The sequence below is a fragment of the Anabrus simplex genome, chromosome 3, assembly GCF_040414725.1.
Source record: "Anabrus simplex isolate iqAnaSimp1 chromosome 3, ASM4041472v1, whole genome shotgun sequence".
In the NCBI taxonomy this organism is placed as follows: Eukaryota; Metazoa; Arthropoda; class Insecta; order Orthoptera; family Tettigoniidae; genus Anabrus; species Anabrus simplex.
In genome coordinates, this window is record NC_090267.1 from 481,036,218 (window position 1) to 481,108,306 (window position 72,089).

A 72,089-nucleotide genomic window follows, 5' to 3' on the forward strand; every position below is an offset into this window, starting at 1 on the left:
ACGGAATGAAAACAATTTAGTACCTATTACTAATACTACGTATTATGCATTTATGCGGTACTCTAACTTACGAGCCCACTGCCATTCTTGGGTGAAACGCTGCGAATTTCACGATTGAAAAAGCCTCAAACGCATATTCGCAATCGGCGAAATTTAATTATGCTTTCCTTCGGGGATCTTCTAGCACATAGATTGCATTAGAAATTGCCTGGTCGAGGCATTCGGGATTCACTCAGAAGAACGTCGGTTCGATTCCTCGCCAGGAAGTCGAAAAATTTAAGAAACGACATTTCCACATCCGAAGGTTCACTAAGCCTACGCGAATAATGAGCACCAGGTTCATTCCTGTTGGGAAAGGCGGCCAGACGTAGAGCTAACCACTCTACTTGTGGTTTTACGTCGCACCGACACAGATAGATGGGATAGGATAGGAAAGGCCTAGGAGTTGGAGGAAGCGGCCTTGGCCTTAATGAAGGTACAGTCCCAGCATTTGCCTGGTGTGAAAATGGGAAACCACGGAAAACCATTTTCAGGGCTGCCTACAGTGGGATTCGAACCCACTATCTCCCAGATGCAAGCTCACAGCCGCGCGCCTCTAACCGCACGGCCAACTCGCCCGGCCAACCACTCTAACCCTCCAAGTGCTGAGGTTACAGATAGCGGAAGCCTTTACCTTCCACCCCTCCAAGGGCTATCATGTCCTGTGCGGAGATTGCTTTTCTTTGTCTATACTAATATTATAAACAGGAAAAATTTGTTTGCTTTTTAACGAATAGGCTCAAAAACTACTGAACCGATTTTAAAAATTACTTCACCTGTAGAAAGCTACATTGCGAGTGAGTAACATGGGCGGTATTTTATTTTCAAAACAATTCGTGGTGAGGGGTACGGGGGGGAGGTATAAAAATAATAGGCTAATATAGGCAAAATATCAAATTTGTCGTATAAGGACGCGACAAAGCTCAATTTAATCCTCTTGACGCAAAGAACAGAACTCGGTAAGCCCTCCCGGCCCAAAAACCATGTTTTAAGGCCCTAAAACCAACCGTTACGGAGATACTGGCACCACACTACCCCTGCTCTAGGAATCGGATAAAGTAATGAACTGCCGTAACCATGGCAACGTCAGCTTTAGGATTCTACAGCAGCGAAATTATCTATATCAGGGCCTCTCAAACGCCCAAAATCTCACGCGTGCAGATAGGGGCGCAAGAGCTCCGTGCACTGTGCATCGCTGCCGCTCGGCATGGCTCGGATCAACGCTTCGTCTCTGGGCTACTCGGCTAAGCTCGGCTCAACTCGCCTATGCTCGGCTCAAGTCAGCCTGGATTTGGAGCGCTACGGCGCAAGTGGGGCAGAGGGAGACAGGCGGAGCGAACGAGACAGGCGTGAGGAAAGAGAGAGTAAGCGCCATTGCTCCAAATCGAGGAGTGGGGGGTCTGCACTCTGGTCAACCAAGCCAAGTCGTCTCTTGCACCGTACACAGTGCATGCACCACGCGCATGCACCCTGAGAGGCCCTGATCTATATAAATAAAATCGTAACGACCGTGTGTCTGTACATTGATTATTTTGGCGTAATTTCCGTACAGTTATCCGTTTCAGGTGTAATAATGATCATCTGCATCATTTTTAGCTTTGGTGTCTGTTTGTCTGTCTGTTTGTCTGTCCCTCTATAACTTGAAAACTACTGGATATATTTCCACCAAATTTTATATTTAAAATCCACCTATCCTTGGGTAGGTTTTAGCGCAAATATCGTTTCTAAATCCCTTAAATGAGTGGGGATTTTTACGAGACCGAAACCGTGATTCTGCACTCCCACAAAGTACACACAACCGAACTTAATGGAAATCTACCTGCCTTAATGAAAATTAGTTTCTAAACCTTTTTTTTTCTCATGTGCATGATTTCGATAACAGGATTTAATAAGGGAGATATCATTAATGGACCGTTTTTCGGTACATATCCCGGCGGACTTAACGCAAGAGCGGGTGCGTGTAAAGCGTATTTCTTACAACTTGAAAACTACCGAAGATATTTGAACCAAACTTTATATATAGCATCCATCTGTCCAAGGATAGGTTTCCTTGGTGTCAGTTAGTTAGTTAGTTTGTATGTTTGTTTGTTTGTTGGTCTGTTTGTCTGTCTTTCTATAACATGAAAACTACTGGATATATTTCCACCAAACTTCATATTTAGAATCCACCTGTCCTTGGGTAGGTTTTACGGCAAATATTGTTTCTAAATCCCTGAACTAATTGGGGGTTTATACGAAACCGAAACAGTGATTTTGCACTCCCTCAAAATATACACAACCAAACTTAATGGAAATATACCTGCCTTGATGGAAATTAATTTCTAAACCTTTTTTTCTCATGTGCATCATTTCGATACCAGGATTAATAACGGAGATATCATTAACGGACCGTTTTTCGGTACAAGTCCCACCGGACTTGCAAGAGCGGGTGCACGTAAAGCGTATTTCTTACAACTTGAAAACTACTGAGATATTTGAACCAAACTTTATATTTAGCATCCACCCCTCCAAGGGTAGGTTTTAAGGTTTATACCATTTCAAATTCCCAGAATGGACTGGGGTTGTATAGGGGACGGAAATGATGATTTTTACTCTTCCACAATATATAAAGTACAAGACCAACCTGACTGGAAATCGATCAAACTGTTTGGAAATCCAATTCTAATTCCTTTTTCCCATGTGCATTTTTTTTTGCTAGGGGCTTTACGTCGCACCGACACAGATAGGTCTTACGGCGATGTGCATTTTTCAACGGGAGGATTAATAAGTGAGATAACATGAAAGGTCGGTTTTCAGGCTAAGTCTAGCGGACGTAGCCCAAAATGTGTTATACGTGGAGCAGATTCCTTATCTATCTAGATAAATTATAGGCCTATCGTAACGACCGTGTGTCTGTGCATTGACTATTTTGGCGAAATTTTCGTACAGCTTTTCGTTTAAGGGGTAATAATGACCACCTGCATATTTTTAGCTATAGTTCCCTGGAATTCCTAAATTTTAACCCGCCCTCGCCCAAAATCAAGATTGTCTCACAATCTGCCACACGATCTGAAAAATTGAAAAAGCAAATTTATACGTTTCAGCCGGTAACCTACGGAAAACTTCCAAGATCTTTAAATATTTCACTTTTTATGACGAATAATATCTAAATATAGGCAATTTAATGACGGTGCCGACGTTCGTTTTGAGCTATTTCGCGGCAAAACGGTAAGTTCTATCACAAAACGGATGGCACGATCTCCGTTCAGTTACGAGTGATCTACAACTTTGGTCCTGTAATATTTTGTCGTATCTCTCTCTCGCCCTTATAGGGTAGATTTGGCTTTATATTTCGATGGTTCGTAAATTTTGTGCTTTTTACACGTGTATTACTTACTTTGACACACTTATAGGAAAGGTAGAGTCATCGAATTTGGCACGCACATTGACACGACCAAAGGCCATATGCGAAGCCAATTTCATGATTCTAGCTTCCATTTAAGTATGTGAAAAATAATGCAAAATGATGAAAATGTACCCAAATTTCACCCCATTCAAATACCGTAACTCAATCGAACCCACAAATATGTGAGATACGAGAAAATGTTTTAACACCAGACATATAGAGCGATAAAAGGGACGTCTAAGGGTGCAAACCGTTTGTTGGTATGATGTACCGTTTAGGAGCAGTAAATCTCGAAATGAAGGTTTGCACTTTCAAACGTGCCCATGCTTATGTGTCATCTATATAAATATAATCGCAACGACCGTCTGTCTACACATTGGCTATTTTGGCGGAATTTCCGTACACTTACTCGTTTCAGTTTTAATAATGACCATCTGCATATTTATGAACTTTGGTGTCTGTTTGTCGGTTTGATTGTATGAGTTTTTATAACTTGAAAACTACTGAATATATTTCTACCAAACTTGATATTTAGAATCCACCTGTCCTTGTGTAGGTTGTAGGGCCAATATTATTTCTGAATACCTAAATTTACTGGGAGTTTATCCGAATCGGGGACGATGATTTTGCACTTTCTCAAAATATGTACATCCGAAATTAATCGAAATCTACAATCCTTAATGGAAATCCATTTCTAAAACTTTTGTTTTCATGTGAATTTTTCGACAGGAGGATTAATAAGTGAGATATCATGAACGGTTGGTTTTTCAGGTTAAGTCCAGTAGACGTAGCCAAAATGTGTTGCACGTGGAGCAGATTCCTTATCTGTCTATATAAATAAAATCGTAACTACTGTGTGTGCCTGTACATTGAGTATTTTGGTGAAATTTTCATACAGATACCCGTTTGAGGAGTAATAATTATCTTCTGCATATTTTTTGGTTTAATTTCCTGAAAGTCATATTTTTTACCCCCTCGCCCAAAATCCAGATTGCAGCATAACCTGCCAGACAAGCAAGAAAATTGAAATTTGGCAAAATTATACATTTCAGCCTGTAGCGAACGAAAAACTTCACGGATCTTTAATTTTTCATTTTTTATCCCCGAAGAATATCGAAATATGGAAGCAATTTTAATGATGGTGCAGACCTTCGTTTCCAGGTATTTCGTTGGATAAACGGAAAGTCCTATCACATAACGGATGGCACAATCTTTGTTGAATTAGGAGTGATCTTCAACCTTGGTCTTATGGCTTTTTGTCGTATCTGTATCGCTTATACGTTAGCTTCGTCTCTATTTCTCGATTTTAAGTAAATTTTTTACTCTTTACCTATATAATTCATACTTTCAATCACTTACAGGAAAGATAGTATGATCAAACTCTACACGACCATTGGCCCACCCAGTACCCATATGTGAGCCAAATGCTATGTCACATAATTATCCGAAAAGTAATGCAATGTAAGATAATCTTACACAAATTTCAACCTATTCAACGTTTCTGACTCAATCTGACCCATGAATAGATGAGATGCGAGAAAATATCATAGGACCATCCATTTAGATCGCTAAATACTGCACCTTACGGTACAATCCTTTGTCAATATGACGTACCGTTTAGCAGCAGTTAATCTGTAAATGAAGGTCTGCAATATTGTAAACATGCATATACTTTCGTATGTCCATCTATATATGTTCATTGATGTCGATTTGTAGCGATCGAGAAAGGGTGTGTCTGCTATTGTAATCAGTACTCGCTACACCGACTTTGACTGCTGGCAGTAGGAATGGGGCCCTTCTCCAACTCCTGTGTAACTGGCATTAGTAAGGAGGGCCTACCATTTTAATGAATAATTCACTTCTCGATTTGTCTTGCAGAAGGCAAGGGATCATGCAGTTTTGTTCGAAAGTCCCCTACGCTATTGTATGGCTCTAGGTCAGGGTGCCCGCCATTATAAACAAATGTTCCAATCTAAAATTTGACTAGCATTAGGCATAGTGGCCTGCTATTTTCATGGAAACTCACTAATTCTGTGTGACTGGCAGTAAGCTGGCTGGCAGGAGTAAAAAGTGCCTGTCGTTATTAAGATAACTGTACAACTCAATTTTGACTGGTGGTAGGGAAGTTGCCTGCCATTATAATAAAAACTCCTCAACTGTAATCTGTCTGAAAGTACGAAATGGGTCTGCCATTGTAACTAAAACTCCCCAAATGGATTGTGACCGCGCAGTAGGCAATGGGGCCTGCAATTATAATGTAAACTTGCCAACTCGATTGTGAATGGCAGTAGGCAAGTTAGCCTGCCGTTATCATCACAACTCCGCAACCCTCACTTTACATTGGAAACAACATATGGGGACCTCCCCATGCTATTTCTCGGATAAGGCTAAGAGACATGCAATTTTAAAACAATCTCATTTAGTGCACGCACAGTATTTACGTCGATATCCGTATACAATGTAGAATACCGTAGCGAAGCACGGGTACATTTGCTAGTCTACAATAAATCACGAAAACTTAACATGTTACAGACATGAAAATTGATATTTGGAATCCTCTTTTAAAATAAAAGAACACAAATATTCGTTTTCACAAAATCCACTTAAGGTGTGTGTGTGTGTGTGTGTGTGTGTGTGTGTGTGTGTGTGTGTGTGTGTGTGTGAAAAGAAGTGAAGAAGGAGTTGAATTATTTATATGAGGATACATACAGTATATCTCAAGTGAAGATGTTACAGACTTTAAAATTGGTACTTGGAATCTCTTTAAAAATGAACACACTATTTTTGGAAAATCCACTTAAGGAGGTGAAAAGAATAAAAAAGTGTGTGAATTTCTAAAAATGAGGGTCTTCTTCTTCTATCGCTTCATCCACACCTGTAGGGTTGCGGGTGCGAACTGTGTCGCACATGAGGATTTGACCATGTTTTACGGATGGATGCCCTTCCTGACGGCAACCGTATGTGTAGGGATGTAATCTATACTTATATGCTAATATTATAAAGAGGAAAAGTTTGCATATTTGTTTGTAACGGAGAGACTCAAAAACTACTGAATCGATTTTAAAAATTACTTCACCTATAAGAGCTATATTGTCAGTGAGTAATATGGGCTGTATTTTATTTTCAAAATAATTCGATGGGGGGGATGCGACGACGGGAGATATAAAAATATTAAAATAATAGGCTAATATAAGCGAAATCGAATTTGTCGTACAAGGACGAGACAAAGCTCGTTTTAAGTCCCTTGACGCAAAGAACAAAACTCGGTAAAACCTTCGGGCCCGAAGACCATGTATTAAGGCTCTAAAACCAACCGTTATGGAGATATTGGAACCACACTCTACCTGCTCTAGGAAGAAACGAACGGCCGTGACCATGGCAACGTCAGCTGCAGGATTCTACAGCAGCTAGATTATGCATGTACGTTTGAGCATAGCTGCCAACCAAATTTGATACACGTATGACTTACTATCTGAAAAAAATAAACTGTTGTGTAAGACGCTCATAGCACTCTTTTGGGCGTGGATGGAAAGGGAGTGAAGTATAAAAAGAATAGCTCCGGAAATCTCCTTAGTACAGCGACCAGCGGTTGCCGACGGACCTCCGCTTTTACGTACTGGCTTAGGTTTCAGCATTTTGCGGAGTCTCTTACCTATAGTTTAAACTATTTTCTATCAGATAAAGGGGTAGTAGGATCACTGATGTTATTAGTGCCGATATTTTTGTCCACTTTTATGATCATTGTAACCATGAAAACCTATATACTGTACACAATTGTCAAGATGGTGCGCCCATGACTTGAAAAAATTTCTCAACATTTATACTCAGACACATTATATGATGTGCGACATGAGAATTATAATTCTCGATAATTATAGTAGTTTCTCTTATGCATCGCGTATTTCTTTGACCATTTGTAATAGTTACGAATTGTCGGATCAAACAAATACATTCAATAATATTTATATTTGTGGTACTATCTAGCGGAAGTATACTTACACTAAACCTGCAGCTTTGGGAAGGGAGCAGGTATATCTAGGTGGGAATGAAGGAAAAACATGGTAGCAAAAGATCTTAGAGGTCGACGCTAATTAGGAACTAATATTTAGAGGCCCCATGAAGAAAAGAAGAAGAAGATAGACTATAATTCCAAACATGACAAATAATTCCTACGTACACCAGTGATATAAATATCTAATGAAGTCAGTCACACCGATAGTATGAGTAACTAAAGCCAGTTTCTGATAACCCGTACGTAGAACGGGTACTTCTCCTAGTTTTACATAGATTTATTGCTGTTTTCCTACAGTTTAGAGGTGTGTACTACTTAACACTGTATAGTAAAAAAAATCCATAACCATATCCCCTATTTACGTCTGAATAGAGTTTACAGCATCTTAGAAAGAAGAATGTTGACGTCTACTTGGTATTCTGCGAATTATAGACCTCGTTCCACCGTTCCTTGCATGTTTTTTCTTCAGTTAGCATTTCGCCATCCTTCTAGCGGCTTCTGCTCCATCTTAAGAGCTTTCCACCACAAGAGTGAGTCATTTACCGCAGAATGTTAGGCGTGCCACCTCTTCCCGATGTAAAGTAATATACCAAACACTAATTTTTAAACTCCGCAGTTAATATGTAATACATGAACAAATTTTCTTATATACGGGGATTGCATCATTACAAACTCCATTACCCTGTTAATAACAAGAAGGAATCAAAGTTTGTAATTCAGCTTCATTTCTGTTTTGCAGTGGGTGAAATGTCAATGACTACTTTAAATATCTGACAACATATCAAAATATCAAATTTACCCGACCTTTCGTATATCAAAATGTATAATTTTACTGGACTACTGACACTGGGATTATTATTATTATTATTATTATTATTATTATTATTATTATTATTATTATTATTATTATTATTATTATTATTATTACTTATAAGTTGCTTTAACTCGCACCGACACAGATAAACCTTATGGCGACGATGGGACAGCATCACTCATATCTCAGTCACTCTCATATTGTAAAAATGAAATGAAATGGCGTATGGCTTTTAGTGCCGGTAGGGTCCAAGGATAAGTTCGGCTCGCCAGATGCAGGTCTTTTGATTTGACACCCGTAGGCGACCTGCGCGTCGTGATGAGGATGAAATGATGATTAAGACGACACATACACCCAGCCTCCGTTCCAGCGAAATTAACCAATTAAGGTTAAAATTCCAGACCCTGCCGGGAATCGAACTCGGGATCCCTGTGACCAAAGGCCAGCATGCTAACCATTTAGCCACGGAGCCGTACTCCCTTATTGTGAAAACCAAGGATAAGAATGAGACAGATCAGTGAGAGTAACAAAATTCTTCTAGCCCTTACCTGCGGGGTTGAGAGGCTCAGACGGTTGAGGCGCTGGCTTTCTGACACCAACTTGGCAGGTTAGTTTCTGGATCAGTCCGGTGGTATTTGAAGGTGCTCAAATACGTCAGCCTCGTGTCAGTAGATGTACGGGCTCGCAAAAGCACTCCTGCGGGGCTAAATTCCGGCACCTCGGGGTCTCCGAAAACCGTTAAAGTCGTTAGTGGTAGGTAAAGAAAATAACAGTATTATGATTTACCATACCAGAAGACATAGTGTACTGTAAACACTAGGTCTTGCCATCAAAGATATAATAGGCTATAATAAATAATAAAAATAATCATAACTTATTTAATTTTATTATTTTACGTTTGGAAGTGAAATGCAGTGATATATCGTCAGTATTGTTGTGACAATTCATGTTATTCAGTTTTCCATATCATGTTGATATAAAATGTGAAAATGAAATAGCCTAGCATCAAACGTACGTTCATTCGTTGAGGTAGCTGTGATGAACTGTTAGCACTGAAGCGTTTGTCAATCAGCTCTGGAGGAGTGGTGCAGACTCCACCTGTTTGAATGTTGAACCACTGGCAGTCACTACAAGCGATTATCTGCGCACAAGTGAATCATGTCCGCATTGTCTGACAATGGAATCCTGTCCGTGGCTGATTAGAATGGTATTCACCGCCTTGGGCGGCAATCACGACATGGGAAACTGTTATGGCATCTCTCCTACTGCTAGTGACTCACTGAAGATAGAATGGATACCATCCATCAAACCATTAATTACTGAATTTTTCGATCATTGGTTATCGTTGGGAATTCTCCACTTCCTTTTGTTGTTGTTGGAATTTCACTCATCAATTTCGAGCGCTTTTTGATACCAGACATTGTTACGGCGTTTGAACTGATATTTGCTTTCGGAATGAATTAGGATTGGGGGGGGGGGGTAAAGATCACTATGAAATCGACCTTGACCTATTGTATAGCCTTAAAACGCTATTGATGAAACAATCAGTTTTAAGGTACTTGTTTAACTACCGTCGAAAGTGGCGATATTGTTACGACGTATACTTAACCAGACATCTCGTGACAGTCTTTTGAACTGGAAATAGAGAGTCTTACTGTGTCCGAATGACTCACAACGTAGCCCATAATTTGTCAAATAACATAATGTTAAAGTGATTTGCGATTCACCGACTGACTGAACTGCGGTCTAATTCTGAATCTGAAGATGATATTGGAGATATTCTCGGCTGCTGCACCATCGTGAATGTGTCAAAGCTCTTCCTATCTATTATTTTCATTAAGACTGGCCACGCCTCCTATGCAGTCCAACAGAACAATTTTCGTTGAGATAATTTTCCTGTGCATGCATGTAAAGGAGAATGAAGCGTAAATACATCATCCTCTAGGACTACGTAAATACGTCATGTAAACATACATTCCTACAATACTGTACAGTAAGGTTCATTTTCCTTTATAGAAAAATTAACTCAATAAAAATTCTTCTTGAATATGAAAACCTGCAAATTGTTTTCAGACAATGACCGGGTCAGGAATGGAATGAATGAAGCCCCCATATTACGGCGAGGATAGGAATTGTGCCGGCTGCCGAAGCCTGTCGCACTCCTCTAGGGACAATGATTAATGACTGACAGATGAAAAGGAATGATAGTGGAGAGTGTTGCTGGAAGGAAAGGTGACAGGGAAAACTGGAGTACCCGGAGAAAAACCTGTCCCATCTCCGCTTTGTCCAGCACAATTTTCACATGGAGTGACCGGGATTTTAACCACGCAGCCCAGCGGTGAGAGGCCGATGTGCTGCCGTCTGAACCACGGAGGCTCGAAAATAGTTCTTACGGACTTTATATGAATATGTGGCTGTGAGGCGTGACCAGTCTTAAGGGAAATAATGGATAGGAAGAGCATCGACACATTCGAGATTTTGGCACAGCAAGGACGGTATACACACTCGAAAATCTTTAAAGAGCAAGGAATCGACTTTAGAAAATATGAATGAGTAAAATAAAGCACTTTTCCCTTTTCGAAAATCAAATGATCATTAATATGTCTCCCGGTCATGGCCATCCATTAACGGCTGCTAATTTCTGATGACAACTACCCATAAGACATAGCCTAAACAGGAGGCAGTGCATTTACATATTAGTTTCACATATTAGTAGTACCATTGTCGACTTGATGCAGCGTAGATCTAGATGGCCGTGGAACTGCAAATACGTATCTAATGCCTTCTACTTCAACACACTGTATTTATACACATCTACAGCCCATGCTTCTCTCAAGGTCACTGTTGCGAGGTAAAACATTTTGTGACGTCACTTCAGGTACCCGTTTTGTAGCGTCATGTCACGTCACGTCACGTCACGCAAATTTTTGGATGACTCTCAGTCCTAATCAAGTGAATACGTTTACAGAATGCTTTAGATGGTATACTCTGCGTTATGATGGGTTGCTGAACCTTGCAGGCGCGTAATCCGCAGTATGTTGAATTGACCTAACGTGGCTTGTCGCTAGTACAGTAGCTAAAATTGTCTGAGATTTTAAGCATCACCTCTTCTTTCCATATAAACCATGTTTTGTTGAGGAATCTCTTTCTACTCAAACTTTCTACTCAAAGAACGCTGGTGTTCATGTTTGAACAGTGTATGATTTCGCCGAAGATTTTTTATTTAAGTTCACATCTACAGCTCCTGTAATTTGATGTATGAAATTATTATCGAAATTAATATATCTTTGTCCCTATATTGACTATGATATCCAGATTTTAGCCTCAATTCTTAATTATGGAACTCTATTAAGCAAAACGTACTCCACTACGATCGGAAACAGTGAATAATGCGACTCTAATACAACTCTTTGTTACCGAAAGGCAATACAGTTTCTATCAACACCGTTAATTTGTGTCTATCGTATGGTTTTTAATGCCCAGAGTGTCCAAGGACATGTTCGGCTCGCCTGTTTCAAGTCTTTGTACTTGATACCAAAGACTGAACTGCGATTCTGTAATTTTGGCACGTGACTGTTTTGATTTGATAGTTCTTTATAGTTTGATTGTAGTAAAGCAAGAAATTCTAGAAAAGTTACTGATTTTGTTGATCACTTGACCCGGTAATAGAGAAAGGAAAGATTAGTGTCCTTGTGAGTAAGGCAATCCTGTGAATAGGATTTAAACCCTCTCGGGTAATTCCTAAGAGCTGGGACTCGCTGCTGTGTGTAAAGAGCAGAAACTTGTAAATAGACAGCAATTGGTAAGTGCGACCTTTCATGGCTGAATAGAACAACGTGTGTGTGGATTCATTGGGTGCTTCTGAAATTAATCTATATATAAAAATAATAAGAGTTTTTTCTGTACATTGCTCAGAATTTATAAAGAATTGTATTTCCTTATCGGTCGTGTCCAGAGTAACAAGGAAATGCACTTTTTAATTTCCCGTAATGTCTGTCTGTCTGTCTGTCTGTCTGTCTGTCTGTCTGTCTGTCTGTCTGTCTGTCTGTCTGTCTGTCTGTCTGTCTGTCTGTCTGTACGCGACTCACGGGAAAGCGGCTGAAGATAATTTAATGAAAATCGGTATGTAAAGTCGGGGAATAAGTCGCTACAAAACTAGGACACAAATAATTTTATTCGCGCTGAGTGAAATGGTAGTTTAGGGGAAGACCTGAAATGTAATTCTCAAATATTTACCTTATTAGTGGCCCCATCGATAAATACTACATAACTAAAGTTATATAGTATGAAATTTCGTATAATTTATGTCATACATTTTTACCGTATCGGTTCTGATAACAGAGATATTCATGAATGGGGATTTTTGTTGATAAGTCCATATCAGCGCCGGGTCACGAGAAAATGGGTAAACAGAATTTAATAAAAATCGGTATGTAAAGTTGGGGGTTGAGGAACTACAGTCTATGGTATAAGTAATTTTGTAAGATGCCTTAATATCACATAGGCGGAAGGAAAACAAAATGTGAATGCCTACAATATGAAAAGCTCATAAAATTGATCAATAATAAACATTACATTGACCATTGATTGTTGTGATGTGCTTTGTCTCTTCTGCTGCCACTCATCTCCGATAGACGGGATTACTGCTGCATACCGAGTATAACAGCCTGCCTGAATATTGGCGGTAAGTAGCTGGGGAGTTAGATCTCTCTCTTCTTTAGCATGCCATTCCTTTACCCTGGTTCATACATTTTCTGACACTACTGGTATGAAACACACTGATTCATCATACCATTCCAGCATTTCAATCCCTATTCTGAGGCACTGATTGGAATGAGCAGTGTGCACAATTAACGGAATAATGGCAGAGGAGTGTTTTCGGCTGTCCGCGGCCTGGTCATTCCAACACTGGAACTTCGACTGTTAGATCGGCAGCGCAGTACTGTTCATTCAAAGTGAGAAAATGTGAGGTTTTTCATTTGATCGCGTATTTTATACGGTATCATTGATTTTATTCGCTACAATCCTACTGGCGCCATTCTAATGAAATATGTTGCCTTCAGTTGCGAAAACCGCAAAGAGAGTATTTATGAGAATTCCGTAGCGAAGCACGGGTTTATAATCTAGTTAGAGCAATAAAATAGATGCTGTTTTATTGGTAACAATATTATATCCTGCCGGTATTGGTGCAAAGAGGTGCGCAACTATTAAAATACTACAGAACAACGAACTACGATATTACAATAACGAGGATTACGGAAAAAATGTAGTTATTGTTTTCTGTAGTTACAGTAGGTGCCACAAGCTGGAATATATCTCGTCAATCGTTATGTTAACGGAGCCAGTGTCATAAAATAAACACTACTCAGAGCAATACGTTAAATCAGTCGCAGCTCAATGAGGCCGATAAATTCATTATAATTAATTAATGCAGTATGAATTAAGACTTATTGAAAACAGTACCCAACCACAATATTTTACAGTTTCTCTCATCATGTATAGAGTTATGCTTAATACTACTTATTTGTGTCATTGTAATTCAGTTGGTAGAAACACGATTTATTGAATTAAATCGTATTTGTGTCTATTGTGACTGGTCATCATGTATAAGGAATAAGGCACATTTTATTGACTGCTTCATTCACTCTTCATTGCATTGAGCAATCCACTTAAATCCTAATAGTTTTTTAGCCTGTTGTGTTCTGTACATTCAGTATTTCATTTCATGCGTAATGCCACGTGCTAAGTAAATAAATATTTATGAATATATTAACATATGATATAGATACTGATTCCCATATCTATATATTAAAAAAAATTATGAAAACTAAAGTCAGGCATTCCGGCCATTCTAACCGGTCGATTTTCTTCATTCTTTTTTAACTGAAAGGTATTCATGCACAGATTTGTCATCAGGTACTATAAATCAATTAACTTCCGCCTTCCAAAAAATATTTGATATTTTCAATTTTCTGTCTCTTTGAAGCAATCATATCATTAGTTCTAATCGAGGTACAGGGTTCGTTTTGGCCTAAGAACACTCGTGGATTAAGCTCTTTCATTTAAGCTTTTAACTATTCAAATTGTTTGATTATTAGGAATGTTATGAGTGCACATTCAATTTGAGTCTCATTTCTTCAACATTTTTTCTCATTGAAGCAATCATATCTTTCGTTCTAATTGAGCTACGCAGTTCATTTTGGTCTAAAAACACTCAGCGAATCAATCGCTTTCCTTTTAGCTAATAACTACTTAAATTAATAGATTCTAAGAAAAGTTATGAGTACATTTGTCTCCATGACGAAGATCTTTGAAGGACTTTTTAACAGTTCGGCGCGTAGTGTTGTTTCAAGGAACGTTTAATTCAATTTCTTTGTGTGATGTATTTTCAGGTGTTTAATTGGCATAATATTACATTATATTACCACAACAGATCATGTGCTTTATTTCATTAACTCGAAACTTTGCAAAAACATCCGTGAGGATAGTAACGAACAGCACCATACTTTGTACATTGCGGGCGGAGCCAGCGGGAAACAGCTAGTATTGATTAACATATTAGGATCCTATTTTTAATTATTCCTTGTCATTCCTGATTTATGCGAATCTAAAATACTTAGTTATCTTTTAAAAATATCATTGCAGTAGGATACAGTATATCAACAGACAATACGAGTTCTATATAAAGCAAAGCTCGTTAACGCCACGTTCAACCCCAGTTCCAGGGTAACCTCATTAACTGTACTGAAGACATGCCTCGGGGTAATGGTCAGCTATTTCAGTCTTTGGATCGGAAGACCAAGGAGATGAGCCTCCCTCCAGGCTGTGGACATTTCTGATAGCAAACAAATGAAAGTGAACTACTGTAACCAGCGCCTGGGGTAGGCCGTTTCTATGGTAACCAACCAGTCCATCTTAGTCTTGTTTCTTTAGCTTGCCTCTTCGAGACAGCACTGTGAAGTAAGATTTCTGTTCATTCTCACTAGAGATAAATTTATTCCCATTAAATGAAACAGATTCAAATGAAATTCATCTCCAACACATTTGCAAGTGAGATTCAACATTGAAGGAATACAATATGTTCTTAATTTTTCTGTTAATAGTCCAGTGGCTTATCTTGTGACTTCCCATCCAGATGGCTGAGGGTCAAATCCCGGGTTTTAGGGTTGGAATTTTCACCCAAAATGCACATCGAGTCAAGGAAAGCATCCAGCCAGAGCTCAAAATCATCCAGGATAGCTCTAGAGACCCGGAAATGTAACTAGTGTAAACTGAATAAATTTCCTTCCCAGTAATGAAGGTGCAGAATTAGGAGTATCCAAGTTAGGGGGCCGATGACAGGGGCATAATGCTGAAATTACTTAGGTTTTCACAGCCGGTCTTCCGATGAATATAGGAGTAATTATTGTCCAGGCTTGTAAGTCATGGTTAAATTTTCTTGGCAGCTCACAACGTTTAACCGAAAACTGCGTCCATCATTCTTAAGAGGTGTATTAACTCCTAAGGTAAGTAGTGGTGAAATTCTTTGTATGTACTTTCAAAATGAACAAAATTAATCAAAATCTAATATTTTACTCTGTTGTTTCCACTTTCGAATGTTGAATAGTTCTAATAACATTTATTTTTACATTATAAAACACCTAACACTTTGTTAAAGACTACCACACCAAAATTTGCCATTTCGCAAACTCTGATCAGAAGAAAAAAGAATAAAGAAATTTTTGTTATTACCTCCCCCCCCCCCGCCTGTGAGGTATTGTGTAACCTCCTTCTTAGACCCAGAAGACGGTACATTATTTGAGATGATTTGGAGTAAAAATGACAGGAACTTCAACCAATCAACGGCTGTCAATTGTCGCAATACTACTGATTTCTTATTGTTACGTACCAGTGCTTTCGTAGCCCCTTCGATACTTCCTGAAAGGGAAGACTAAGCCAGGCCGGTGATCTTCCAGCCAACCGGAGGGTATGCTGCGGTCTCCTCTCTATTGTTCTTTTCTCAAGTCGTGATCGAGACAGCGTACACTGCAAACGTGTCAGTGGAAACGAGGAATGACTGATGGGAATAACGGCACAGCAGTACAGGATAAGAATCGGGTGTTGGCAAGGAGCAAGGTGGTGTTGGAGGAAGTGTGAAGTGGAAGGAGGGAGAGGTAAAAGCAGAAAGGGCTGCTAGAGATCATCCGAGGTTGGAACCTCAACATCCCGGGAGGGAAGCCAACAGCAGCTAACTCACTGTGCTTAACACGCCCCCACCCACCCACCCGTCTAGGTGCGAACGTAAACCAGTATATTTCCGTGATGAAAGCTTTGTTCTGTGTATACGTAAATTATGAATACCTATGTACGTGACTTATGTTATATTCATGGAATTTTATTTAGCGTTACTAATAAAATTTGCAATTATTGCTGCAAGTATGTAATTTTTCCAATCTATAAACAAATTACATTTTATCAACGAGGTATTCTCATGAAATACTTAGAGTATATTCCAATTGCTTTATGATCTAACGTGGGAAGTAAAATGGGCGTGGATACTATACCTCAAAACAACCCAAAACTTCCCCATGGCTGATCGTTTGCAGGTTATTGTCATAAAATGCATCAGATTTGCTGACGACATGGTGATCCTACCAGAAACTGAGAAAAGAATGAATATCCTGCCGGAAAAATTCAGAAGATCGTGTGAAAACTTCGGTATGAAAATTAACAGAAAGAAGACTAAGGCAATTTTCATAAGTAAGAAGAAGGATGTAACATCAAATATAGTTCTCTCAGGTGAAGAAATAGAACAAGTATCTGAATTCAGATATTTAGAAAGCACAATCAGAAGAGATCTACTGTACTATTGTTTGGATGAGGTGAAGAGCAGAAAAGCAATTGTCAAGGATGTATACATGAAGCAAAGGGTACTGATGAGTGAGCCACTGAATATGGACCTTAAGAAGTGGTTAGTGAAGTTCTATGTATGAAGCGTTGCTCTTTATGAGTCTGAGACTTGGGCTTTGAGAAGAAGGAAGAAATAAAATTGAAATATTTAGAAATGTGGGTATGGAAAAAATGGAGAATATCAACTGGCAAGACAAATTAAGGAATAAAGTAGAATTGGAAAGAGTAGGCGAATAAAGGATGACAATACTGGAAACCATTCAAAAGAGAAAGAAGAATTGGTTAGGTCATTGTTTACGAAGGTGATGTTTATTAACACAAAGATTGGAAGGAAAATTTGCATGGAGAAGGTTGAAAGGAAGAAAGAGGTATAAGAGGATGGACAGTGTGAACATTAATGGAAGATACTGGAAGACTAAAATGATGGCAGAAGATAGATCGGCTTGTAAAATGCATTCGAAAACCTGACGATAGGCAAGGAACCGATGATGGTAATGATGGCATTAAAATGTTTACAGGAATAATCTCTTCGCATAGCCGTAGCGTAATTTGTGTACAAGAATTGCTCAAAATGTGCAAAACGTTTGATGGCTCTTCGACCACTGAGGAGCGTATTTTCGACTGCTGTTGCAAATCGTGATTGCGATTATCAATGAGAAAATCTTACATTGTTTGGCCCTTTAATGAAGAGCAGATATCATCAAACCCGCAATGCTTAGACGCTGTATTGAATGATACTAGGCACCGGGAGATAATTCCTGACCCCAGAATTAATACGAAACTAGGGAACCCGTGCGAGAAACCACAGAAAAGCATCTTCATGTAAGCGTTCGAGCCCACTATCTCCTAAATGGAAGCTGATAATTACTTGACGCATACCGCGCAGTCACTTCTTTGGTGTCACGAGGGCAAGTCAATAAATATCTGCGATCAAATTTTACAATTTATTTAAAAAAAGAGTATACACATTTTATTGATATCCTTTATCTACACAGTCACCCTGCTTTTCAGTGCACATGGTCCACCGTTTTATAAGCTTCTGATAACCTCTGCAAAAACTATTTTTAGTTGCTCAGCAAGCCACATAGGCCTATTCACCGCTGCCTTTATATGCAGAACCATGGCTAATGTGCATATGGTTTGCCACGTCATCAGCAGTCACTCGCCTTTTATTCAGGATCAAATCACGCACTTGTTCATGGCTGCAACAAATGGACGCCCGGATCTTTCCTCATTCTTCACGCTCATGCGACCCCTTTTGAAGTGTTCAGTCCACTGGTAAACACTGTCCCCGTATTGTGCTGAAAGTCTTCTACGAATTTCCGCTCCTGGTACACCCTCAGACCGCAAAACGGATTACGGAACACTGTTCTTCCTTCGTGCAAACATAGAGTGGCGCGGCCATCTTTACGTCGCAACAGCGTAAACTGCACTGATCTCATAACGCTGAAACCTACAACAGTCGTAGACAACGGTGCCATCTGGCGGCTGGTGAGCACACAAAGCCATAGAGCCAACCTAAAGATAATTAGAGCAAAATTGCAGATACTTACCGACTTGCCTAAGTACATTCACAGCTCTATAATATGAACTGAATCCACCCTACATCAATTATGAGGAACGGCTTAGGGCAATTATGACGGACAGCTTAGTCAGTTAATAAATACTGTCTGGGCCAGTAAAACCTTTAGTAGGTAATCACTGAGGTTTCAATGAAAAAATAGAATGAAAGAGATAGAAATACAAAATAATTATGATAAACCATAGCGAGAATGAGAATTTAGGGGATGGGTAAAATAAGAAAGGAGCTTCCTAAGGAGAATTCTACGGCCTAAGAAAGTTCCTGGAGATGGATTCATATTTCATCTCAGGTCAAACAAGGAGAAATCAGAAAAGTTTGAAGGGATATCAGTCAGCATGACAAGGAGAAGTCTAATGTTTTATGGACATATCAAACGAATGGGGACCGACAGCATGGCAAACAAAATGGTCATCCTGGCTCTGGCTTAAAGAAGTACATCAGGTTCTCAAAAGAGGGAACATTACTACGGAAGATGTCTTGGATGAACTAGTTTTAGGACAAAAATGGCAGATGTAAAGGATCTCGATAACCACAGAAAAAGGCTGAAGAACTCTGAAAAAATGCCCTTCAATGTAAGTTCCCGGCGAGGAAGGGAGAAAGCAAAGAAATACACTTTGAAGGCGTAATAAATAAAAGGCTGCTGTATCTTTATAACTTACAGATGGTTGTGTTGATTAGTAATTGAGTCGTCTAGTTGCAAAACCCGTTATGTCCATTTTTTTCTCAAAATGAATTATAAAAATACACAATCCAGCAATGTAATACGTGAGCAAAGGCCATTTAATCCATATGCTTAAAGGTGACAAACAACGGAACTGCTGCAAAAGTCGTTATGTCCAACAGCAAAGCTCGTTATGTCCCAGAACCCTGTAAGAGGACCATTTTTACACGAAAAAAATCAGGCAACTGTGTGATAAGAAGTGAAGTAAACTATAACAGCGATTGTGGTGGAAGCAAGAAGCACATTGAACCATGGGAAATCCTTTTCTGCTATTGTGCCAGTACCAGTGGAGGAAGGGGTTCAACTTAAGAAAGAAAGAAAGAAAGAAAGAAAGAAAGAAAGAAAGAAAAGCACAACGACCTGCACACATTGCTGACCAAACATTACGGGAAAGAGCGGATAAGGAAGGATGACCTCACGTTCTATAAGGCACTGTTTGACCAGCGGCAAAATTTAAACAGTGAAATGCCAGACTATGACACTGACGTGGGGATTTTGTTGAGGACAATAACGGATTTTTAATATAACTGTACAAAATGTTAAAGAACTTATAAAACCTTTTGAATGAGTGATGATCTCTTGATGTAATCATTAAATCAAAGAGCGGGGATTAGATGTCAAACCTTATATCCCAACCTAAATTTTTTCCATTTATGCTGTTTTTATGGTGTAATAGTTTCAAACGTAGGTACTAAAACACTTTCACCCAGGGTGCGAAATCAGAAAAAAGCGGTGGGGGAGGGGGAGAAGGATCATAGGGCTTAACTACTAGTGTTTATTTCTGGCAGTCCCCGGCGGGGGAGAGGGTTTTTAACTCCCTGTAAGTAAATTACCCCCTCTCACAGGGAAATGTATATTTTATATCTTTTTTTTTACTTGAATTCTCTTGTTATAACAAAAATGATAATTATTGGAAAGTTGTTCCTTGTAGGCAATTACATTTTTTCCGTTAGTCATTACACAGTTCAATAAAAATACTAGTAACAAGAAGGCACTTAGAAATAGGTGCAATTTCACTGAATCCCTACGCGTATTCGATGGAAAAAGTCAATGTGAATTTCGGAAGTCTAGGCACTCATCTCTCTCTCCCTTGATCACGGCTGGTGGCAGACCTTATGAGTTGCAATGTTGAGCAATAGTTTATCTGCAACCGATGCTGGATCGTTGTACACATTGTGACCATGGAATCCTATAGCAACAAAGGGAGTAGAACTGTAAACAAAATTTAACTTAATAAACTAAATAAAAGATACAATTTATAAATATAGAGTGTAGTAAATTTTGTACAGTCCATCATTTTTGTCCTATCTTTGTACCTCAACCCCAAGGTACGAAAAATGCCCCCAGAAGATTTTTTCTGAAATAAATCCTGCTAACTAACAGTGCACTAATTTGGAAAACCATAAGTAAAAAAATAAAAAAGCGAATGAATGAATGAATGAATGAATGAATGAATGAATGAATGAATGAATGAATGAATGAATGAATGAATGAATGAAGCGCGTAACTGACGCTAAGGAAATAAAATGTGCCAGCTGCTGAGGCCTATTGCACTCCTCTGGACAATGATTAATGAAAGAAAAATGAAGAAATTGTGGGGGAAAGTGTTGCCGGAATGAGAGATGACAGGAGAAACCTGAATAAAGTTGTTCCTTCTCCGCTTTGTCCAGCAATAATCTCGCATGGAGTGATCAGTGTTTCAAACACCGGAGCAATGATGGGAGGCCAACGTTCTGCCAAGTGCGTCACAGAGGTATCTTGGAGAATCTTAAGTCATTTAAAATCTTTAAAATAAAAATGCAGGCCAATTTTAAAGAAACGGAAATTATGACAAGATAAGAAAGAAAATAAAACAAAACTCACCTCAAATTCTGAGGTTGTATTTCTCCTCGCTGCTTTTTTCAATGAGTAGCGTTGGTCTGCCAAGTGATGCCCAGAGGTGACCCACTTATCAGCGACGGTAACTGCATCCCACAATCTCAAAGGGGGTCCCTTGAGTTTAATGGTCATCAGAGCCTGCAAAGTGTTTACCAACAAGCGATTTGTTTCGATTGTTTTGATGCTATGAGCAACGCTGAAACCTCGTTCACAAGCGGCGGTTGACATAGTCACTGAACGAATTTTGCGTATTCATTCTTTTAAATGAAGCAAAAAATTTAGGGTTTTAGAGCCTATCTTATACTCCCTCCATTGCGATACCACAGTATCACCATCCAAACCAAACAACTCAGCTGCTTTATATACATCAGAATTGCCATAAAAACCACTCATATCACTACTTGTTTCTTTTTCAAACACTGCAGACCACTTCAGTACTTCACTTTAAGGAAATCTTCTTTCTACTTCATGTACTAAACCCTGAATTATTTGTCCTCTTACTCTGTCAAACTCTCTCTTTTCATCCTCCTCAGAATCGCATTTGCAATATGTTAAATACTTTTCCTTGGAAATAGTCAAATAAACATCGTCTTTCACGCGCATTTCCTTAAGGGTCTGCATTGCAGAATTAAGCTTGTTTTCGATTTCACCATAAGAAACCAATTCCTGTTGCATTGTTGTACTTAAAAGGGACAGTACACACGATACATCGAACAGGAAACCCATCAATAGAATATTTTTTCTCTCCGACAACTTTCTGTACAGCCCTGCAAATTTACGATGATCTTTACTCAACACTTCACGGTTTTCAGATTCACGGATTAGGTACTATATGATGCAAGGGAAGCCTTTGAAAACTGCCAATAAACATTTCTTCTCACTTGAAATCCAACGAACTTGGAAGAGTCTTTTGACTTTCAAGACCGAGCTGGATAGCTGCAGTCGCTTAAGTGCGGCCAGTATCCAGTATTCGGGAAATAGTAGGTTCGAACCCCACTGTCGGCAGCCCTGAAAATGGTTTTCCGTGGTTTCCCATTTTCACACCAGACAAATGTTGGGGCTGTACCTTAATTAAGGTCACGGCCGCTTCCTTCCCACTCCCAGTCCTTCCCTGTCCCATAGTCGCCATAAGACCTATCTGTGTCGGTGCGACGTAAATCAACTAGCAAAAAAAAAAAGACTTTCAAGAACCCTGAAACACCTGTGACTGCCGCAATATATCTCAGTTTAGCAGCTGCAGAAGGTCTACTGAAAAGTTTATAAAGTTCGTCTAGTACGCCTTCAAAATTATGAACAGCATTCACAACACTAAAAACTTGTTCTGGAAAAGGTCCATTCTATGAGCCATACAATGCACGCTGATCAAGTGCGGAGATAGTTCCTCCTGATTCTAGCGGCAACACCTTCATTTCGGCCAGTAAACACTGCAGCTCCGTCCGAAACAAACCCCACAAGTTTGTTTTTGAGCATTTCTGCATGTATATCATCTTCAGAAAAGGCGTGGACAATTTTCTCTTCCAGCCACTTAGCATCAGCATTTTGAACAGGTACTAGCTTATAGAAACAGCAGCAAGCGTCATTCTGTTCATCAACGTACGTAATGTACAAAATCAAATGTTTTTCAGAAAACCTATCCGTAGACTCTTCCACGGAAATTGAAAAACAGTCAGTCACTTTCATAAAATTCACTAATTTTAAACGTAATTGTTCCGCAGCCTTGCCCCACCCCTTTCTGGATTGCTGCTTCTTTTTTACAGTCCTCGATTCTTATCACTGCAGACAGATTTGTATGTAGATGTAAGTTATATCAAACATCAGATAGAACACGACCCAACTAAACACCAAATGTGGAATAATAAACCGCTCCCATAAGTTTAAATACCTTGCTGAGGAGATCCATTGAAACGCACTAGATACATAGATCTTAGTAGTCACAGAAATAAATTCAGGTAGCTTCCAAATACCCCTAAACGTATATAACACAATATGTTTGTATGAATAGCAAAATTCATCATTACAACACTGTCGTCAAACCGATATCTCTCTTTGCGTAAGAGTGGCTTATCCTCTCTCAGAAACGTATGGTCTCTAAGTTAGAGTAAAAAGAAAGTAATATGCTCAACAACATACTTGGACCAAACTACAAAAATTCGATCTACGTAAGCAAACATAGACAAGAAATCTAATCCAAGATAGATAAGGTCTCGGACACAACGAACAATTGAAGGGCTCACGACTACGATCACGTACGATGGATGGACTAATCTCAATGGACAAAACGCATTTTAAACTCTTTTGACTCACAAAACAATTTCCTGGTAGCTTAATGTCAAGAATGACCTCAAAGAATAGGGTCTACGACCACAAGATGCGAAATTCGATACTTTTTCAGAACAAGTAACGTGACTTTTGGAACTTGCCGAGATGAGAAATGGACAACTGGTGCAAAGTTGTCTGTTGAACGCGTTGCTCGACACAAAGGGCTAAAGAAAACTGGCTGGGTCAAACGAAGTATTAATAAACGCCGGAAAGTACAATGAAACTTATCGTAGTCTCTGGTTGGCCGATTGGCAAATCAAAAATAAATAAATAAATAAATAAATAAATAAATAAATAAATAAATAAATAAATAAATAAATAAATAAATAAATAAATAAATAAATAAATTCTTCTTCGTCTTATTCTTTTTCAGTTCATTCGAGGTCGAAGTTTCTGACAAGTCGTTTCCATTTCCCTGGGTCCCAAACGTCATTTTCTCTTAACTTCTTTTCTCTGAGATCCTCCCGCATACAATTTATCCATCTTCTAGGTCCACCTTCCGCCTCCATGTCTCTTCTTCTCATTCTCCTTCCCACATAATTTTCATCCCTGCGTGCTTTCTTTCTTTCTTTCTTGGACCTTTCTAGATATTTCAGTCACTTTAACATTGCCTCGTATACAGTAGTTCTTCTTCGTAATCCCACTCATCTTCATTTTAGATACTTCTGGCCGTTTAGATTGTGACTGCATGTTGGCCAAGTTTCCGCACCATGTAGCATTGCAGGGCTCACCGCACATTTAGAGGCTTTCCCCTTTGTTCGGATATTTTTCCTACTGTCACTGAGGACACCAGACAACCTTTTCCAGTTAGACCAGGCAGCCTGAATTTGGCGGGTAATTTCTAGAGCTAGATTACCATCAGCAGACTTAGCGGATCTTAAATAATTGAAACTGTTCCTTGCCTGAGCTTGTTTCCATCCATCTGAAGAGTTTCATTCCCATTTCGTCCCAGGCACATGCATTCAGTCCTATTCCGGCTGATTTTAAGACCTCTTTCTTCTAGTGCTCTTCTCCAGCATTCTAGTTTATGTTGAAGCTGTTCTCCATTTATGCTGCATACTACAATATCATCTGCAGATAGCACACACCAAGCAGCTGATTCTCTTATATTTTCAGATATAACGCTCATTATCAGATCAAAAATATAGATAATTACATGGATTAATAAATGAATAATAATAATAATAATAATAATAATAATAATAATAATAATAATAATAATAGAATGAACGCGAGTAAGTTCAGTCCCCTAATTTGACTCTGATGATCGTTGTGTTGTTTCTCTTAAATTGTGATGGATTACTGGAGTTTTAAAATATAGCTTTCCGTAACACAGAGACAAGAATGTTACATTATGCAGCAAAAGTATGGCGTGCAGAGATGAGAGGTGGTGATAATAAAACATATAACAAGAAATGTATGTGTCTCATTAGCTACTGTACTTAACGGTACACTCCATAATCACGCACGTCCAGTGTCGTGAATAGGAGAGGAAAATTCTGTAGCTAAGTTAAGTGAGACATGGTTTATTTATGAAAACTGAAATGTGATTGAAGTCTACACTTGTATCAGAGATTATTGCTCCGAAAACATGACAAAAGTTGTTCAGTGTAAAATATTTTCTGCAAGAGGGTTTCAGACATCAGGAAGGCTAACGTAGGAAGTATCGATAAATTTAGGGAAATTGTGGCTATATTATACATCTTGAATAGAAAATCGGCTTCCTGTTTTATTCATAAAGATTGAACAATCCTTTATCAGACACGTACTTATCAAACTAGACTGACTTTGTGGTTTTCCTAACTGAAGTCAATATAAGTCATTACAAAAATGTCAGTAGGAATGTAGCGATTAAAAGCAATGTTATAATATGAAATACTCGATCCAATGAAAAACTGCATATTTTCTCACTTTTAACAACAGTACTACTGTACCAATCTAACACTCCAAATTTCCAGGCCGCAGCCAGCAGTGAACACACCTCTGCCATTATTCCGTTAAATATACACACTGCTCGTTCCAATCAGTGGTTGAGAGTAGGGATTGCATAGCTCGAATGCTGTGATGAACCAGTGTGTTACGTAACAGTAGTATCAGAAAATTTACGAACCAGAGGAATGTCATGCTAAAGAGTAAAGTTATCTAACTGCCTAGCTACTTCCCGCCAATATTCAGGCAGGTTGGTTCACTTGGTACGACCGGGCGAGTTGGCCGTGTGATATGGGGCGTGCAGCTGTGAGCTTGCATCCGGGAGATAGTGGATTCGAACATTACTGTCCGCAGCCCTCAATATGTTATTCCGTTGTTTCCCATTTTCACACCAGGAAAATGCTGTGGCTGTGCCTTAATTAAGGCCAAGGCCGCTCGCTACCTTCACACTCCTAAACCTTTCCCATCCCATGCTCGCCATAGGACCCGTCTGCAATATACAATACAATATATTGAACCCATGACCTTTGTGCCCTAAGAACATTATGCATAATGTAACAATTAAATTAAAAGTTGGATTCTTGATAGCATGGATTTGACATGTGACGAGGGGGTGATTACCTTCGGTCCCACGCTCTGGGGTACGTGACGTCAACCACACGTGTCGACGGCGGAAGAATCTCAAGTCATTTTTATGAACTATTTCAAAGCGCGTGTACATGGCGTGACCACGCCAAGTCAAAAAAATATAGTGCCTATCAAAGGAGGTCAACCATCTCACAAATCGAACCCGTAAAATTTTTAAATGTCCATGAACACTACCGCCAGAAATGTAGCAAGCATGTAGTCACTTTCAAAACTCTTGAAATTACAGTTTAGGTAAGTCAGAAAATTTATAAAAATTTTCTTGGCGGCAAAGGGAGAGATCCGAAGAGAGGGGGTAACTGCTATAAATATGAAGGGACGCCATGACGAACCTTCCTTCTCCGGCATTTGTGATACAAAGCGGACGAAAAATTGTTGAGCTGCTCTGCGAAAGCAAACCAACGAAAGTAGACTGAGTTCAACTGCAGAATTTAGCCATTGCGGCTAAATCTTGACTCCATGAGGAGATAGTTTTCTTGAGTGAAATAATTATACCAGATAGGACGGTCAAAGTACTGAATAAATTCTAATGTGATTAAGTAATTCGTGTGCGGAAATAATTATAGTCCATCGTGTGCGTTCAAGCAAACAAGTGAAGGGTATTTTCTTTTTTTATGCTTTATTCCAGGAAACCTGAAGAAATAATAATAAATTGTGAAACCATGAATGTAAAAATGGCTAAATAAAATGCCAGGGTCGCAGGTGAGCCCTAAGACGAATACTGGCATGAAGACATGAGGTAGGTGACTTTCCATCTTACTACCTCTTATATCCTGTCTCGTGATTTCTTAAAGTGTATTTGAATTGGGATATACGACGCAGTGGTCACCCTACTAAGTTTTGTAAATGTGAGAGTACGACTAAAAGAGTCATTTATTTTATTTTCCACTTGGATAAATTTTTGAAGTCTTGCGAGTGCCGTATAGTGTTGTAAAAAGTTATTGAATAGGGTTCCGAAGTGATATCACGTCCAATGTAGATCGTCATCCGTGTGAGTGTACTGCCTATATTTTGTGATGTCAAATTAAGATGTTCATTCGACGTAAAATTCTTCTGTCTGCAATTTGACGTTAATAATAATAATCCATGGTCTCTCATTTTCAATCGAGTGGAAGCGCGCTGTCGGGTGAGAGCCAAGGGTGATGAATTTGGTCACGGAGAGAAACGTTTTTTTAAACCGTGTCTGACTGACAATAAAAGATCTAGTAGAATGTTTCAGTCATTTCTCGTAAAAATCAAGTTATTAAATACGATATCATTTATGCGAAGTTATTCATGATTAATGCATTGTGCGATATTAGACGTCGGGATTTCTAGTGGGGATTTTATTCCAGTTCTTGGTCGATGATAATTGTGGAGCTGGGAAACAGAGGTTAGTTTTGTGAATCAGGTTGGACCTGTCATTGAAGCCGGGACATGGAAGCCCGAGGAATGTTTTATATGAGTTGAGATGAGATGTGCGAATCAGGTTGGACCTGTCATTGAAGCCGGGACATGATAGCCCGAGGAATATTTTATAATGTTGGGAATGGAAAGAAATTCATAGAAATCCATAGCGGTATCAATTGGCGACGCGTATAGTTAATGTGGGCAGCTTGAAGCATAATCTGTGTATTTTGTTGGTTAGAATATCGTATTTGTTTAATTATGTCGGCAGAGTTTAAAGGGAGCATTTGGAGAAGTCAGTCAACTGTGAATAAACCAGGTGGTTCCTGTAACTGCCAAGCGAGCTTGGGGGGATGAGAGAGCTCAGCTATGATAGCGGGAAAGGAGTGGACTTGAGATTGTACTGTAATTCTCGGCCAGGGGAAACGTTAAAATGCTGGATTTAGTTGAAATTCATAGCCGGTAATGATCTGAGTATTGTGAAATACTGTAATTGGGGATGTAATAAACTTTTGAAATCACGAACTTTGAGTATAAGGAACAGAGTAACCCAATTTCAGGGTTGTCCAAAATATAGAGCGATGGTCGTGATGATCGGTTTGTCTGTGAGGGGTGTGCAAAATTCATAATGGTAATGACGAGATATGACATCGTAATCATATGGCGAGTTGTTTGGTTTGTGCGTAGATTATTAGGATATCCAAGTGTTAATAACGGTTAGGACTAGATTAGATTTTTAAGCATGATATCACGAGATAGGATATATATAGCTGGACATGAATTATGTAAAATTCTTTTCCAGCCAGATAAACATCGCAATATTGAACTCACATCACAGCTGCGTAGAAATTTGTGAAGAAACCAGAGTCCGCGGAGATAAAATTTACTGATCTTTCACATTTCGTTAAATCATTTAAATTTATTAAATTATTAAATTCAGTGAAACCGCATTTTGAAATAACTTTAATCAAGCGAATAACTTGGAGATGCATTCTGGAAATTTTAGTTTGTTTTCTGGGGAATATTAACATGTAAAGTAACGATTAAGGGGACATATCCGAAGAAAATGGATTTTACTGCCACAAAGTTTGTGAGCATTGCTATTGTTGTAATTATTGAACTTTGATTGATTGAGCAGTGAATATGCTGGGGATAGTAAAGTGGAACTTTGGTCATCAACCGATGTAACTTAATTGTGTTTAGCCTTCAGCCTAGAAACTTGGATGGTCAGGGGGTCATCAACCTCAGTGACTTAGATTAGGGCCATATGCCATTGTAGCATCATTTCCTTGCGGTCATCATCCACAATGACTTTAAAGTAACATAGAAGATTAGATGTCGGTCCATGACATAGACGCAGGTCACATCGATTCAATTAAGGGTCCATGCCGTAGAACTACTGTGTGGCACACACCAATTGGACTACCTTAATCATACCTAGAGTCCAGAGTTCGTGTTACGAGGGCTGGACCATAACGAATCACTATGATGGTACATGTGGTCTCACATGGAAGCCGAATTTAAGGATTTCCAGACTTTCCTTTCTTAAATGATTAATAATTGAGACAATGGTTTCTAGTAAGAATGCCCGTCAGGCAGGTACGTTACAGTCTCACACCAGTGTTCTGACGTTTATGTAAAAGTGATTGTGGTGTCCAGTGGACACAATTGACTTCTCTGATACTGTTGATATATCCGATGGTTTCAGAATTTTCCTGAATAAATAGGACTCTTTTAAATAGACCTTTCATTCCAGTAGATAGATTAGAATTAATGAACCCTACCTTTACCTCAGCAAGTGACGAAGAACCCGAAACGACCCAAGAGACAGATCTCATGAACTTTGTTGATAGGTAAGGAAGGTAGGTATCCCTCAATATGGACCTAAAGGGTTCAATATACATATTTACAAAACACATCTTTCCTTCTTTCTTACTCTGTTTAACCTCTAGGGTTGGTTTTCCCTCGGACTCAGCGAAGGATCCTACCTCTACTGCCTCGTGGGCAGTGAGACATTGGGTCGGAGATACAACTGGTGAGGAGGACCAATACCTCGTTTAGGCGTCTTCACCTCTAAGCTGAACAGGTTCCTTGTTGGGGGATGGGAAGATTGGAAGAGAGAGACATGGAAGAGGGAAGGAAGCGGGAAGTTAGGTACCAACCCGGAGAAGCGGGAAACCACGGAAACCCACTTTGAGATGGCTGAGGTGGGAATCGAACCCACCTCTACTCTACTGAGTAAACCCTGTTCCAGCCCTCGTAGCACTTTTCAAATTTCGTGGCAGAGCCGGGAATGGTACCCGGTCCTCCGGGGGTGGCAACTAATCACGCTAACCACTACACCACAGAGGTGGACTACAAATACGGAGGAAAACAACATGAAAACAGAAGAGTGTTTGTACATTTGAAATGATGGCTAGTTAAAAGAACAAAATATAACTTTAAGTTACCAAATACGCAAAACAGGATACAAGGAACTCTCTGTCTAGAGGCGTCCATAAGATGTTTACGAATTTCACTAGCTGACGAGTGGAATACATTCAACATCCCGCTGATTTCATTCGAAGATCTTAGGGCCTGCATAAACCAAGACTTCCAGTGTGATTCAGTTCTGCACCTGGGTAAGTGAACGGTGACAGCATGTCGGGTGTTATGGGAAGGAACATGAATTGGTAGCAGCTGGAGTAAATTAGGACAATAGCTGATACATTTGTGTATGAAAGCTGCTCTTAGTTCTAAGAGACTCTATACGCATATTTGTACAAAGTATATCATAATCTATCGATGACACTGGATACCCATACACTTTTTACTGGTCCATTTATAGAATCTGATCTGTGCTCGCTCCAAAGACTTAACTACGTACTGCTGTGAAGGAATCCACAATTCAGAACAGTACTCTAGACTAGAGCGTATAAGCGAGGAATACGGGGTTTTCAACGAGACGATAGATTTTAAAATTTGCAATTTCTTTTGAGAAAGCTTAACGTTTTTAATGCTAGCGATATTTAACACATGCTCATTGAAATATTGACCATTTTGATTACTAAAAAGAATACTAAAATCATTAATGTTAGTAACTCACTTCATTTCTTGACCTTTTATATGATACTCGAATACATTAACTTGCGATTTTCTCTTGAAGGATATTGCACTGCATTTTGAAATATTTTGAGTTAAATGCCACTTTTTGCCCCAATCCCTGATCTTATTTACATCAGACTGTAACAATTCACTTTCCTTCATATTTTCAATTACACCCTCATATCTTTCTTGGATAAACACACACAATGAAACAAAAGACGTCAGTGAATGAGTCAAACACGCTTTATTTGCTTTGCGACGTATTCATTTTATTTCTAATTACAGATTTAACTTAAAATAAGTAAGACTATAAAGTGATAAGTTTACGATAAACGTATCTATATTTCACTTGTGTCCGGCTCCATGTCTGAATGTTCAGGGTCTTGGCCTTTGGTAAGAGGGATCCAGGGTTCGATTCCTGGCAGGATCGGGAATTTTAACCATCACTGGTTAATTTAGCTCTCACGGGGCTGGGTGTATATGTCGTCTTCATCACCATTTCATCCTCATCACGACGCGCAGGTCGCCTACGGGATTCAAATCAAAAGACTTGCACCTGGCGAGCCGAACCTGCCCTCGTACACTATCGGCACAAAAAGCCATACGCCATTTCATGTTCATCTCACTCCTACCATGGAAGGTCTCTTTCTGTGGCTGTTGCATAAAGAACGACTTGGATGCACTTGTAAGTCTTTGATGTAGTTACACCACGTACCTGATTTTGTGTTATTTGCTTCCTCTTTTATTGACTAAAGGAGATGGATATTTGATATTATACATGTAGATTATTATTATTATTATTATTATTATTATTATTATTATTATTATTATTATTATTGAATATCCAAAGCAGTTTGGAACCCTATTTTACATAGTATACTAGGGTTATAGTTAAAATAAATATTCACTTTTACAATGAAAATGAATTCATGTATCCAATCAACGGAAAATGAAGTAGATGAAGTTAATAAAATATTTGTAACAGCATGATACAGGGGTTTTGATAATGCAATGTTGCAATAATTCAAATGAGAGTTCAAGTCATGCCTTCTTCTTTCAAATGCAACACATTCAAACAGTAGGTGGTCCACTGTTTGTGAGGATCCACAAACACACACGTAGTTTACTCTCGTTTATGTTAAAAGGTGAGCAAACTTAGGTAGTCTTGTAAAAAATAATTTTTGGTGTGAATCTACAAAACGAAGTTCAAACATGCAGGTTTCATGCCCAGAAACGTTTCTATCATTATCCCATGGATAACTGCATGCATCACATATCACCGATCTGTCTTCAAATGTGCAATTTCATCTCATTTTTAATATGGAGCGATTTGTCAAACGAACTGCTAGATTTGCAAGTCCAAATCAGCGGCATTCCCCTTCGCCGTGATCTTGATTGAACCACTTACAAAAAAGCCGCTTTTCTGTCTCCAGGTATAATCAACCGTCACAGAGAGGAACGTCGGGACAAATTTCGTTTGTTCTATCTGTCACTCAGTAATGTTACTTTTGTTTCAGAAATTTACAGTAGGAGTAAGCTGTTGCCTGTAATGCCGTGAATTCGTGCATGAACAAATACCAAGCCTAATAATGATAGCAACAGTCATAATAACTATAATAATAATCAAGTAGCCTTAGCTATACAGTGTACAGGCATTCTGATTTGAAGTAATTTAGGCTGCCTCCGAGGCAAATTCGACTTTCCATTTTACTCTATTAGATGGTGTCGAGATATTTTGAACCAACGATCTTGTATAATTACACAGGGTGTCTCAGAGTGTTCCACTCAGCCTACGTAATAAGAATTGAGGAGCTATCTGATGGTGAGATAGCGGCCCCGGTCTAGAAAGCCAAGAATAACGGCCGAGAGGATTCGTTGTGCTGACCACACGACACCTCGTAATCTGCAGGCCTTCGGGCTGACCAGCGGTCGCTTGGTAGGCCAAGGCCCTTCAAGGGCTGTAGTTCCATGGGGTTTGGGGTTTGGATTTTTTGTCTCAGAGTGTACATACCGGGCGAAGTGGCCGTGCGGTTAGGGGCGCACAGCTGTGAGCTTGCATCCGGGAGATAGTGGACTCGAACCCCACTGTCGGCAGCCTTGAAGATGGTTTTCCGTGGTTTCCCATTTTCACACCAGGCAAATGCTGGGGCTGTACCTTGATTAAGGCCACGGCCGCTTCCTTCCCACTCCTAGGCCTTCCCTATCCCATCGTCGCCATAAGACCTATCTGTGTCGGTGTGGCGTAAAGCTAATAATAAAAAGGAGTGTACATAAGGACATTATAAATTGAACATAAGGAAACGTATTGCCTTATTATTAGGTTGAATCGCATTGCTTTTGACTGTTAATTTATTAACAATGAGAAGCGAGTATTTGTTTGGCCCAAACAAAGCGTTTCTACGTCGATGGTTACTCCTACTAAATTTTAATTTTTTTATTTTTTATATTTTTTATTATTATTATTATTTTTTTTGCAAACGGATTTTTTAAAATCTTGAAAGCATTTCTTAACAAACAAAGTACGGTTCTTCATACTTCGAAAAACGTAACATTAAGCAATTTCTTCAAATGTACCTAAGGTTGAAGGGCTAAAATTGTGAGTCTTGGATAGCTCTATCAAACTAAAAAAATCAAATTTTGAAAATTGCGTCCAGCCTAAATGCAGTTCCGGAAAAAAAAGCTTAAAATCGCTTGTTTCTTTATTCGTTTTCTTCTTTTATTCAAATCCCAATCATATTAACTTATTTACATTATTCTTCCTGCAATGTGTTCCTTGGTTCAGTACCCTCAGGCATTTTTAATTTTGTTGTTGTTGTTGTTGTTGTTGGAAATGCCCACAGTGAATGTAGTTATAAGGGCTTAAGTGAAACTTGCATTGACCCACATTAGCGCTCGTAGTGGTTGAAAAAGTCAAACAGCTAATCTAATCACCCGCATAACGATGATTAAGAAAAGGGTGGAAATTCTTACGAAGAAATAAAGAATATATTATCATATGTCCGCCTCTGTAGCGTAACAGTTACTGTTATTAACTGCTGTCCTCGGGGACCCGGGTTCGATTCCTGGTACTGCCAGGAATTTAAGAATGGCAGGAGGGCTGGTATGTGCTTGAAATGAGCTGCACCACCTCGGCTCTATGCCTAAATCGTCAGCGTGTTGGCCTTTGGTCATAGGGGTCCTGGGTTTGATTTGCAGCCCGATCGGAGATTTTGACCTTAAATGGTTAATTCCCTTGGCTCGGGGACTGCGTTTTTGTGCTGTCCCCAACATACCCACAACACACACACCACACATAACACTACTCTCCATCACAATAACACTAAGTTACCTAAACATGGCAGATGCCGCCTACCCTCACCGGAGGTCTGCCTTACAAGGGTAGAAATAGCCGCACGAAATTAGTATTTACCTAAATTTCATAACTCACATCCCTAGAATGTTTTCAACATTGAGTTGCTTGCCTGAAGAGACAGAACTGTGGATTTTTTGCAACAAATTAAAAAAAACTGAATAAGTAATTGTGATACAATTTTGATTTATTCCTGGATTTTTCCTACTGTATTATATTTTAAATTATTAAGGATGAAACCTGCATTGGAAAATGATTTCTCAATAAACCAAGTATTTTCTGATATTCGGGCTTTCTAACCAAGGATGGGGAAAGTTATGGTAATAGTTGTTTGATATGACTTTCGAATGAAAGCACCTAGCGCATACGGTACATACGTCGGCTAGAGAGCGGATCTCATTCAAACGTTATATCAAACAGCTTATATCATGATTTCCCCCACCCATATCTGAAAAAAATCAGAAAACAATTGGCCGTTTACGAAATAATTCAGCAATAAATCAACGTTTAATCACACTTAATTATCTTAATTATTCAGAAATTTGCATTTTGCTATCAAATATTCCACATTTTTCGTTTGCTTAAAAATGTGTAATTCGGCCAAGTTGGTCGTACGGTTATGGGGGAGTAGCCGTGAACTTGCATTCGGCAGATATTGGGTTCGAATCCCAATGTCGACAGCCCTGAAGATGGTTTTCTGTGGCTTCCGATTTTCACACAAGGCAAATTCTGGGGATGTACCACAATTAAGTCCACGGCCAGTTTCTTCCCACTCCTAGTCCTTTCCTCTCCCATTGTCGCAATAGGACCTGTCTGTATCGGTGTGACGCAAAGCAAATTGTAAAAAAGTAAAAAAAAAAAGAACTCTTTAATATTTTTCAGATGGGTGCCCATCGTCGTAGAAACGCCTCTGAGCCCCTGCCAGCCAACATTTTCGGACACTATATTATTAAGGAAAAAAGTTGTCTATCATACTGGAAAATTAGTGATACACGAGGAAAGGCCAAATGTTGTGCCCTTGCGCGCGGTGTTGCCATATTGTTACATTTCCTACTCCTTCTCACTCTCATGTTAGTTCAGACCACTGTGTTCTATTGTAGCATGCCACAAGATCTGACTGAGATGTGGTAGCTTTGGTAACTCCAATTAAACAGCAGGAACATCTCCATGGCGACCGCAGTGGCTCCGCCCATGTTTCCGTGGCAATAGTATCTCTACCCCGTTGTATTCAGCCAAGCAGGCAGTAAATGGACCCTCATTGCGCTAGCTGTCAGAACACTTCTTTCAGTACTAGGACTACAGTTATGAAGATACCACCGTATAAACAGTTTTCACCTCAATTCTGTGCAGGAAAATCTTTTCCCATCACAGAGCCTTTCAAAATTATCATTTTCTTCTGTGAATAAGTGGTAGACTGCTGACCTCTGGATTCTAAGAACGGGGGTTCAAAAGCAGTAGAGGCAGTTAGAGACCAACCAATGCTCCATGTTGATTTTCAAAGGAACTCTAGTGACACATTTGTTGATTCTCATTCATATTATTAAAACTGAGCAGTAGATCAAACAATAGAATTGTGTCACATTTATCGCATACTAGATCTAACTGAAGTGTAGAAATTGACACGCAGGCAGGCTAAATGCGTCAAATCAAATCGCCTGCATATGGTAGCTGAAATAATACATACCAAGTTCGATACCTGCAGTCGCTTAAGTGCGGCCAGTATCCAGTAATCGAGAGATAGTAGGTTCGAATCCCACTGTCGGCAGCCCTGAAGGTGGTTTTCCGTGGTTTCCTATTTTCACACCAGGCAAATACTGGGGCTGTACCTTACTTAAGGCCACGGATGCTTCCTCTCCACTCCTAGCCTCTTTCTATCCCATCGTCGTCATAAGACCTACCTGCGTCGGTGCGATGTAAAACAACTTGCAAAAAAAGAAAGAAAGAAAGAAAGAAAGAAATAAATAATACAATTCTTCTTCCACTTATTATTATTATTATTATTATTATTATTATTATTATTATTCGTCGTCCCACGGGGTAGGGGTAGAGCCCATGCCTCTTACCCGGAGGGCCCGGGTTCCATTCCAGGCCAGGTCAAGGATGTTTATCTGCACCTGAGGGATGATTGGTGCTCCACTCAGCCTACCTGAGTACAATTGAGGAGCTATCTGACGGTGAGATAGTGTCCCCGGTCTAGAAAGCCAAGAATAACGGCCGAGAGGATTCGTCGTGTTGACCACAAGACACCTCATAATCTGCAGGCTTTCGGGTTGAGCACCGGTCACTTGATAGGTCATAGCCCTTCGTGGCTCTTGCGCCATGGGGTTTGGTTAGTATTTTTGTTAATATACCTATTCTCCTACACCATGTTCGGGCCGCGGATGCGAACTGAGTCACACATATGGATTTGCCCCCATTTTACGGCCGGATGCCGTTCCTGACACCAACCTCGTTTGGAGGGATCTGACCATAAATACGCTTTTCTGTGGCAGTTGGTAGCTTAGTGTGTTACGTATATTTAGAAGAGGATATTGTTGGGACAAACACAACACCGATTCCCCGAGCCAAAATAAGTAAGCATACGTGATGAGTACCCTAACCCTGCCGGGACTCGAACCCGGAATCCTCTGAGCCAAAGACCTCAAAGCTGATCACTCAGCCAAGGAACCGGACACTGAAATTATACGATTCTTTTTCTTCTTATTATTATTCCTCCGCTTTTCCTACACCTGTGGGGTTGCGGGTGCAAAATGTGTCGCACAGGTGGATTTGGGCATGTTTTACGATCGGATGCCCCTCCTGACGCCAACCCTATATGGCGGGATGTAATTCCTGTTGCGTGTTTCTGTGGTGGTTGGTAGTGTAGTGTGTTGTCTGAATATGAAGGGGAAAGTGTTAGAACAAACACAAATACCCAGTCCCCGGGCCATAGGATTTAATCAGACGCTATGAAAATCCTCGATCCGGCCGCGAATCGAACGCAGGACCCTCTGAACCGAAGGCTTCAACGCTGAACATTCAGCCAATGAGTCGGACTGAAATTATACGTTTATTATGATTAAAATATTTTTATCCCATTCATCATATCTTCCTGATACAAAGTAGTAGTAGTTGTTGTTGTAAGAAATTTGAGACTTTGGTGTGAATAAAGTTTCTGTTACAACCTGAGTTGCGAGTTTCAGTGCGTACTTCAATTTGGTATGAGCTAGTATTTAAGGCGGACGCAGTGTATTACCTGACGATTTCATCCCGGTATTCCTTTAGAGATGAAGTGGAAAATATAAAAAGTAAATTCCTTGGATGATTGTGAGTGGCGCAGTCCTGCCAACCGTAGCAGAATTCTGCTGTGTATGGAAGAATTGAAGTTTTATTGCAGGAAGCGGTGTGTAAGTAGCAGAATGTTAAAACGTAGCAGAATTTGATATCGCAGAGATAATGGTGTAAAAATATTTGTTCAATGTCTCTCCTTTTCTTCACATTCTCATGAGTTAGCGTTCCTTTTAATTTGAATCAACGTTTCTCAACAATTCAGTTTTAAAGGAAATAGAAGGGCTGGATTCTTGACTGTGTCAAATGGTCATTTCTCAAGTTGAAACTATCCCTGCATAATCTATGTGTTATTCCTTTTCCCCTTTCGTATTCCAGATTTGTCCTGTGATATACTTTATTTTTAACCCTATAATGCAGGATCGGGGAAAGGACGTGGCATACCTTGCACGTTCATTACACTTTCCAGTGAATGCTTGTAATTATTCTACTCCCTAACTACCAATAAAAGTTAACCGATTTCTTTATCAATAAATTGTTAATTACAATGTTTTCATTAAACTAATGGAATGTAGAAGAATAGGTTTGGTAACAGCAGTATTATCGGGTGACGAAAGCCTGTGTTTACTTCCACTGAAATACAATATAACTTTGATTATTTTCTCTTCCGAATTGTGTCCATGAAGCTGAATTTTCCAGACTCCAAATGTAATCTTAAATCACTGGAAGAGTAGACAAACAAGCCAAGATCAATCGAACTGTAAGCTAATATAAATTTTAATTTTAGTTTATCCTGCTAATCTTAGATCCTATACTCCTTTAGTAAGAATCTGAATAATATATATTCTTCAATATGTTAGAGATTATCATTGTATATCTAAGCTACTAAACCATCTGCTGTATAATCTTGCCAGTCTCGTTAATAACCATCACACTGTAATCACCTCCTTGCCTCGCATCAACACAGTAACAAAAATACGATCAGATAGTACCAAAGAAATAATTCTATTTATCATCCATAGCCTTGATCGCTTTTATTAATTCGATTGTAAGCAGAGTTAGGTTGTGTATTTCCATTCGACCTTAAATGTCATCCAGGATCTTATTATGTCCATCAGTCAATATAACGAGCGGTATTATATTCAGTAGCTCCATTCTCCAGTTACAGAACCTGCTCAACATCCTGGATCGTGGACCAAGGTGCTGCTCAGTGAACGTATGTAGTATCGCTGTTCTCCACTGCAGCTTGACCATAAAACTCACTTCATTGCGATAGGTCAGTCAATAAATGCATCGCGTGGACACGGCTTAACATTTATGTAAATGAAATTATATTCTTTTGTCTGTAGGTCCTACACCTCAAATTTTAGCCTCATACGTCCTTATTTCCTAGGATTACTTGCACAAAAGTTCTGGAAGCTTTCTGACAAAAGAGTAGTGTTACGAAAATTTTGGAAATTTTGGGTTGGGAAGACCTTGAAGAAAGGAGACGACCTGCTCGACTAAGTGATATGTTCCAAGCTGCCAGTGGAGAGATGGCTCAGTATGGCATTAGTACACGTATAAGTTTGAGTGGTGTTTCTAAAAGTAGGGAAGGTCAAAATATGAAGATAAAGTTGGAATACAAGAGCACAAATTGGGCAAATATTCACTTATTGGAAGAGGAGTTAGGGATTGGAATAATTTGCCAACGGAGATGTTCAATAATTTTATAAATTCTTTGCAATTATTTAAGAAAAGGAAAGACTAAATAAACAACAGTAGGGAATCTGTCACCTGGGCGACTGCCCTAAATGAAGACCAGTGGTAAGTGAAAGTATGTTGAGTTCAACTTTTCCCGGTCTGTTTCATGATTTTTAATTGTTGATTTTGTTCCCTACATTCACTACTACTACTAAAATTGTTTTCACTCCTCCCCTGAAGGGGCAGGCGAGCCTCTTAGACGGCGACTCCGTCTCTCAGGCCAGGAGCTTTGTTACGGTGAAGATGTTCAGAGAAGGTGAGAGGGTTGACGGGCGTGGCCTATACTAGACCTCGTCTCTATATATAATTCGATTGTAAGCAGAGTTAGGTTTGAAACACGGAAACTGGCACCAGATATAGGTTACAAGGACAATGCGATTATGAACATCATACTTGAGCTGCCACGTCATAAATACTATCTTCCAGTTAAGTGAACGGGTAATTTTCACCATGCTTGCGTATTCAACCAGCAACTCCGTTATTACTATCTATAACAAAGTGATATAAATCATTCCGCTGATTTTGGGAAATAACATCTATCACATTTTGTTCGTTGTGTGAGATGGAATTTCACAAGTTTGGTTCTCAACAAAATGTTTTTCATTCGTTTATCGGAAGAGGAGTTAAGGATTAGAATAATTTACCAAGGGATATCTTCAATAACTTTCCAAATTCTTTGCAATTATTTAAGAAAAGACTAATGTAGGTATAGAAAAGATAGGGAAAATGCAGAACAGTGGTGATTGATTGATTTATGGAAAGTATGTTCAGTTCAACTTTTGCCAATCTGATTCATAAATATTTTTATTCTTAATTTTTATTTCCCTACATTTATCATGTTCGTTTATAATTTTCTTCCTCTCCTTTTGTTATCAGTTAATTATTCTTCGTTGCTCTTTCGTTTGTATCTTTTGGGCCGATGACCTTCGATGTTAGGCCCCTTAAAACAACAAGCATCATCATCATCATCATCATCGTTTGTATCTTTTAAGTTTGTATTGTGCTACTCTATTGCACTGTGTATTTCGGCATCTCGCTGTTTTGGTTTCTCAAATAAATAAATAAATAAATAAATAAATAAATAAATAAATAAATAAATAAATAAATAAATAAATAAATAAATAAATAAATAAATAAATAAATAAATAAATAAATAAATAAATAAATAAATATCGTTAAACATTATTTGCGGGAAATTGCAATTAAAATTTGTATTAGGCTTATCCATGATTTAGAATGAGCCTTGATATTGTTCCTAATTTAATTGCATATTACCATAAAACTATACGTTACATTTTTTATATTCTTGTTCAGCGAGGTGTGCTTTTCATAATAAAAAGTAAATGAAAACTGAAATTCTGGTCGCATACGTTGAAGGTCGCATTCATGACCATCTGCCGGTATGAAATCCAGAATACAAATAACTGACAGTGATAACAAAAGAGAGAAAAATCGACATCTGTATACCTATAGCTATGTAATCACAAATGAAAGCTTGGTCTCTGATACCACTCCCCGTACACCATTAATAAATTAAAATACAGGATTTAAAAAATTAGTTTAACACCGCACAATGTAAATAATATAGACAAACGTTTTTACTTTTCATTAGTAAAATTTTCGGACAGCGTAAATTCAGAACTGCAAATTATACTCTTGCGATTAGCTATTCCTAAAATCATTTCCTTTAAAGTTTCCACTTCCTGAAATCATTGGGACAGTTTGGATCATGAATGGAATCGTGAAGATCACTTTAAGACAGACCTAAAACGAATACCACTTCTAACATATATTTGTGAAATTAATACATTTAATTTGCTAACTCTCGGTCTGCAAAAGTAACAGATCGTTGGACCCCAGTTCACAAGATTTCAGGTTCGAAACGAGCTGAGAATCAATCATTCACCCTCAAGAATGAAATTTTTCAATTTAAAACGTATAACTTTTCTACTAATTCTGTCTTCCCTAGTGTTTCAGTATTAATAGCTTAGGTAGTATTTCGCACAGAAATACGTGAACCAAAAAATGTGGTGTTTACCTGGACGGTTTTATTCGATTTAATATTAAGTGATAATTTTGTATATAAGATCCCCTCGATAGACTACCTCAGAACACATACAAGCATAGAGATTCACAGGAATATTTCTTTAGCGTGTGAGTTAGCTACGTGTGTAGCTGTTAGATGTGACATTCAGTCATTGCTCTAACCGATGCTCAGCTGTTTCCAGTAGTAACCTATTTGATATCAGACATCTGACGGCGCTTCGGCTGTATAAGTATAAAAAAATCAGCAGTTGCTACACATCCATATGTCACAGGATATGACGTATCAAATATTGTCTCAACATTTTACACACACATCCAAAACAGATAAAATTAAATATTTTAGAAACTCTAGAAATGTATAGTCATTATTTTATCCTCGTCACATGTTCAATGTTAAAAATGGAAATGAATATTTACAAACAATATTGAATTTTAGTAGCCACTGCATACTTAATACACGACACACATACATAACGGACCCAACGCAGTTTTTATAAATTCATGATACACATAACCCCACTCCTGAATGAAAAAGGGTCAATACTCTTGTGAATCAGCAACAGCAACAACTGAATGTCATCATTTCGCCACCTGACGATGGAGCCTACACTCCGAAATGCTTTGTGGAGAAGATTCAGTAAAAAATTTTTGACTGGTAACGGATTTAATTACCGAGCGAGTTATCAGGAACTCTGAAGATGAAAATGCTGGGGCTGTAACTTAATTAAGGCCACGACCATTTCCTTCGAACTCCTAGGCCTTCTCTATCCCATCGTTACAATAAGACCTGTCAGTGTCGGTGCATCGTTCATCAAATTATTACGGATTAAATTATTTATAAATGATTCAGTTTTGATGTTTAATTACCACATACCTCCACGTACACATTTCTCATTATCATTCATAGCATCATACACACAACACAAAATTACTAAAAAATATTACTATATGAGACTAACATGGATGATTTACGCACCGAGGAATCAAAAATGTGACCATTTCAACGAAAGGGATCCAAATTCGACAGCGTAAAATTTAAAACAGAGTTGAAAAAAAGTGTTATGGGTGTAAAAACTGCATATCTATGTTTTGACTCCTCGTGCTACCTATGGGTCCTCTTAACAAACTAAGTTATGTCGATGTCATGAAGACTTTGTACAGTTGGTAAGAAAATTAGTGACAGCTCTAATTGCGTATATCTCTAAATATAGTATTCTTAATGACAACAGTCAATAATTAATATATTTTGAAACATTGATCCTAGAAGCACTAACGTTTTCAAATGCTTAGTCTTTTATATCAATTTTTAAACCAAGAAATCTCAAAAATTAAACATTCTACTTTAGGCCACTTTCTGCAAAATTTATCACAGTTACTTATAATTATTTAATTTGAAATAAGTATATTCACCATAGCACGAAACAAATATTGTGGTCACGGGCCAGAAACCTAAAATTTTACGGGGTATGCAGACCGCGAGTTGTAATTTTTACATTTCGAAATACCCCTTTTACTGCCCAATATTCGGACCAATGTAAGTGACAAACAAAGTAATATTTTGCCCCCAAATGAACTCGAAAGCATTAAAATATCCTCAGTTCTAGCCCTTCGGGCATGGAACTCAATGTTGAGAACACCCTAGCGATACGAGTTACGAATTTTAGGTAAATAAAATATAATAAATTATGAGAATATATTCTTTATTCATTCCTAAAAATTACAATCATTTTCTTAATCATCGTTATCCGGTTAATTAGATTAGCAGTTTGCTTTTCCTTTCTACCACTACGAGCGCTAATGTGACTCAATCCATTGTTCCACTTAAGCACCACTACGAGCGCTAATGTGCGTCAATGCAGGGATTCACTTAAGCCATATAACTACATTCGGTGTGGATATTTAAAAAAAATCAAAAACATCCTAAGGGTATTGAACCAAGGAACACATTACAGAAGAAAATATACAAATATGTTAATTTGGCTAGGATTTGAATCATAAAGAAAACGGGCAAATAGGCAAGCGATTTTAGGCTGTTTTTCCGGAACTGCATTTAGGATGGAAGTGATTTTTCAAAATTTGATTTTTAGTTTCACAGAGCTACCCAATACTCACAATTTTAAACCTTTCCGGACACTTTAGCCCTTCAACTTTCGGTACTCTTGAGGAAATTGCTTAATTTTACGTTTGTCATAGGAAGGGGACCCCTCCTTTGTCTGCTAAAAATTATTTTCAACATTAACATATTTTAAGAGAAATAAAGGTAATATACATTCAAACAAATGTGTTTGATGGATTTTTACGTTACACGAAGTCTTGGGTTAAATTTGTAATATCGACGGCTCCGAATATTAACACTGTAAGTCCAAGGATAGCCAAAATGACACCAAAGCCATTACTTCAGTACTTTGCACCAATAATAGACCTTAACGTCGCCTCCTAGGAGAATGATAGCACAAATAAAATTGTAACTCTATTGTTTGAACAGGGGAAAGTAACGATGTTAATATTTGAAGGTGTCGATATGAGCTCATAAAAATTAAATTATAATCCATTATGTGCCTGCGATATCTGCTACTCATCTCCTTTCACAGCAGGGCCATCGTCCTTGGAAGGCAGGCCTACACTTGCTACTGAGTTTACTCAGGTCATGGCGCTTTGCTCTCTATCTTTTAATCAACAAGTCGTGCAGTTTCCGAGAACAGAAGAGCCATACATCTCTGCCTTCATTGGCCTTGTTTGGTCGTAGAGGCACTGACCATCATTACGTCTAACAATAGTAGAACCTTGAGTTCAGGTCCTGGTGATTGATATGGAGTTCTCGTTGACTAGAACAACCTCGGAAGATTCTATCACTGTGGTTTTCTTGAACTTTATGGCTTCTTCGCTGGTATTTCACTAAATGAAGGATCATTTTCTAAATAGATTAATTTTATTTGCCGATGTAACCGCATATAGCCTTCTTACAGGAATATACAGCGTCCAGTTCGAAGGTGTCCATCATTTCAACTCACCTCTGCTTGGAAATCATCTGTCATCAACTCATCTTAAGTCCAAGAACACTTTCCAAGAATACTCCTTAACACCTCTAGTTGCAGATCTACAGAAAACAAGGGTTGAATTCTGAAATTGTAAATTCCCAATCTACACCAGCTTCCACTTGTTTCGCAACGAATAGTGGGTTCGAACCAAACTCTCGGTAGCCCTGAAGATTTTTATCATTGGTTTCCCATTTTCTCACCAGACAAATGCTCCGGACATACCTTAATTAAGACCACGGCCGCTTCCTTCCCACTCCTAGCCCTTTCCTGTCCTATCGTTGCCATAAAACCTATCTGTGTTGGCGCGACGTAAAACAACTTGTAAGAAAAAGTTTCGCAATGTGACTAGAATATGAAATCAGCAGAGGTAACAAGAAACTTACTTAACTGAGATACAAACCCAGAATCTCCCTGGTATGAAATTTTGAAACCAAGAAACCCACCAATGGACAAGCTGATAAGTTAATTAACTTAAAAGCGGAGAATCCTTAATATAATATGATTTTTACATCAATTGAATATTCTTCTTGTACCGCTTTTCCTCACACGTATGGGTTTACGGCTGCTAACATTGTAGTGTTTGTGGATTTTCCCCTGTTTTACAGCTGGATGCCCTTCCTGACGCCAACCCTATGTTGAGGTAATTGATCACTATTGCGTGTTTCTGTGATGGTTGGTAGTGTGGTGTGTTCTCTTAATATGATTGAGAGAGTGTTGGGATAAACAAAAACACTCAGTTCCCGAGGCGGAGGAATGAATAAGATGTGATTAATATCCTCAGCCCAACTGGGAATGGAATCCGGGGCTCTCCTAACTGAAGACATAAAGGCTGGCTTTTAAGCCAAGGAGTCGGATTTTTACATCAATGAATAATCCTCTTTAATCAAACTAGAAATGTGTGTCTAGTAATTATTCTTAAAAGTTATTGTGTTCAATACATATTCAATAAGCTAACTCACCTTGAGTTTATGCCCCTGTACCTGAATAAAGTAATAAACAATAATAAGAACAACCAACGTTTCGCCAGCATTTCAAAGTAGGAACTCACTGCCACAATAGGGTAAAACGTTGGTCATTTTACGTTTGGATCTATTCTTTCTTTCTTAATCCGTTTACCCTCTCGTGTTGAATTCCTCCTACTCAGCGAGGATTGCCTACTCTACCACACCAAGGGCAGTATTCTGGAGCGTGAGACTTCAGGTCGGGGATAAAACTGTGGAGGGGTACCAGTGCCTCACCCATGTAGCCTCATCTGCTATGCTGAACAGGGGTTTGGTGGGGAATGGGAAGATTGGAAGAGATAGACAAGGAAGAGGGATGGAAGAGGGAAGGAAGCGGCCGTGGCCTTAAGTTAGGTACCATCCCGGCATTTGCCTGGAGGAGAAGTGAGAAACCACGGGAAACCACTTCGAGGATGACTGAGATGGGAATCGAACACCCCTCTACTCAGTTGACCTCCTGAGGCTGAGTGGACCCAGTTCCAGCCCTCGTAGCACTTTGCAAATTTCGTGGCAGAGCCGTCAATCAAACCCGGGCATCCGGGGGCGTTAGCTAATCACACTATCCACTACATCACAGATTCGGACTATTTGTTCCTAATTATTTTGTATTCTCAATTACTGAAATTACTTTATTGTTCAATACCGTGAACATAATTTTGAATTTGGAACATAAATATAGATACTTAAGGGGGAACCAACACCTTTGACCAACCAAAAGTGTGATTTTTCATTTTGTTTAACATTGAAATTATCTCTTTATAACAGTGCAAAATGTTTGTTAATATCTCCAAAACGTTCGGAGTTATGACCAAAACCGTGAAGCCCTGTCACCTAAAGCAAGCCCGTTGCTCGTTTCCCAGATAATTCTGAAAGCTTTTTAAAGATATTAAAATGAAATTTTGTATGCATGTTTATTTCATACAGAAGAAGAAATGCTAGAATTATTGAACTAGCTTCATTGGTTAAATTAAAAAAAATATTTGCAAATGGAAATTTAATGGAATATTGACTACTTGAAAATAACTTCATGAAAAAAGTATTTATACTTGATGGAATACATTGATTCTAGTACATGTTGTAGCTACAACATTACTAATCATTATAAAAAGGAGTCATAGAAATATTTACACGTGTTTGGGATTTATTAGAGAAAGGGCAAAATAGTTGCCATGATACACGGCCGTATTGAATAATTAATTCTGTATAATGGCAACGCTGTTGTAAAACCAGAGGGGCTGTACGGTTCAGAATGCCTTATATTAAATAAAAAAAGGGCAACTTAAAGAAATTGAGAATAAGGAAAAAAATTCTGAGGAAAATTCTTGGATCTCAGAAAACGACTGATGGTACTTGGAGGAAAAGGAGAAATGAGGATCTCTACAAGTATTCCGAAAAGATCACAGGCACAATACCAAAGCGAAGACTGAAATTTTGCGGACATCTCGTCAGAATGAATGACAACCGCCTGACTAAAAGGATATTTAAATATATAATTGGATTGAGGAGAACAACGAAATGGGTGGAGGAGGTTAAGAAGGACGCAGAACATATTGAAATAACACAAGAGTTGATCCTCAACAGAAAGAAGTTCAGAACTCGAGTAGATAACCACAAATTTCATGAAGAGCAGCGGAAGAACAGGCTCAAATTTGCAATATCTGAGGAGCAGAGAAAAATAAGGAGTGAACGAATGAAGAAGTTCTGGGAAGAGGAAAGGAGAAGGCTGACCAGAAAGCATTAAGTTTCACGCGGTCCACAGTTGGCCAAATTCGGAAGCAAGAAGAAGAAGGCACAGGTTTATATGATTTCTAAATATTTAGGGACATTGACAAGGAATAATGTGTTTGTCGTACTAAGTTTCCTTTTAGTATTCATTTCCTTTGCTGCGGGAAAAGAAGTTTATTTCAAAGGTGTAGGTACATCATCTTTTATATTATTCTTATTTTAAAAGCTTTAATTTTTTTAAATTTATATTTTGAAGAACTTGAAAAATAAGGGGTTGTCTTATCGGATGTTAAAATACAGAGATGCTACATTTAAACACCTTCAAACGAGATCTAACGCAGACGTTATCACGTAGTTGCTCTAGGGAGCCGGTGTTACTTGCTCCGCTCGGGACGAGTGTTTGTCACGTGACAAGGGAGCAGCAGTCAGGCGGGTTGCATACCGTGGCCGTACTGTACTTGCGCCACTGGCCTTCAGTACATACTACGTCATGCACTTCCCCTACTTCTTCCCCTACTTGCCCGCTAAGGTGCTCTCGTTCCTCGAGAGCGGGGAGCAAACTGGCTCCGAAGGCATGTCGCTCTCGACTGAGGATACCTGATCTAACGTGCTATCATTGAAGGGAAATGACAACTAATGATTGACTGTAACTCTGATATATTTCTTGTTCTTTATAGTAATAAAGCCTAATTCGCTAAACTTATCCACTTAAACGGTTCTTCCAATTTTCGTTGGTGTATTTTCTCTTTCGTGGAAATTCGTCATGCCAATGATTTCAAATTCCAAGAGTGTCAGGCTAAGAAATTCTACATAACTATTTATTTATCTAGAACTAGTACGCAAGCCTGTCTTCGACAGAAAAAAATATATGTAAAATGTAATTCGAAATTTGAAATGAATTTGCTAATATATCTTACAAAAAAGTTACACTTCCCATGTTATATACATATCAAGTGTATAGAATCGTAACAGGAATTATGAAATTTCCACATGAACTATATTGAGTGCTGTTGTAGATACGAGTTGTACTTTGACGTTTATGGATCTGGGATCACTTGAGAATTGTACAATACATATGCCTATATTTATCCCTGAGTAAACATTGGAGAGGAGAGATTCTTCCCAGATCTATGTAAAGTTTGTCCCTGTGCTTCCTTGCCTGTGATAGAGAAGGCTAAATTTAGAGGAAATTGCCTCCCCTTAACAATCAGTGATATGCCAAATTTTTCTAATCTATTTTTGGCATAAAACACGATCTTCCTGAAGCTGAGCCTATCAGAATTTCTTCATGAACAATATTTTTGTCTAGCTTTACCACAGTCAAACTCGTCCTGCCAGTAAAAAGTAGATTTCTGATGTCTTCCCTGAGTCCGTATCTTATATTTGTTGCTACTCCTTTCAACATCTCGATAAACTGAAATAAAACATAGTACTTAATCTCTGTATTTATTTTAAATGTAGTAACTTGATCAATGACAGACAGCAACCGGTCTATAATATTGTACCACAAATAATATGGTGGTTACGCGTGTCCGTTGGCTTCGATTCGGGCTGTACATTGGTGAGATGTTCTACCATATCTTATTCTACGCTCGGTGGCTGGCCCCGAGATGTTGCTAATATGGCGACGGGAATAAATCTTGGCCTCAGCCGTATGAGTCGCCATCTCTGCGTTATTCTGTGCTCGTTGACAATCACCTACAGTAAAGTTTCACACACGTAATTTTCTTTAAAAAGTATCAAATTTCTGGTTGTGAAAGTTTTCATTGCATTTTCCTTCTAAAGAAGAGACGACAACACCATATATCTGGTGCGAATTTCATCCGCTGAAACAGCCTCATTACTTCATAATCACTGTGAATGACAGACGGATAGGGATTATATACATATAGATTCTTCTTCTTGAAAGTACCATATCACGTCCCTCTGACGATGGTGATCGCTGTGCCGAATATTGTGCTATCTCTTGCTATTTGGAAAAGTCCTTCAACACTGTCAATTCTAGTCTATTCTTTGATATTCCTAATCCACAATGTTCGCCTTCTCCCGACACCTCTTCGATCTTTTTACAATCTGCTGTAAGATCAGGTAACGGTCATTTCTGAGGATGTGGCCAAGGTAAAAATCTTCCGACCCTTTACTGCTCGATTCAGTTCCCTACTTGCCCTTCTGAGTACTTCTTGGCGCGTTAGTCGAGCAACTCACGAAATAATGAGCATCCTCCTCTGAGGCCACATTTCAAAGGCTTCCAAGCGTTTCACTGATATGTTCTTGAGGGTCCATATTTTCACACGACATAGCAAGGCTGACCATATACAGAACTTAACCATCCTTCGTCTAAGTTTTAAAGTTGGGTGGTTATTACAAAATAACCATTTCATTTTTGTAAATATTCTTTGTGCTATTGCTATCCAGAATTATTCCACACTTTTCGTTCCATTATTAACTGAACTTTGACTTTTCAGCGAGTGTGTGTGACGTTATTACCTTCAGAGCTGAATTACTGTCCGACCTTCTAGAAAAATGACTTAATATTCACCACGATTTATCTTCATCCTGTTTAATGAATTCTAATAACTCAATTAATTGTCCAAACCTTCATGGATATTCATTAGTAATCCATGTTATAGCAAATATGACGTCATAGTTGCTTAGTGGGTGGTAAATTTATATGGAAAGGAAGCACAGAATAGAGTTATTAGCGCCGTAATAACGTGACAGCTTTAAGATCAGCCAATTAACCATACTTCAAACTGGCGACCACCAAACTTGACAAGACCATGGCGAAAATATTGTAGAAAATCTACATCTATATTTTATAACTGTACTTATTTAAACAATAAATGTATTTCCTTCTAAGTAGAACACTGGGTAATTTATTCCTTTGTTCACGAATGACGTCGGTCTATAATACATTTAATTTGAACAGACAGTGAGAAGAAGATACTACCTGTATGCAGTATTTAGTTTTGCTGTTGTGGAATATATACCGAGCGGAGAGGCCACACTTGTTAACTCGCCATGTACATGAAGCCAAGCTCTCCATTCAGGAGACGAGTGGGTTCGAACCCCACCGTTGGTTGTCCTCATGATGGTTTTCTGTAGTTTTCCATTTTCACTTCCAGGCAAATAGTGTGACAGTTGGAAGGCTACCACCTATTTCTTCCACCTCCTCACCCAGTTTCCTTCGCCATCATTCATTCCATCTTCCTTAGCACCCCAATTAAGGTTTGCGTCAGGAAGGGCCTCCGAACGTAAAACACTGCCATATAATTTCATGCCACTTCATCCCCAACTCCGTATTGGCAAAGGGGATAAAGCGGGTAGACATACAGTTGTGGACTACTACTACTACTAAATTTTTCATTCCTCCTCTGAAGGGGGAGGCGGGCCCCCTAGACGGTGACGCCGTCTCTCAGGCCAGGAGATTTGTATCGGGGAAGGAGATGCTTTGAGAAGGTGAGAGGGTTGGTGGCCGTGTCCTATACTAAGAGCTGTCCCGGCATTCACGTTAGTGTAGGAGAATGGAAAATCACGGAAACTATTCCCAGGACAGCCGCCAGTGGGGGCCATTCCTCTTCGTCTCCCGTATAGAGGCGTAGAGCCACGGTAGAGCCGTAGCCACACCTCTTCTGCTGGATTAGTCGGTCGAAGTGCAGAGCTGTCGGACCACGGACTAGCCGTGGCCATTTGTGGGCCGAGTCCCACTCTCTATCCGCCGACAAGTTGCGGAATATATATTTTGAATTATTTCTACATCAAATGCAAACTATCGAGTTTATAAAGATCGGTTTCATTACCATTGTACATTGAGTTCAACAGTCACAGATACACACTGAAGCGTGGCCAAATTTTAGAATATGAAATTGTGTCTTAAAACTGGATATAGCAGTGGTATTTCAATATTCCGTTTGAGTTGTTGCAGTTGTTGCGATGTACAGAAGATGAAATACTACCGACAATTGAAACTTCCTACACAAGTTCTCAACGAGACGTGTAATGGTTCCTCTTGCGCTAGTCATAAAACGGATTATTGTTGGCTCTTAGTTCTCAAGGTTGGTTCACATAGATATCCGACTTGGTGATAGAATCTATGACGTATCCTTAAGATGTTTCTGATGTAAAGACCATGATATCATTCTGCCCATTACAATCCTCCCTGGAGTGACCAAGTACCCTGCACTCGCGCCGAGATGGCGTATGTCTTACCCTTCAAGGCACTAGCTAATTGTTGGCCTGATTGTTTGGTGACGAGATTCGCGTAGATGGAGGCAAGCTCACAGGACTTGAGCAAGGATTAGGGAATCTCTGTGGCAACGCTCACTGGCAAAGTGACAAAAAATTAATTTAAATTAGATGTACGGCTTTCAGGCGTTTGCTCTATAAACCAGTTTTTTGAGATAGACTGGAATGTGTTAGGCCCTAACAGCTGAAGCTGTGGTTTCTTAATTTCGTGTGGTTATTTCTAGCCAGGTGCAGCCCCTATAAGGCAGACCCTCCGATGAGGGTGGGCGGCATCTGCCATGTGTAGGTAACTGCATGTTATTGTGGTGGAGGATAGTGTTATGTGTGGTGTGTGTGTGTTGCAGGGATGTTGGGAACAGCACAAACACCCAGTCCCCGGGCCATTGGAATTAACCAATGAAGGTTAAAATACCCGACCCCGCCGGGAATCGAACCCGGGACCCTCTGAACCGAAGGCCAGTACGCTGACCATTCAGCCAACGAGTCGGAAGAAGCTGTGGTGTAGGCAGGTGAATGTATCAGAAGCCCATTAGTAGAGGCACAATCTGATAACTGCATACGGGAAATAATTTTGCTAGGGGTTTTACGTCGCACCGACACAGATAGGTCTTATGGCGACGATGGGATAGGAATGGCCTAGGAGTTGGAAGGAAGCGGCCGTGGCCTTAATTAAGGTACAGCCCCAGCATTTGCCTGGTGTGAAAATGGGAAACCACGGAAAACCATCTTCAGGGCTGCCGATAGTGGGATTCGAAACTACTATCTCCCGGATGCAAGCTCACAGCCGCGCACGGCCAACTCGCCCGGTACGGGAAATAAAAAGGACCTTTCAAACACATGCATTATCACTATGAACGGTTACGCCTTTCAGCGTTCAGTCTACAAGTCTCTGTTAATTAACTATTGTCTGCGCCTCCATATTTTTCTATTTGTAACTAGCTCCGCAGCGTCGTTAAATTCCAAACCGCTCATCATTTAATCGTTAAAAGCTGAGTGTAACCAGTATCAATTTGGTCTCCCACTGCTCCTCTTACCCTCCACGGCAGAGTCCATTATTCTAGGTTCTCCTTTCTCGTCAGAGCCGCTTTAGTTCCAACAGTGTCACCCATCCAGTTCCTTCTTAAATTAACATTCATCCCCTCATTGCGTGTACACTCCTACCATAGTACTAGCAATCTTAATCAATAAACACTGATCCGCATCGAAATGTCACTCAATTAGCAGATTACCTATCCGTTGTTAAATGATTTAAAATAAGTTTAAAATTTTCCGAACATCTTTCTTGGTAAATTATTCCAATTTCTAATTTCACTTTCACCGAGCTCGATAGCTGCAGTCGCTTAAGTGCGACCATTATCCAGTATTTGGGAGATAGTGGGTTCGAACTCCACTGTCGGTGGCCCTGAAAATAGTTTTCCGTGGTTTCCCATTTTCACACCAGGCAAATGCTGGGGCTGTACCTTAATTAAGGCCACGGTCGCGATCTTCCCATTCCTAGCACCTTCCTGTCCCATCGTCGCCATAAGACCTGTCCGTGTCGGTGCGACATAAAGCAACTTGTAAAGAAATAAGTCCTCTTTCCATAAACGAATATTTGCCCCATTCGTCCTCTTGATTCCCAACTTTATCATCGTATCTTTCCTAACTTTAAAGACTCCGTCCAAGCTTATTCGTCTACTAACGTCATCTCTCCGCTTCAGTTGGGCTTTCAGAGCTCAAGTTAATAGATTCGATCTTCTGAACATACCGCTTAGTCGAACAGCTCGTCTCCTTATACCCAAGACTTTCCAGCTCAGAGTTTGCAACATTTTCATAACACTAATCATTTCTTGGAAATCATCCCAAAGAAATCGTGGATCTTTTCCGGTTCTTGTATCAAGTGATCCTAATGAGGGTCCCATATCCCATTTGGGGTCTTACCATTGGCTCACGGCCGTACCCAGGGGGGAGTTTAGAGAGTTTCAAAGCCCCTCCAAAATAAAACAATGTATACGGGTTCTGAAATAGCCTACAATAAATTTTGCAATATTATAAAAATAAGCAAACAAAACATTTGAATCTATATATAAAATAAGAGTTTTGTCTGTACATTGCTCAAAATTTAAAAAAGGATGGTATTTCTGTATCGGTCTTATCTATAGTAACAAGGAAATGCACTTTTTCAATTTTCCGTAATATCCATCTGTCTGTCTGTCTGTCTGTCTGTCTGTCTGTCTGTCCGTCTGTCTGTCGGTTAGTTAGTTAGTTAGTTAGTTAGTTAGTCAGTCAGTCAGTCAGTCAGTCAGTTAGTTAGTTAGTTAGTTAGTTAGTTAGTTAGTTTGTTTGTTTGTTTGTTTGTTTGTTTGTTTGTTGGTCTGTTTATCTGTCTCTCTATAACTTGAAACTAACTGGATATATTTACCCCAAACTTCATATTTAGAATCCACCTATCCTTGGGTAGGTTTTAGGGCAAATATTGTTTCTAAATCCCTGAACTAATCGGGGGTTTATACGAAACCGAAACCGTGATTTTGCACTCCCTCAAAGTATACACAACCAAACTTAATGGAAATCTACCTGTCTTAATGGAAATTAATTTCTAAACCTTTTTTTCTCATGTGGATCATTTCGATACCAGGATTAATAACGGAGATATCATTAACGGACCGTTTTTCGTTACAAGTCCCACCGGACTTGCAAGAGCGGGTGCGCGTAAAGCGTATTTCTTACAACTTGAAAACTACTGAGATATTTGAACTAAACTTTATATTTAGTATCCACCTCTCCAAGGGTAGGTTTTAAGGTTTATACCATTTCAAATTCCCGGAATGGACTGGGGTTTTATAGGGGACCGAAATGGTGATTTTTACTCTCCCACAATATATAAAGTACAAGACCAACCTGACTGGAAATCGATCAAACTGTTTGGAAATCCAATTCTAATTTCTTTTTCTCATGTGCATTTTTTAACGGGAGGATTAGTAAGGGAGATAACATGAAAGGTCGATTTTCAGGCTAAGTCTAGCGGACATAGCCCAAAAGGTGTTATACGTGGAGCAGATTCCTTATCTATCTAAATAAATCATATCGTAACGACCGTGTGTCTGTGCATTGACTATTTTGGCGAAATTTTCGTACAGCTTTCCGTTTAAGGGGTAATAATGACCACCTGCATATGTTTAGCTATAGTTCCCTGGAATTCCTAAATTTAACCCCCCCCCCCTCCGCCCGAAATCAGATTGCCTCACAATCTGCCATACGATCTGAAAAATTGAAATAAAGCAAATTTATCCGTTTTAGCCGGTAACCTACGGAAAACTTCCAAGATCTTTAAATATTTCACTTTTTATGGCGAATAATATCGAAATATAGGCAATTTAATGACGGTGCAGACCTTCGTTTCGACGTATTTCGCGGCTAAACGGTAAGTCCTATCACGAAACGGATGGCACGATCTCCGTTCAATTTCGAGTGATCTACAACTTTGGTCCTGTGATATTTTGTCGTATCTCTCTCTCTCCCTTATAGGGTAGATTTGGCTGTATATTTCGATGGTTCGTAAATTTTATGCTTTTTACACGTGTATTACTTAGTTTGACACACTTATAGGAAAGGTAGAGTCATCGAATTTGGCACGCACCTTCACACGACCAATGGCTGTATGCGAACCCAATTTCATGATTCTAACTTCCTCATATGTACGTGAAAAATAATGTAAAATGATGAAAATGTACCCAAATTTCACCCCATTCAAATATCGTAACTCAATCGAACCCATAAATATGTGAGATACGAGAAAATGTTTTAACACCAAACATGTAGAGCGATAAAAGGGACGTCTGAGGGTGCAAACCGTTTGTTGGTATGATGTACCGTTTAGGAGCAGTAAATCTCGAAATGAAGGTTTGCACATTCAAACGTGCCCATGCTTATCTGTCATCTATATAACTATAATCGCAAAGACCGACTGTCTATACATGGGCTATTTTGGCGGAATTTCCGTACAGTTATTCGCTTGAGTTGTAATAATGACCATCATCATGTTTCTTAACTTTGGTGTCTGTTTGTCTGTTTGATTGTACGAGTTTTTATAACTTGAAAACTACTGAATATATTTCTACAAAACTTGATATTTAGAATCCACCTGTCCTTGTGTAGGTTTTAGGGCCAATATTATTTCTGAATACCTACATTTACTGGGGATTTATCCGAAACCGGAACGATGATTTTGCACTTCCTCAAAATATGCAGATCCGAAATTAATCGAAATCTACAATACTTAATGGAAATCCATTTCTAAAACTTTTGTTCTCATGTGAATTTTTCGACAGGAGGATTAATAAGTGAGATATCATAAACGGTTGGTTTTGCAGGTTAAGTCCAGCGGACGTAGCCAAAACGTGTTGTACGTGGAGCAGATTCCTTATCTATATAAATAAAATCGTAACGGCAGTGTGTGCCTGTACATTGACTATTTTGGTGAAATTTTCGTACAGATACCCGTTTGAGGGGTAATAACGATCTGCATATTTTTTGGTTTAATTTCCTGAAAGTCATATTTTTCACCCCCTCACCCAAAATTCAGATTGCAGCATAATCTGCCAGACAAGCAAGAAAATTGAAATTTGGCAAAATTATACATTTCAGCCTGTAACAAACGAAAAACTTCACGGATCTTTAATTTTTCATTTCTTATCCCCGAAGAATATCGAAATATGGAAGCAATTTTAATGATGGTGCAGACCTTCGTTTCCAGGTATTTCGTGGGATAAACGGGAAGTCCTATCACGTAACGGATGGCACAATCTTCGTTGAATTAGGAGTAATCTTCAACCTTGGTCTTATGACTTTTTGTCGTATCTGTATCGTTTATACGTTAGATTCGTCTCTATTTCTCGATTTTAAGTAAATTTGGACTCTTTACCTATATAATTCATACTTTCAATCACTTACAGGAAAGATAGTATGATCAAACTCTACACGAACATTGGCCCACCCAGTACCCATATGTGAGCCAAATGCTATGTCACATAATTATACGAAAAGTAATGCAATGTAAGATAATCTTACACAAATTTCAACCTATTCAACGTTTCTGACTCAATCTGACCCATGAATAGATGAGATGCGAGAAAATATAATAGGACCATCCATTTAGATCGCTAAATACTGCACCTTACGGTACAATCCGTTTAGCAGCAGTTAATCTGTAAATGAAAGTCTGCAATATTGTAAACATGCATATACTTTCGTATGTCCATCTATATATATTCATTGATGTCGATTTGTAGCGATTGAGAAAGGGTGTGTCTGCTATTGTAATCAGTACTCCCTACACCGACTTTGACTGCTGGCAGTAGAAATGGGGTCCTTCTCCAACTCCTGTGTAACTGGCATTAGTAAGGAGGGCCTACCATTTTAATTAATAATTCACTTCTCGATTTGTCTTGTAGAAGGCAAGGAATCATGCAGTTTTGTTCGAAAGTCCCCTACCCTATTGTGTTTGGCTCTAGGTCAGGGTGCCCGCCATTATAAACAAATGTTCCAATCTAAAATTTGACTAGCATTAGGCATAGTGGCCTGCTATTTTCATGGAAACTCAGTAATTCTGTGTGACTGGCAGTAAGCTGACTGGCAGCAGTAAAAAGGGCCTGTCATTATAATGATAACTGTACAACTCAATTTTGACTGGTGGTAGGGAAGTTGCCTATTATTATAATAAAAACTCCTCAACTGTAATCTGTCTGAATGTAGGAAATGGGTCTGCCATTATAACTAAAACTCCCCAAATGGATTGTGACCGCGCAGTAGGCAATGGGGCCTTCAATTATAATGTAAACTTGCCAACTCGATTGTGAATGGCAGTAGGCAAGTGAGCCTGCCGTTATCATCACAACTCCGCAACCCTCACTTTACATTGGAAACAACGTATGGGGACCTCCCCATGCTATTTCTATAAGGCTATAAGGCTAAGAGACATGCAATTTTAAAACAATCTCATTTACTGCACGCACAGTATGAACGTCGATGTCCGTATACAATGTAGAATACCGTAGCGAAGCACGGGTACATTTGCTAGTCTTATAAATAAAGTTGTCCGTGTCTGTTTGTCTGTTTGTTTGTTCCACCATCACGTCGAAACGGCTGGATAGATCTCAATCAAACTTCATATTTAGAGTATACTCATCCCGAGGAAGGTTTCGATATGCATATCATTTTAAAATCTTTGAAAAGACAGGGGTTTTATAGGAAAACTTTTTCTCTTATACTATCATAGGCAAAATATCGAATTTGTCGTATATGGACGAGACAAAGCTCAATTTAATCCTCTTGACGCAAAGAACAAAACTCGGTGAGCCCTACGGGCCCGAAAACCATGTTTTAAGGCCCTAAAATCAACCGTTACGGAGATATTGGCACCACACTACCCCTGCTCTAGGAATCGGATAAAGAAATGAACAGCCGTAACCATGGCAACGTCAGATCCAGGATTCTAGAACAGTGAGATTTTGTATGTACGTTTGGGCATAGCTGCGAACCAAAATTGGTTCAAATAAGACTTAATATCTGGAAAAAAATATACTGTTGTGTAAGGCACTCATAGGACTCCTTTGGGCGGGGATGGAAAAGGGGTGAAGTACGAGTATAAAAATCTTACTATATATATAAATGGAAGTGTGTGTGTAAATGACACATCTCCTCCTAAACCACTGGAGCAATTTCAACCAAACTTGGTACACGTATTACTTACTATCGGGAGACGATCACTGTGGGGGGTAAGCCATCCTTAGCGCCCTTAAAGGAGAGGGTCGGTGGAGGGGGGGGGGGTAGTTACAATAATAATCGACAATAGTGTCGAATTCATAGTTTTCGGGGTCGCAGAGTTGGAAAGTAATACTCTAGAATTTTTTTTAAATTCCAGCCCCCTTTTAGGTGGGGAGCAAAAGGGGGGTGAGATATAGAAATAAATAAAAACAGTTTCGAATCCATAGATTTCAGGGTCTCTGAGATGAATAGTATTACTCCGGATTTTTTGCAAGTCCAAGTGGGGAGCGAAGGGGGTGAGATATAAAAGTAATCGAAAAACTACATATAAAAATGTTATCTTCTTCTTCTTACTATATATAAAAATTGATGTATGTGTGTGCGTGGGTGTGTGGGTGTGGGTGTGTAAATGACAAATCTCCTCCTAAACCACTGGAGCAATTTCACCAAACTTGGTACACTTATCAATTAGTATCAGGAGACAAACCGCGTGAGGGTAAGACACCCCTAGCACCCTTACGGGCAGGGGGTGAGGGGGGTGGTATAAAAATAATCTAGAATATTATCGAATCCATAGTTTTCGTGGTAGCTGTAATAATTAGTGACACTCCGAATTTTTTAAAATTCATGTTCAGCCCCCTTTGGTGTGTGGGTGAGGGGGAGTGAGATATAAAAATAATCGAAAACAGTGTCGAATCTACAGTTTTCTGGGTCACTGAGATGAATGGTGACAATCCAGATTTTATATCTCTTAGTGGTGGAGGGCGGGAGGGGGACAGTCTCATTGAAAGTTGAAATCCTGTACATCGTATCTATAGTGCGACGGCTAAATACATATAGTTATCACTTATTAATTTTTGACAGGATCAAATACTTCCCAGTCGATTCGAGCTTCCATAAGGATGAAGTTTTACTCGAAAACTAAATAATCTAAAACTTGAAATCAAACACATATAAATAATTTTAAAACTACATAATAGATCATAACATATCAATCTGCAAGTCAAAAAGGAATTCTATAAAAATTCACATCACACATAACTAACTTGTAATACAAATCTTAAAGGTAAATATTCAGAAACTATCCGGGCAACGCCGGGTACTACAGCTAGTTCTCAAATATGTATGTTATTATTTGTCCTATATTAATGAAAATCGGTATGCAAAGTCAGGGAATAAGTCGCTACAATCTAGGCCATAAATAATTGTATTCACGCTGAGTGAAATGGTAGTAACTAATGTAACACAATTATATATTTTTAGTTTTCTATAATTTGTCTTATACATTTTTACTGTACCGGCCATTATATCGGAGATATTCTTAAAATTGGATTTTTGTTGCTAAGTCCATATTAGCGCCGCCACGGAAAAAATGGGTAAACAGGAAATAATGAAAATCGGTATGTAAAGTCGAGGAATAAAGGACTACAGTCTACGCTATAATTAATTTTATAAAACTCCCCAATATTACAGAGTTGTAAGAAAACGGAAAGTGAAGGCCTACAACACAGAAAGCTCATAACATTGATCAACAATAACATTACATTGACCATTGTTTATTGTGATATGCCTTGTGCGTCTGTTGCCGCTCATCTTCGATAGATGGGGTTACTGCTGTATACCGAGTTTTTTTTATCTGAATTTGCTTTACGTCACGCCGACACAGATAGGACTCATGGCAACGATGGGATAGGAAGGGGCTAGGAGTGGAAAGGAAGCGGCCCTGGCCTTAATTACGCTACAGGTCCAGCATTTTCCTGGTGTGGAAATGGGAGATAACTGAGAACCATCTTCAGGGCTGACGATAGTGAGGTTCGAACCCACTTCCTTCCGGATGCAACTCAACTCACCCGGTCGTACTGAGTATAACAGCCTGCCTCAATATTTGCGGGAAGTAGTCGGGGAGATAGATAACTTTCTTCTTTAGCATGCCGTTCCTCTGGTTCATAAATTTTCTGATACTATTGGTACGTAACAAACTGGTTCACCATAGGATTCGAGCTATCAATCCCTACTCTGAGGCACTGATTGGAATGAGTAGTGTGCATATTTAACGGAATAATGGTAGAGGAATGTTCACGGCTGTCTGCGGTCTGGTCATTCCAGCACTGGAAATTTGGACTGTTATATCGGCACCGTAGTAGGCCTATTGTTCGTTAAAATTGAGAAAATGTGCGGTTTTTCATTTGATCGAGTATTTTATATGATGATATTGCTTTTAATCCCTACATTCCTACTGACGACTTAAGGTAGGAAAACCACAAAGACAGTCTTTCTGATAATCGCGTAACGAAGCACGGGTACATCAGCTAGTATAAAATATGTGCCATCTTGAAATATTTTTTCTACGAATATAGTTTTAAAAAATTACTGAATATATTAATGAATATTTTAATAGACTGTTTGTTTTTAGCTTCTTAATACATTTGGCACAGTATACATCAATTTCAATGAAGATACAAAAAATATTTTCATGTTATCAAGCCGCTAGAAGATTTTTAAGAAATGAGTCAAACCTACAAATATTTTTAGTAAGTACAGTAAAATATATTGTTACCTCCATTTTTTAACAAATGACAGAAATCTTTGTGTCGTACTGCACGCACGTGTTAAAGCGCGTTCCTCCCACCGGACAACTATAAATTTACCTTTCTACTTCAGCCCTTCGGTTACAAAAGGTACTGCTACAAAACTATTTAAAACTTCTCTTTTTGTAAAACTTATCTGAAAGAAAAAAGTATTTGTTGCTATAGTTTTTGTTTTCGGATACGGCCTTGCATTGGTTTATAGGGCCCTATTCCTTACATTCTTAGTACAGCCCCTAAATAATCTGATGAATATATGAACAGATCTGTAACCTTTATTTACAAACCGATTAACCTGATACCTCCAATTGTCGCAACGTTCACGACTGTCACTTTAAACAAATTAAAACCGGGCGAGTTGGCCGTGCGTGTAGAGGCGCGCGGCTGTGAGCTTGCATCCGGGAGATAGTAGGTTCGAATCCCACTATCGGCAGCCCTGAAAATGGTTTTCCGTGGTTTCCCATTTTCACACCAGGCAAATGCTGGAACTGTACATTAATTAAGGCCACGGCCGCTTCCTTCCAACTCCTAGGCCATTCCTATCCCATCCTCGCCATAAGACCTATCTGTGTCGGTGCGACGTAAAGCCCCTAGCAAAAAAAAAAAATTTAAATGTTATGAATCCCTAAGAAATACGGGAATTAAAAATTGTAAATGTATACCATGCTTAAACTCTGCAATGGCATATTTTAGAAGTGCGAATAAACTCTAACTGCTGTCCGATGAATGTTCAGCGTAGCGAGTTCGATTCCCGTTTGGGTCGGGCATTTTATCTGCATTTTCTGGCTCGGTTAATAAGTGTTTCTCTTCGTCTTAATACAAATACCACGGAGAAATGCATTTGAGAATGCAGCCGTCCACAGATCGTTGGAGTCATGAAGGGTATCCGGCTGTATAACTAGAACAAATTCATATGTAGCGCCGACCACTAAAATCGGAAAAAGTCCGCGAAGAAGATGGATTTTTGTGAATAATAATAATAATAATAATAATAATAATAATAATAATAATAATAATAATAATAATAATAATAATAATAATGATGATGATGATTTCATGTGGCTATTTCTGGCCGAGTGCAGTCCTTGTAAGGCAGACCCTCCGATGAGGGTGGGCGGCATCTGCCACGTGTAAGTAACTGCGTGTTATTGTGGTGGAGGGTAGTGTTATATGTGGTGTGTTAGTTGCAGGGATGTTGGGGACAGCACAAACACCCAGGCCCCGGGCCATTTGAATTAACCAATGAAGGTTAAAATCCCCGACCCGGCCGGGAATCGAACCCGGAACCCTCTGAACCGAAGGCCAGTACGCTGACCATTTAGCCAACGAGTCGGACATAATAATAATAATAATAATAATAATAATAATAATAATAATAATAATAATAATAATAATAATAATAATAATGTTATGCTCTCCCTGCTCCGTTTGTCGACAAAATAGCTGGAAATATTACCTCACCAGAAATGTAACTGAAAATTAAAACACGTGATCAAAACGTTTCTGTTTGAGGGCGTTGCTGCAGCGGACATGTAAGCAAACGGGGGTCTTTCATCGACACCTCCAAAACAGAACTGATGAATTTTCTGTGCACCTACTACCAGTTTTTTTCACGGCCGGGTATCTCACCAGCTATAATTTTACTACCTCGCCGACTATGACAAAGCATATAGGCTGACACGACGATGGCAGTTGTACGCCTGCGTCGTCAATCCTGCCATTTCAGAAGAAGACATTGAAACAGAACTTCGCACGATTGGCGTTCATCATGTCATACGGCTTAGTGCCGGCCCCGAACCATCAACTGATGTACTGTTGTACACCCCATCTTCAGATGACTTCTGGAAAGCCGTTGACAATAGCGTGTGTATCCATGGCAGCCTCCATCGAGTAGAAGTTCCGCTTCCAACTATTTCAGCCCAACCATCTGAAAACGCCCCAGCTGCACCATCGCAGGGAACACCACACGAACAGACTTCGTCTAATTTCTACCTCACTCCCACTCCCATTACCATTACCAGCACCACCACCACTACCACCGTCACTACGACCACCCTGACACAGGTCAATGTCATAACAGTTTTAACGTGGCATCCATCACCACTCATGACCCCTTCGCTCCTTCCTTCCCCCAACCCTGAACAATCACCACATCAGTATCTACCTGCCGGAACAATCGAGTCTACTGTCACCGCACCGCCTTCGTCATCTTCACCCGAAACAGCGGCCTCCGCACCACCATCGACATCGCAGCCACCACTAACTTTTCACACCTTGTCCAGCTGTGTGATCCGCGGTGTGGACCCTACTCTCTCAGAACGAACCATTGTTCATCAACTTCAAGCTGAAGGTTCGCCGTGTCTTTCGCATCAAGAACGAATCCGGCCCCACATTTATGGTACGCATCCACGTCCCGAGCACCGAAGATGTACAGAACCTCATCGACCACGGAGCTTACATCTATCACCAACGGTAGAAAGTGAAACCCTCCATCTCCCCACCCAATCCTGTATGACATCCCATCAACAATACTCACTGTCGCCACCGGTCAGCCACTTCTTTTCCACCTCGTCAATCTGTCAGTCCACCCCTTCCCCCATTTAGTTTCTTCCCCTACCCACCTCTGACGCTAGAAATCATCCGTTACCTAACATCTTCCCTTCATAATATCATTCCGTATCTGCACCTCCTCACCCTTCAACTCTATCCTGGTACCACTCTTTAAACTTTAATCCTAGTGAACATCTTCTAGCATTCATATCTCCGTAGCCACTCACTTAATTCGTCTCATAGTTTTTTCCATCTGCTACATTCCTCGTATCATACAGTTCCATTCACTTCTCTTGGCCCGAGAGAAAACTTCTCCGCCGCCGCCGCAAAGGGATTAGTGTGAGAGTCCTGTCGTACCGAGGTGCGTGCGTTAAATGCGGCCACGTGAACTATTGCGACGTTATTACCAAATGCGTCCAAATATGACCAACTTGCTGTTATTTTGTTCTTGGCTGCCGAAGGACAAACATCGGTGGACATCCATCGGAGAATGAACACTGTGTATGGGACAGCATGTCTGTCGAAAACTACCGTTGTGGAATGGTGCACCAAATTCCGTGCAGGTCACATTTCGACACAAAACGCCGGTCGGTCTGGGAGGCCAGACTCACCTTTTACGGACAACAAGTGGGTGGTGGATGAGGCCTATAGTCCTGATCTCTCCCCATGCGATTATCATGCCTTCGGTCCCCTCAAAAAGGCCGTGAAGAGTCGATGCTTCCTGTCGGACTAGGATGAGCAGCAGGCGGTTACGAACTTCTTCATGCAGCAAGACACTGTGTTTTATCACAAGGGGATCTTCAACCTGGTGCGTCGGTAGGATAAGTGCCTCAATGCTCACGGCAGTTTTGCCTGTTTGGCATCTCGACTGAGGACTGCACGGCCATCGAACGGAAATTCTTTATCGCCCCTTATACAACGTAAAACGAAAGTTAAATACTTAAGAAGTCCCATCATTAACTTGTAATAGATACAATTATTGCATAAGATTGTAATGTTCTTGGCACGAGAGAACAAACGTAGTCGTTATCATATTCGTTGTACATATGATCAGTTCCTTTGGGAGATAAAACGTGTAGGAATGTGCAGCATATTTGTTCGTTATACTCCCTTGTCCAAAAGCTTGTCATCAAATATCTGTTCTCTAAAAATGAACAAATTTCCTAGTCAAAAATGGTATACTATGTGGTGTAGTGGTTAGTGTGATTAGCTGCACCCCCGGAGGCCCATATTCGATTCCCGCCTCTGCAACGAAAATTTGAAAAGTGGTGCGAGGGTTGGAACGGGGTCAACTCAGCTTCGGGAGGTCAGCTGATTAGAGAGTGGTTCGATTCCTACCTCAGCCATCCTCGAAGTGGTTGTTCGTGGTTTCCGCACTTCTCCTCAAGCCAAATGACGAGAAGGTACCTAACTTAAGGCCACTGCCGCTTTCTTCACTCTTTCTTGTTTGTCCCTTCCAATATTACCATACCCCGCATAAGTCCCCTGTTCATCATAGCAGGTGAGGTTGCCTGGGCGAGTTTTGGTCCTCCTGACCAGTTGTATCCCCCGACCCAAAGTCTCAAGCTCCAGGACAATGGTCTTGAAACGATAGAGTTGGGATCTCTCGCCGAGTATGAGGGAAATACCAACCCTGGACGGTAAATGGAATAAGGAAGAAAGAAAGAAAGAAAGAAAGAAAGACTGCGTAACGGTATTTGTCGTGTTTGGACGTACTGAAAATATTTCTGTTGCGATAAGGGAGAAAGAAGTATCAATATTATGCGGAAATGTGGAATATTTATTGTTGAAATTGATGTTCTCGAGCCTAAAGGTATTAGACGCTTACCCGCTTTGGCAAGGAAAGTTATGTGTAGAAACGTAGATTTAGAGGCTTGCCGCATACAAACTGTACTGCGTGTGTGTGTTCTCTAATTCCCAGGCACTTGAATCTGACTCCAGTGACTGTGATGATAGACTGTTTGCAATCTTTCTTTGTTTGTGCACAACATCTTTGGTCAGATGTGTTTGTGTGGATGGTGATAATCAAGTACCAAGAGGGTGAAACCCAGTGTCGGCTCATAGCCGGTCCCAGTCGAATAACACCAATGGTCTCCTCATCTCCATCCAACAGACAAATCACCATCCTCAGGACCATATCCCTCACTCCGTACGAGCACCGCAGAGAGGCCTTTGCCACGCATTCTAGTAGGGCGTCGATATTGGGGAGCAAGGTATTTTGTGACCCCCCACGGTCATCAAAATGGTCCTAGGAGGTCAGAGTGTTATCTCTCCGCTCCCCGGCAATTTTTCCTCATAGGTGTCCAGTCCCCTTACAACGTAGAGTTTTATGGTCTTCGGGGTCTGCTAAGGAGTTAGACCTGGAAATGGTGGTTTAATAACAAGAAATGAGATTAGAAAGTGGACATTCCTTCACAGAACAATATTTCCCAGCGGAGACTGTTCCGGCGGTACGTCTGGTGGTAGAGCTTTCCACATTTCGCATAATATACAGTAACAGGTCACTTATTAAGAAAATGTATTTTTGAACTTTCTATTTTTTTTTACTTGTAATTCTTTTTCATAGCTCCATACATAAAGTATTCCTTCGAAACATAAACTGTATTCATGAATCAAGTTGTATTTTTCTGTTTACTAGTGAATATTATTGAAAACTCCGTACAAAAGACTCGTTCAAAAATGTATTTGAGAAACAAGCTCTATTATTGTTCTGTTTCTTCTGTTTGTTTCTTAATATTGTTCTTTTTAGACGTTTTTTTTACGTTGCACCGACACAGATAGGTCTTCGTGGACGATGGGAAAGGAAAGGCGTAGGAATGGGAAGGATGCGGCCGTGGCCTTAATTAAGGTACAGCCTGATGTAAAATGGGAAAACACGGAAAACCATCTTCAGAGCTGCCAACAGTGGGATTCGAACCCAATATCTCCCGTATGCAAGCTCATAGCTGCGCGCCCCTAACCGCTCGGCCAACTCGAACATTGTTATTACATAGCATTGTTTGCAGTAATAGTTGTTCCTCATTCCACACGCCTGTATTCGTACTAATTATGCTCCCCCACCCACTAATTACTCGCGCCTGGTATACCATCACCTCTCCCAAACTTTCGGCCAACTCACCGAAGGTGAACAATTTTCAACCAACGGGATTCGATCACTTGACTACTTAACATTCATGTCCTCGAGGAGGTAAAATATTCCATCGAAATGTTTCATTCATGTTTGCTGTTGTTTCGGGTCGTCAGTCTATACTCCAGTTTGCTACAGCTCTCCGTATCAGCCTACCCCTGCTAAATTTTTAAAGTCTACGTCCTACTAAATCCTACATTTACTCTATTCTGATTTGATTTGATTTGTTTTGTTTATCTATCATAAAAAGAGTTATTAATTCTCCAGTTACAGATGATATAATACATTAAAATAAACGCAATATTAACAGCACTTACTACTACTACTAGTTATAACTAATAATAATAATGTTATTTGCTTTACGTCCCACTAACTACTCTTTTACGGTTTTCGAAGACGCCGAGGTGCCGGAATTTATTCCCGCAGGAGTTCTTTTACGTGCCAGTAAATCTACCGACACGAGGCTGACGTATTTGAGCACCTTCAAATACCACCGGACTGAGCCAGGATCGAACCTGCCAAGTTGGGGTCGGAAGGCCAGCGCCTTAACCGTCTGAGTCACTCAGCCCGGCAATTTTAACTAAGCAATATATAAAATATACATATTTACAAAACACATAAGGAAGAAATGAAAACAGAAACGTGTTTTTACATTTGAAATGACCGAAGGAAGAAAGTATAACTTTCAGTTACCAAATCCTAATCGGAGGGTCTGCTTTACAAGGGCTGCACTCGGCTAGAAATAGCCACATGAAATTAAAAAGTTACCAAATGCACAGAACAAGATACAACGAACGCACTGTCTATGAAGCGTCCATTAGATGTCTGCGAATTTCACTAGCTGACGAGTGAAATATTTCCAACATCCCGCTAATTTCGTTCAGGGATCTTAGGGCCTACCATTCTTACCGCCTACACTTGCTTCAAAACACTGCTGAACAAGTTCTGGGTGTCCTAAAATATGTCCCATCATCTGTCTCCTTTTCTAGCCAAATTTCTCCAAATTGTTCTCCTCACATCAACGCGATTCAGTATGTCTTCGTTAGTGTTCGATCTGCTGTCTGACTGTCAGTATCCTTATGTAACACCACATTTGCAAAGCTTCTATTCTGAATGACGTAGAGATTATCGTCCTAATGGCGAGTGCTCGTGGCACAATACCTGCCTTGTTCATAGAATTCTGGAAGACGTTCGACTTGCCTATGAACAGCATTGAAAGAATAGTTACCACCACCATACGTGGATCTGCACACCTCCTGAGATCTCATTTGTTCAGACCTCTATAATTTAAAAATCCGTATTACCGCTATATTTCTGCATGATAAAACATTCTGTATCCAGATATGCTTTACTTTGTCCATTGTGACAGTTGTTAATTCGTTCAATAAACATATGAGCAATTTTTTGTTCATATTTCACTTCGATACAATGCCACGCTCCGGACGAAAATCTTCGAAAACATCTTTCTAATTCCTATGTGAATGTTCGAAGTGAGGAAGTTTCTTTTCTTGTTTGTTCTCTTTTCTTCTCCCATTTTTAGTTACTCCACTACCCAAGTGACCATATTCAGGTACTTCCTTTAAAATATTTCATTTCCTAATCTATTATACCCTGCATCACCTGGTTTCGTTCGACTGCACTCCATTAACATTGTTTTGGAATCAGTTTCTTTCATCTTGTACTTTTTTCCCAAGAATATTTTTACCCCATTCAACAGTTTCCTCAGATCTTCTGTAGATTCAAACAATATCACCGAAAAATTCCAGAGTTTTCATGTCCTCTCCTTATATTGCGATTCCATTTTCAAATTTCTTTTTGATTTCCTTTGCTGTATGATCTACAATTATCTTTAAATCATGCATTATGACTACATACATCATACATACATCTTCATTATAGACCGTTATGCCTTTCAGCGGTCAGCCCGTGTGAATTTATTAAACGCCTCCACAAACCTTACGTGGCCTCGTTTATTTCTATACTGCACCCGCTCACTTCCTGAGTCCCAGACTAGCATTTATCTCAGGGGTGATCAGTTCGAAAACGATAAAAATAATTATATAAAGAAAATCAAGAAAATATATATCGGCGCATCAAATGAACACAGGGATGAACGGGGCATGAAAATTAAGGTTACGGGGGACGACTCATTCATGGATACAAATTTTTGACTCCACAATAGGACTGGGAAGTGACAACTTAAATTCCATGGGCATACTGGACTAACTACAATGAAAAGATATGGAAACTGTTTCCTATTGAAATTGCAATGAGGAGCAATTTATTCACTTATTTTGCATACTACACATGATGACAATTTTACATTGGGACACTTTCATCCTGAAAAATAAATGACATAATACTTGGATTTTACCTCACTACTCTGGTAGTGTAAAACATCTGGTGAATTCGCCCCAATTGGTTACTGGGGATCGAATTCACATCCGTATGATTGGACGTTTCACCGCTGGAGATCTTCTTTCGGAGACGAAGGCACGACAGTAACTTTTTACTGTCGTCTCCTCGTTCCGTTTGGACATGAGACACTTCCGGTATGTACATTCTGGTGAGCCGGACACTCACCGTGGAAAATGTTATCGCCTCGAAAATTTATAATACGGACAAACTCTAGCCTATTATTTCCAGATTCACAAACACGCCAGGTAGAGTTCATTAACTCAAAGCCTATTTCAATATTTACACTTGTCAATACGACAAGACGTACGGAAAGGTTCATTACTATGCTCTGACCCTGAAGACATGTGCCGTCCGTGGGTTATTTACGTATCTACCGCTAATAATCTCCCCGTGAAAACCCAACATGTGGTTCTGAGCAGTTCGACACAGGACGACTGTCCCTATCATATCCTCCTATGATTATTGAATAATATCATTACCATTCTTTATCTGATCATTATCATATTCTTTGACTACCATCAATTAATTTTATTATTATCATTAATTTCAATTAAAATCCTGTATTTGATTATTATCATTTGTCATCCGGGATGATTATATGCCAACCCTTGCCGACGTTTCAAACGAAGGGTCGTTCTTCCTCGTAATTTATCCGCACAATATAATGATCAGCTTCCTCATAAATTATTATTATTATTATTATTATTATTATTATTATTATTATTATTATTATTATTATTATTATTATTATTATTATTATTATTATTATTATTATTATTATTATTATTATTATTATTATTATTATTATTATTATTATTATATTCGTAACAATGAATCATCGCCCATTAAATATCTTAATTTCCTTTCATCATAATTATTATTCTCAAATTACTATTGCAAGTTCTTCATCTTTTGCTTCTTCAACTTTTCATTATTATTATTATTATTATTATTATTATTATTATTATTATTATTATTATTATTATTATTATTAACATTATTATTAATAGTGGATATCGTGATTATCGTAACCCGTAATCATCCTCGCTATAATACTTCAACTTCTCGCTCTTATTGTTTTCATCAAAAAAATAAAATTGAAAAAAAATAGCTTCATTGGTTATTCTTCTTCTCCTCCTTCAAATATTTTATTTATTATTATTATTACTTAAAAATCTCAAATCTTTCATTTCAACTCCCAACATCATTATTATGTCCAAAATATAAAAAAATAAATTCTTCAAAAAAAAGTAGTTTTTTTAAATATTTATTATTATTAATTTAAAAAATTAATTTCGCCTGTTACACGGTAGTCCACTCTTAATATGTTTAACGCATAACCCCTTTTACGATTCCGATTTATCTTGGCACTAAGCACTTGATTTAAGACAAGATTCACTTGGAGTATGATTATTGTTATTATTATTATTAAAAATGGAAAGATGATATTTTAATTTCCACTCTTTAGAATTTAGTCACATATGTTAAATCCCGTTATGAACCACTTAGATCTGCTTTATATTGGTCGGGACAACACGGTATTCGGGACCGTACCTTCAATTTCGTACTGCCGTTACTTTTATATGGGGACACCTGTCCTCCCAAGACACATCTGACAACCTATGGCACATTGCGGCTGGGCAAATACTTCCAATGCCGGCGATTGCTAAACTATTCCTTCCAATTTGAAGTCCATTTCCTTTCATCGGAACTCTTCAAACATTTAATTCATAAATTAATCCTCGGTGCGTAGATTCTACCACTAATAACACCTGCATCTGTACTTTATATCATCTTAGGCCTTGAAATTCATCTATTTCATCATTACAAACAATACGGCTCAATTTATTTCACGCCGGATATTCGTCCCTCATGACTTCCAACTCTAAATATGGGCTCAAACCATTCTGGGCTTTTATCATATCGTGGCCATTCTAATTCACGTGCCTATATCGCTTTTAAACAAATTTTAATCGTTAGAATAAAGTCCAAAAACGTAAAATCAAAAATTTACGTAAAATCAAACTGATTACGCGAATGGAAGTCTTTAACGCTACATGTCATCTCCACATTGATTATTATATTTGCACTGGCTAACTCACGAAGCACTGTCATCATTATTATACTTTAACTTGCATACGCACAATTATTATTATTATTATTATTATTATTATTATTATTATTATTATTATTATTATTATTATTAATTTACTTTCCTTTGTCAACTCACAAACATTATTATTATTAGTATTTTAATGACCTTCCGTACGCAACACAAATCTTACATACTCTGGCTCTTTCATAATCTGGCTGTCTAATAGAAATTATTCCTAATTAAAATACAAATGATCACCGCAGTGAATGAAATTCAAATAAATGGGTTAGCACAAAAAAAGAATTTAACACTTGAAATGAACTTAAGTCAAAGTATTACGAACAGCATGCATTAATTGAAAGAAATATATCCCATATTTACATTATATACAACAAACAAATACTCAAATGAATTAATCTAACCCATTATTACGTTACTATAAATTAGTTCGTCCGTCTAACAAAAAATAAAATCATGGACTCGGGAAGCGGACCATGTTAAGTAACCATAATTAATTTACACTGAACCCCGTTTAGTCGCGATAACATCCCCCAAATATCAAAATTGTGTACTCATTCCTATGTAGAATTCCATTGTCTCGTAGCGGATGAGATAGGCCTTACGGTCCCATGGTGATCTACTCGTCCATCATGTTGCACAATACAAATTTAACACAATAAAACACTTCTGGGTGACTACCCATGATTAATACCTTATTACACTATTTTACACAAGAATACTAATAACAAAAAAAACACTTATAGGTGCTCCTAGACCCCTGACACTCGCACAATATACTCTTCATATACGCCCGAAACACACGTCGTGACACATTACGACGAAATGTCGTTCATTTGAACCGGCGCGTATCGCGTCTTCAACCGGCACTTCCTGGTTTATTTCTAAGCCGTCTTCATAATCGCCTAGCTCCTATAATTCCCTGCTCGGATAGTTATTCACCGTCTATCTTGAGGTGTTTACTTCAGGCTCCGCACACTGCCTTCCAAAGGTACTATCGGCGTTCCGTTAATTATTTATTATTCAATCACATGACATTTATTAAATTCAACATAGAGTTGTACTGATTATTTTACACTCGGTACTGTGGATAATTTCACTGGTCGTATTCATTCTCCTAATAACTCACGCACTTTCAGCTTTAACTGACTTCGAATGCGTCCCGAGGTACTGACTTACAGAGTCAACGTGTCAGAGTCTCAAGTACTTCATCCGACCGGTCACAACTGGTGACTTCAAACGACTGGGTGATGTGAGGTTTCACTACTGGACTTTTATGGACGATATGGTTTCCCGCCGGGGTCATCCGCGGTCACCTCCTGGGGAGGGGTGTTGGTTATCCTAAATCGGCATATGCAGGTGGATTTGGATCTCTTGCTTTATCCTACTTAATACACTGGCGATACACATTCATGTGTCGTATTCCTGACTCCTATCGTTCGGTGATCATGGAAA